This window comes from Lissotriton helveticus, chromosome 3_1 (assembly GCF_964261635.1).
Source record: "Lissotriton helveticus chromosome 3_1, aLisHel1.1, whole genome shotgun sequence".
NCBI lineage: Eukaryota > Metazoa > Chordata > Amphibia > Caudata > Salamandridae > Lissotriton > Lissotriton helveticus.
The window spans coordinates 1,062,914,670-1,062,986,758 of NC_136061.1; positions in this window are offsets into that span (position 1 = coordinate 1,062,914,670).

Genomic DNA, 72,089 nt, shown 5'->3' on the forward strand with positions numbered 1-72,089 from the left:
ATTTTCTTCCTTCATGTGGTGGTGATGAGTGGGTTGCAGGGCGCCTGCACTTGTCGCCTCTGTCATTGGTAGCCCCCTGCTTCCATCTGAATGCAGAGGATCACCGCCTCTCCACCCCCCTCCCCCAACCACCGGCACCTGGATGGGTCGCCGTGATGTATAGGGTGACTAACTGGCATGGGTGCACATTCAGGACGGGGAGTGTAAAAATTCAGGACAGCGGGTCAAAATTAGGGACAAAAATTCAGGACAGCGGGTCACAATTCAGGGCAAAAGGTAAGGTTTACAGACACATCAGAGAAGGTTGAGCAATAGTATATAAGCAAGTAAATAGACAACCACTAAAGTACAAGTGAAAATAAGTTTATATCAGGTTGAGACAATTGTGCACTTTTTGTGGTAACAGAACCGCCCCCACCTTTCCAGCTCCCAGGGAAAACACCTGATGCCCGGTCCGGCCTGTCTGGCCTTGATACCACCCTCCAATGGCGCCCCTCATCTTCACATAGACCCTATCTCATGTGTATTTAATTTCTACTATAGTGCTACTCATCCCAAGTATGTAGGGCAGAGTTTTGGAGTGTGCTACAACACACATATATTATTAAGAGACAATCACTCATATAAAATGGGAAAATCAATGTGTAGGAAATGTTGCTTAAGATAATGGGGCTTACAATGTGTAATCATACTTTCATCCATCAGTCAATCTTTCACCATTCATTCTGTTCTTCCATCTGTGTGCCCAACAATGTCCATATTCGTCCATTTACAAAAGTATCCATCACGTTTCCTTCCATCCATCATTTCACGTATCTATCCCTCAATCCACCCTTTTACTCATCCATCATCCATCTATCCACTCTTCCACCTATCCATCCATTAACTCATCCAACCAGCCATTCACCCGTTCAGTCATCCATTTACCTATCCCCCTTCCTCTTTCAATTCCCCTTTCACTTAGCCATCCATCCTTACATCCACCCACCCACCTACTCATCCACTCATGAATACATCCATTGAACCTATCATTCATCCATCCATCCTTTCACTCATCCATCCACCCATTCACTTGCCCATCATCCACCCTTTCACTCATCCATCCACTCATCCATCCTTTCACTCCTTTACTCATCAATTCATCCTTTTGTCCATCTACCCGCCCTATCACTCACTCATCCAGCCTTACATCCACCCTTTCACTCATCCATCCATCCATCCATCATTTCACTCGGCTATCCAGCCATCCATCCATCCACCCATCCATCCCTTCACTTACTTACTCTCTTACCTTTTCACATTAATTTTGAGATCTATCAAGAACTCCACTCTCGCTGTAGTTCCTAAAGCAAGGGGTGGAGCAGGGTTCACTATGCCCCTGCACATAGGCAATCTGAAAAAGTGAAAGGCATGAGTCATGCATGATGCACAGTGCCTTGACGTGCGGCGACTGTGGCATGGTGTTTCCAGAGCTTTAAGTGGGATGACAAAACTAGGGGGGGGGTCTCTCCAAAAGGGTGTTTGATGTAATAAAATGCGTGGCTTAATACACATAAGCTAAAAATCTGTGCTTAATATAATGTGCCGCCCGCCTGGTATTTTTGTTGCTTCTGTCATTGCATCCTGATATATAATACAACAAGTAATGTTACACCTACAACAAGCCAGAACTATTGACTTTGTCTACGATTGTTAGTTGCATAAAATATAAGAGCAGCAACCATGGCTGCTATACTATAACTATAATCTTTCAACTTCTTTCACCGCCTCCCTTTGGCCAACTGGATTCTCACCTAGCAGCAGCATGGGCGTACTTGCGCTTCCATCTGACAGAATGCTCTGCCTGGACCGAGGCAGGAGGAGGCCACCACATGCTGCGCCAGCCCAGACTGACCCATAGTCATTCTGTATGTGGCAATCAGACCCACACAGAATGATAATGGGCGAGGTGGGGTTGCTCTTGTGCACAGGGGAGCGCGAGGCAGCCCCATCAGGGAGCTGAGGCCTTTTGCAGGTAAGAGCTCTGTTCCCTGCAATGCCTAAAATTAAGGCGGACGGTTGGATGATGTCCTGCCCGAGGATGAGCCCCGGCATCAGGCCTCCCTCCAGGAGGCATTTGTGCACATAGGCGTACTCAGGGGGGCAAGGGGAGGGCTCCTCCTTGCCCCCCCCCCTGCAGACGCCCATGCGCACAGGGCGAAATGAGGCCCAAACATGGTGGCTTCCGCCACCTACATGGAACCGAAGCTGCCTCTATTTCTCGGAGGCCAAAACCAGGTGGTAGGGAGTGCTGCAGACTTGATGAACCGAACATTGGGAAACCACAGGGCCGCACACCGCACCCCCAGTCCATGCTGTCCAATGCCATAGTGTGTGTGTGTGTTTGCAGACGATGAAAACCTGCTGCTCTCCTCGATAGGTGCATAAACTAGGAGCTCCAACACTCTGGGAGGGCAAGAGCGTTTAGCCCAACCGAGCACAGCCAGGAGACAAGAGAAACCACCCCCAAAAGGGCCCAGCCTCACCTCAGTAAATTACAGACACTATCTCGTGGCTGAAGACTGACACGACACATAACCAAGGGGTCGCCAGGTGGACAACGTGTCCAGCGGTGAACAAAGAGGATGAGCAGTGGGTGAGGGCAGGTACAAGTACCTGGCCCCAGCCCACTGCACGCTAGAAATCGCGCCGGACATGGAGGGTAAATCCCATGGGAAGGGGTCCCAGGGAATGGTGTGCGGAGATGGGCCTGAATGCGGAACTAAGGTTGCAACCCTCTTACAGGGAGCCAGCGGGCGACACAGAAAAATCTTTTAACAGTTTCAAGCATCTTATTTGGATTGTGCATTATACCATCACAGACGAGCCCTCCATCCAGGTTAGAGTCCCTGCGTTGGCCAACATCCTCAGATTCGGGAAAATCACTTAATCTCCTCAGGCCTCAAAAATACAAATAATTAAAAATAATCTGACCCTTTGTAACGTAATCTCGGGGCCATGTAAAGCGCTGCAAAACCCCTCGGGCCGAGGGCGCAAGATATAAAATTGCAACAAAAAAAATAGCAATAATCGAAATGCTCTTGGACGATTTCAGCACCATTATTAATATTTTTTTTAATATGGACCCCCTCCCCCCCCACACACACACACACAAACACACATCTGCCGCTGGTTTTATGAAAGCCACGTAGCTGTCTTTCACACGGATATCTTCAAAGGAAATACCGAAAAAAGCACAAAACAAAAGATGGGCCCAAGCAATGACAGCGATTCATTTTTTAATACATACTCATAAGAAAACAGAGTCCAACTGAAAAGTAAGCATAAACCACCCATGAAGGCGTTTGTGATGATGACTGATATTCCAATATTTGTAATAAGCGCACAGAACCCGACAGGAACAGCAGAAGTTCAAGCTGTAACAAATAATAACAGCTGATAAGGTACTATTTGCAATCTGTGTAGGAGGACACTGGAATCAGCATTAAAAGAATGGAAATACGCTTTGACTTAAAGCCAGAAAACTGAAACAATTTCGCTTGCACTTCCCCTCCCTCTATAACTTCACCCTGCTGAAGATTTATGAAAAAAGAAATGCAATCTGACTAGAAAGCAACCGACAGATACCAAGAGGAGTCTGGTTCGATGCTCACTGAGGTGGAACGAGAAAAAAGACTATTATCCTCGTATTAAAAAGTAAATACATGTTCTATGTCAGTGCCTTACAAGAAATACGGAGATGCAAGTTACAATGTCCTGAAAGAAATATGGGTTACAGTTTTCAGGTGATTAAAGCTTAAGTTTCCAGAACACAGTCTAAGACGCTATTGAAAATCAAGTACATGAAATTCTGGGCGGATCAGAGGTTTTAGAACAATAGAGATTAAGGGCACAGTTCAGGTGTTTTCTTTCAAATGAAACCTATCTGCGGCGCAGGGATGCCGAGGGACATTAGTACTCTGGAAAAAAAAGTCCTGAATATTTTTCTTCATTTATGAAAAAACACAAATAGACATTAACATTGTAAAATAAATAATCACGAAAGGTGAGGGTTGTTTGTAGTTGCTGGAAGTAACTAGTGCACGCACAAAGAAATGTAAAACGTTTATGGAGAATACGAAAGTAGTGAGTGCTACGCAGTTTACAATAAATAAAACAAGCATTAGAAATGCAATCGGGCTCGGATTTATTTGAGTTTGAGCTAATGGCATTGTAAATGCCAATGTATTGTTGCTATGTGTTATGGAGTGTGTTCATGTGGTGTGTACTGCCAGTGATCTCCTTGTGAGTGTGAGAATATTGCACCATTACTGCCTGTGATGTCCTTCTTGTGAGTGTGAGAAGCTTGCACCTCTGCTGCCTGTGGTCTCCTTGTGAGTGTAAGAAGCTTGCACTGCTGCTGCCTGTGATGTCATTCTTGTGAGTGGGAGAAGATTGCACCTCAGCTGCCTGTGGTCTCCTTGTGAGTGTAAGAAGCTTGCACAGCTGCTGCCTGTGATGTCCTACTCACTACTCTGCACTCACTACTCTGCACTCACTACTCTGCACTCACTACTCTGCACTCACTACTCTGCACTCACTACTCTGCACTCACTACTCTGCACTCACTACTCTGCACTCACTACTCTGCACTCACTACTCTGCACTCACTACTCTGCACTCACTACTCACTACTCTGCACTCACTACTCTACCTTCTACTCACTACTCTACTCACTACTCTACTCACTACTCACTACTCTGCTCACTACTCTCCACTCACTACTCTCCACTCACTACTCTCCACTCACTACTCACTACTCTACTTTCTACTCACTACTCTACTCACTACTCACTCACTACTCTCCACTCACTACTCACTACTCTACTTTCTACTCACTACTCTACTCACTACTCACTACTCTGCACTCACTACTCTACTCACTACTCACTACTCTGCACTCACTACTCTACTCACTACTCTGCACTCACTACTCACTACTCTGCACTCACTACTCTACTCACTACTCACTACTCTCCACTCACTACTATACTCACTACTCACTACTCTACCTTCTACTCACTACTCTACTCACTACTCACTACTCTGCTCACTACTCACTACTCTGCTCACTACTCTACTCACTACTCACTACTCTACTCACTACTCACTACTCTACTCACTACTCACTACTCTACTCACTACTCACTACTCTACTCACTACTCACTCACTTCTCTACTCACTACTCTGCATTCACTACTTTACTCACTACTCTACTCCACTCACCTCACTACTCACCTCACTACTCACCTCACTACTCACCTCACTACTCACCTCACTACTCACCTCACTACTCTACTCACTACTCACTACTCTGCACTCACTACTCACTACTCTACTCACTACTCACTACTCTACTCACTCACTACTCTGCACTCACTACTTTTGATAAAAGTGCTAATTATGAGGCAGATTATGTGGCCAATGTGGCAAGTTCATAATTATGCTGTAAACCCTGCATCCAAAGTGACAGAATTGCATATTTTTCTGACCCTCGCAATTTTCTATTAATGCTAGCTGACCCGCATCTAGGCGCCACAATGATTGGCGCATATGAATCAAGAAACGGAAGTCATTTTAAGTGAGGGAGTCACAGCTCGAAAAACAACGTGTCTCGCAAGTTAGAAACAAAACCCGCACAGAAATGTACGCACAATATTGGAGCCGGCTTGCACTGATATATTGAAATTGCATTTATATAGCGCTTCCTATTTGGCAGCATTTTGAAACTCCTGTGCAAGCTGATTCAGATTGCACTGCGCCCTTAAAGCACCCCTAGCTCACAAGGCGCCATGCTACAATAGGTAAGCTGTTTTTTTTACCTTTACATTTTGTCTTCTCTTCTTTCAAACAATTCCTAGTGCTACGCATTAACAACAATCTGTAGACATGTTTTTTACTACCTCAGACCTAAGTTCCTGTTACTCATTTTATGTCGTTGATACATTTCGAAAAGGATGCTGGTTTCTTTGGAACGTTTGCAAGTTACAACTAATAGAACAATGCATTCAGAACTGTGTAGGCAGCTCAGGAGAATAGTGTACCTGCTGCAGAATTCCGTATGAAGATTCAAGCCTTCATGCTTCTGAGGTCGATAAAATCGAGTGTCCCTGATTTATAAACCAGCGCTTCTCCGTTGGACAGCAAGCGCTGGTAGTCACAAGGCAAAGACAACCGATTAATAAAATGAAAATCAGTATTTATTGTCAATAGCTGACTAATACCCCTTCGTGCATGAGTGTGGGTTAAATATGTGTACATTGAATTCGATACTAAGCCTCTGGGATGGGTGGGAACAAATCGACATGCTCGCCGAACGCAAGATTTATCCCCCTGACAGCTCCTCGGCACTGGAACAGTAAAACTCCAAATGAAAGAAGCAAGCTGCCGAAACCGCGATAAACCCATTCATCCCCTGAATAAATATGCTCGGACTTGCACCCACCCACAGGAGGCGCAAACAAACACCGAGGCCCTTAAAACCACTTTTAAAGCTGCACGACCTCCACCGCTTCCCGCCCGGTGCGCGTGCCAACTGTAACATGATGCCACGGCCGTGTGTGTGTGTTTATGACTTTTTGTATGCAAGGCCATGGTGAACGCGCTCGCACCATCTGGATTGCATTACACGGGCACTCTGACAGCTCCTAATTAAGATTAATCACTCGGCCGTGCTCGTTCGCGCACACAATATGCCACATCGGCCACGCGTAAATTACTTATAGCCTATCAGGTCAACGCTACAAAAAAAACAGCACAGCGAAGACGAATCACTAGGCAGATACCAGAAAACACTAAGGAATGTGCCTGGAAAGAGCCCTTTCTGAATTCCTTCTTCTTATGAACGCATAAGATTTCGTGGAGGCGGAGGCCCGAGCCCTAAAAAACGCTTTCGCAGACACAAACGATTTATCAAGTTAAAAATAATCCTCTCCGCAGCTTTTTTTTGGTGGAGTTTTATATACCGCGAACTAGACCCGAAGGTATCTGAGCGCTTTACATGAGGACCAGTTTGTTACAGACGGACACATTGATTTTTGTTAGGCACTGGGAGATTAAGTGATTTGCCCAGAATGTTGAGCGTCCCGCCAAGACTCGCACCCCTTTCCCCAGCTCAGAGGCCGACCACCCTAGCCATTTGGCCACATTCTCTCCCCAACTTGAACTTGTCTTTTAATTCTTCAAAAACACTGGTTAAGTGGTTCAGTGAGTTAAGCACTCATATCGAATATTTGATGTGATCTGATGGGCCTAAAGCAAGATAACCTACTCTCCTTCACCTAGTGCTCCTTTTAATGCAATGGGTTTTCTTACATCACAGATAAGAACTAGCATTGGCAAAGCCAATATTTCTGGCATTTCGCGTAGCTGCGGTACTTCAAGTAATTACTAGCAGTCCCTCTCAAGTCAGAAGCAATAGCTGAATGTCTTCAGCAAGGTTGTAGTACTGCCAGGTGTTACTAGATGCCTGTTAGATGTGGGGGTCTCTAGTTGGCACAGGTAGGTACTTGTGACAAATATGGACCCTTGCCTCTAGTCAGGGTAAGGGGGTACACTCCTAAAATGACCCCTACTCACTCCCTTGGTAGCTTGTCACGAGCAGACAGGCTCATCACAGAGGCAGGGTGTAAAGCATTTGTGACCACATGCAGTAATCCAGTGATAACACTACAGATAAACACCACACAAGTTGTGCATTAAAAATAAGTATTCTTTATATAGACTTAACACAAGTCCACAAATGACAAAAATACACAATACTATACTTAAAGTGGTAGTTTTAGCTTAGTTCTGTTCAGTTCTTAAAATACGACACTAAGTCAACGTAATTTTCAATGCGTGATGCTTCCACAACAAACAGTGTTGCAGCGATGGAAATGTGGCAAAGTTCAGGTGCAAAGAAATAAAGACGTGAAGATCTTCCAGATGCGGCAAGCTTCTCCAATGATGCGAGAGGCTTCCGCACAATGCGACAACAACAGCGGCGACATCCAAGATGCGACAACAGCAGCAGCTACGGCGTTACGCTTCTTCCTCGTTGCGAGGCACTTCTCTCGATACGGTGCAATACGACAGCTACAGCCGTGACATCCACAATGCAGCGACGGCAGCAGCCACGGCCTTACGCTTCTTCCTCGTTGCGAGACACTTCTCTCGATGCGGTGCAATACGGCAGCTACAGCTGCGACTTCCAAGATGCGACAGCAGCAGCAACGATGATACGCTTCTTCATCTTGAGTCGCGCTTCCAGCTCCTTGCGATACGCAGTCCCTCAGAAGGTCCACTACAGCAGCAGGCACTTCCTAAGGATCTCTGGAGAGCTGGGGTTTAAAGTCTGTTGTCCCTGAGACTTCAGCAGGAGGCAAGCTGTGTTCCAAGCCCTTGGAGATCCTTACAAGTTCAAAGTAAAGTACACAAAGTTCCTTTCTCCTTTGTTTGGCAGTCAGGCAACCACTGCAGGCCAATCCCCCAAGCAGCACTTCAGCTTAGGGATAGTCTCTCCTCAGTTTTTCACGTTCCGCTCGTCAGTAAAGGTTTCTTCTTGTTTGTCGAAAACTGATCTAATTTCTTGGGATCAGGGTCCCAATATTTATACCCCAAAATCCTTTGTCCTTTGAGGGCAGAGGGGCCTTTGCCCAGTCCAAACCAGTTCTGGAGCACTGCGTTGACAAGACTCATTCTTTCCTTTCACAGTACAGGGCAGAAACATCAGACTCCCCACAGGAGGTGGAGCCAGCATTGTGGAAGGCAGGCACAGCCCTATTCAGTTCCCAGGTGCAACTCCTCCCACCCATCTAGATGCAGATCTCTCTATTCACCACTGGGCAGACTCGTTCTGTCTCCTGGAATCCCCCAGCCCTGTCACTCAAACTCCAGACAAGGAATACACAACCTAGCAGAGGTAGGCTTGGAAGGTTGGACAAGAAAATACCTACTTTCTAAAAGTGGTATTTTAAAACCCAGAATGTTAAAACCAACTTCACTAAAATATGTATTTTATCATTCTGAGTTTAGGCATACTAAACTTGAATTTCTACCATGTTCCCTGAGTCAGTTAGGATTATAAAATGCATTAATCTAACTGCCCATTCTGGCCTATAGAGAACAGATAGCCTTGCAATAGTGAAAAACGAAAATGGCTGTAATTCACTATTAGGAAATGCAACACACACCAGGGCATGTCCTACCTTATACTTTCAATGCACACTGCCCTTGGGCCTACCATAGGGGTGTCTGATATGAAGAAAAGGGAAGGTTTAGGGACTGGCAAGTGGGTGCACTTGCCCAATCAGGATGACAGTACCAGACTGCACACAGGCTCTGCAATGGCAGACCTTAGACACATTTTACAAGGCTGCTTCTGTGGGTGGCACAACTAGTGCTGTAAGCCCACCAGCAGCATTTTGATTTACAAGCCCTGGGCACACTCGGTGCACTATACTAGGGTCGGACAAGTAAACCAAATCAGTAAATTATGGAATCACCAATTCATACATCAATTTATAATAGGGAGCACATGCACTGTGGCACTGGACAGCAGTGGCACAGTGCCAAAGCATCTAACACCAGTAAAAACACATGAGGCAACAGCAAAAATGGAAGGGAGACCTACACCAATGGTGCCAGGTCTAACAATGCCTCTCTTGAGTTAGAAGCAACTACTTAATATATCTAGCACAAATATGCAGTACTTGAATTGTTACTAGATGTCCCTATTGAGTCAGATCCAGCTGCTAGAGGTCTTCATAAAGCTGGAGTACATGAAGACAATACTAGCTGTCCCTCTCCTGTCACAAGCAGTGGCTTCAAACATCCTTCACAAAGCTAAGGGGTGGAGTTGAATCAAATCATCTGTTTAAACATATATCTTCCGCCAGCCTGCCCCTTACCCGAGTGTGAACTATAGAATTGTTAATGATGTGCAAAAATTGTCACTGGATTATCCTGATGCTATTTTTGTTGTAGGGAGGCTCTACTGAGAACTCAGCGTTTAAAGAGTTTGTAGATTCCTTGAAGGAGCTATTGTCAGCATTAAATATTCCCAAATGCATTTTTCTGGCCAGTATCACAGAAGTCAATGTGAAGGATCTACCTTGCTTAGTTCAGCAGAACTTGATTAATGAAAACCGCTAATACTCAAAGTACGGCTCGGGGGACGCATGCGTCCCTCATGACCTTTACATGAGACCCCCTGGTCAACAGCACCTCTGGGCTGCGGTTTACTCATCTCAACACTAACAATAAAAGATGCTAAATAAATAGGAAATCATTTATTTTAATGTTAATTTGTGTTAAAGATAGGAAGTAACTTTGGAGTCCTCCACTGCTCAACTTTAGGAGCATTTTAATTTTTAGAGACATCTTGCAACAAAAGTGTAAAAATGTAATAGGCTCTTCAAAATTCAAAAAGTGTATTTAACATGAAGAATCTTTCCACTTTAGTAAACCAGATTATATAATTGGATTAAGAAGTATTATTTTAAAAGTGATAGTTTTCAAATATGAATTTAGAAACAATAATTCATCCCGCCACCCTGGCAATAATGCCAATAGTGAACTAAGGAGCCAAGTCAGTTATGTGCACTCTTTAGCTAACTTTGGTTCCTATTATAAATGAACAACATTCTAGCTGATTACATCAAATACAGGAGAAAGTTTTCAACAGTGCACACCCTTAAATCATTTATGTTGAGGTACTCATTTGAGGTAATGTAAAAAAGTAGGGAAAGTGAAACAAAGCAATTGCCTAGGATCACACAATCTGATACAGTGAGGCCACTGGGATTAATCTGTGGTTTTCTGGTTTCACATTGTGCAATTCACCCACTAAAAGTATATGATTCACTTCCCCTACACCCACCTTACTGCCAACTCCCGCTTGACTGCCACCCCGGGGGCATCAATGTGGCGCTTGGTCACATAACAGACCAAACTTACAGGCCCCATCAAAAATATTTGCAAGTACCAATGATGTAAACGGTCAGTGTAATGGCGATTGTTAGACTTGGCATCTTTTGGCTTGTTTGCCCCGAGTTATTGCTTTCTGCCCTCCCGGTTTTGACTGGTATGACGTTTGTGCGCTTTTTGCACTGCGGATCAGTGGTAAAGCGGTGGTGCTCCTGTGGTAAATTTTGTTATGATTGGATGTGCGAGTTACTGGTCAGCCCGCAGTAACGAGCACTGCGGGTGCCCGGGCTTTTGGGATTGTGCCTCCCACTGACGTAGCCCGAAAAAGGTGTAAGTGAATGAAGCTTGGTAGGCCTGAGCTCAGCGTCTAAAGACACAGCCTTTTAGCAAGGGTGCCGTTTTCATTCTGAGTTCATAAAGGCCACTTTTAGAAAGTGGGTATTATTTTGCTCGGTCATCCCCTGTGCCTCTGCTGGAATATGGATTGCTTGTCTGGTTTTTCGGACGCCCGATGGCTGGGGAGCGGGGTGGCTCCTGATTGACTAGGTAGGTCAGAAAAGGGCTAAATAGACCTGGGTTATGATGGGGGAAGAGGGAGGAAATCTCCTTGCACCTTAAAGGGCCTGGTCTGCCTCTGACAAAGCCATCTCCACCTCCTGCCAGGAATTCATGCCAGAGAAGGTCCAACTGGTGTGGCCGGACAGAGACACCCTCTGCCTGAAAGATCAAAGGATTTTTAGATACAAATGCTGGGTCCCTGACCTCTGAATTTTAGAACTCATCTGGAACAAGAAGACTGCCAAGAAGAAGCACCGGAGAAGCTGCAAAAGGAACAACTGCTTTGCGGGGTGCTTTGCTGGGCTGACATGCAGTGGCTGCTTCTGTCTTGGGCCGTGAAAGGCCTGGACTGGACTTTCTGCAACCAAATTGGTGAGACTCTCCAAGGGTTTGAGGTCGAGCTTGCCCCCTGTTCAAGAAGTCTCAGGAACAGCAAAGACTTCAGGTTCTTTGATCCGCAGCACTGGGGACTGCATTTTATGCTGCAACCCGAAGAACGTCCGTCAACGACATCTACAACGACCCTGCTGAACCTGTGTCCTGGTGTCAAAGACGACGCCTGCTGACCCCATCACCGAGCCGCTGCTCGCACCGCTACCTGTGGGCACAGCACTCCGCACTGCCTTGCTTCATGCTGAAGCTTGGCCACCGCAGAGGGCACCGCCGACACACTGCACCGTGACCCTGGTCTCACTGATGACGCCTGCTGATGCCATCACCGAGCCGCTGCTCGCACCGCAACCTGTGGGCACCGCACTTTGCACCGCCTCGCTACACAACGACGCCGTGGCCTTCCTGATGACGCCACTTCCCGCTGAAATCGACGCCTGCACCGTGGTTCAGGGGCACCGCTTGTGAGTTACACAAAAAACCGCCCTCATCCCACACCACAGCCTTGGCCTACCGACGCTGGCGCCATCGACTCCAGCTCGTCTGCTGACGACAGCACTTCAGCAACGAAAACACCGCTGCTTGCACCATGACTTGCTAGAACCGTGATGAGCACAGCCTCCATCTCATACCACGACCCTGGTCTCACTGACGACACCATCGGATGTGGCCACTGAGCCGCTGCTCGCACCGCAACATGGGGGCACTGCACGCCGCACTGCTGCGCTTCAGACTGCAGCATTAGACGCCTGTTGGCGCCAGCACTCCGGATCCCATCAGAAAGGAGCTCAACCTGAAACATGCATGACTTCAAGGGCCCCATCCCCCTGCATCTCTGAAAGGTACTGTTTGCGGGTCTTCCCGACACCGTAGTTGGCCTGCGACCCTGCGGTCAGACAGAAAGTTTTTTGGATTTCTTGTTCACGACACCGTGATGGCCCCGGACGGAGCGATCGACATTAAGGAAGTATTTGTAGAAGCATATTTTGATAAGTGAAGATTTGGAAGTATAAGTATTGTGAAATTAAAAAAAAGTCTTATTTGGTCTTATCCACAGTATATAAAAATTGGATATTTTTCTAAACTGGTGTGGTGTCCTTTTGTAGTGCGTACACTGTATTACTGTGGGTTATGTGCAAATACTTTACACACTGCCTCTAAGATAAGCCAGGTTGCTCGTGCCAGGCTACCAAGGGGGTGAGCAGGGGTTATTTTAGAAGTGTAACTCGCTTATCCTGACTAGAGTGGTGGTTTCGGCCTGCTTTGGTGCAAGTCTCAGCTAGCCAGAAATCCTATTTCTAACATTGGTTGTCAGGGTGAGGATAGTACTTGTGTTTGCACTTCACTAACAGCAATTGGTGTGCACTAATACCATATCGCAGGCCATTACGTGCCACATACGAGTCCTTTATATTTTTTGGCCTATTTTTTGATCTTGCAGTTTGAACTTGCTACTTCATCATGCCGGATTCAAGAGCATCATCCGTTGCATCCCTGGAAATTGCCTTTGAGGAGGATAGGTTGGAACTCTACAATGTTAGGGAATTGAAATACATTTGCAAGAGCCTAAAAGTCCAAGTCAGAGGCCTCACTAGGAAGGAGGAGCTACAAAAGGCGCACAGGGCCTCTGATGCAAGTGGGCAATCGGTCAATCTTAGTGGAGAGGCTGAGGGGCCTATTCGTAGGGTGGATGTTCTTTTGGGAGGAGGAACCCTTCCAGCCAGGCAGCTGTAGCCTGTCCCCAGAGGAGCTGGAGGACAGGCAGTAAGCAAGGAAGTAGAGTTGGAAAACCCCAGGCTAGAAATGGAGGAGAGGAAGATGATATTAGACCATGAACGAGGTCTTAAGGAGCTAGAGCTAAGAAGTAAGCCCGGCTCAGATGGTGGCAGCAACTCGTCAAGACAGGTAGACAAAATTGCGCACATCCCTAAGAATGTGGGCAAGGATTTTAAGAAGGGGGATTGTAGTGTAGTTCCTATATTCCCAATAGGCTCTGCACATTGGATTAATATATCCTATAGATTTGACGTAGGACTTAGGTCGACTAGGTCTCTATCGAATATATTAGACTTAATTTTGAGTGCCAGCTAGCTCAGAGGTCACTAGAAACTCTCGAATTCACAAGAAGGGATTCGTTTCTGACAATCGCATAAACAAGACAACTTTGTTTCCCCAAGAATAAAACTGATCTTCAGAGTCGTGGAAACAATAGATAGATATTTTACTCAGTCAATCATGCATGCGTTGTTTCATCAGAGGTGCAGAGAAATAGAGAGACTGGCGTTTTCAATAAAAGGGTTTATTGAACAGTCTTCTTTCTCAAGCAAGTAAAGTGAACTGCTACAATCGTAATACTGGTTGCAAACTATAATGCGTACATTAAGAAGAGTATTATGAAATAATACTGTAAAAGCATTGTATAGTTTCTAAACCATAGATAAATACATACATAAATAACAAAGGCTAAAAAGTACTCAACTGGTGCTTCTAAAATATGCCTACCACAATGTACCTAACCTAAGTCTAGTACGAGGGAAAAAGTAAGTGATGTGTAGTATAGGTTTAGTTTTCTTTGCCAAGAATCTATCCAAGATTTCTCTTAGGGTCTAATCAACTCCGTACCTTGGTTTTAGAATGAAGAAGGTCTGGTATCTCTGTTTCGGGACTGGATTTCTCAACACCCGCGAGGGGAGCTTGGAAACACTGGAGCTGGATTCTCGCCAGGAGAAATGCAGCCTCTTGATCAGTGCGTCAGCTGGAGGGTCGGCTTCCTTCGGCACTTGCTGTAGCGAGCTGCGTTGGGCACGTAGATAGTCGAGCTGCTCCGAACCACCGTGTGTTTGCTAGGGCAAGTGTTGACATATTTATACCGGAAAGGTGCGTAGTTTAATGTAAAGTCAGACTTAATAACGTCATCAAAGAACCCCAAGGTAATGGTAGTTCTTTGAAAACTCCATGAATTCTTGGACGAATCAATATTCAAGCAAGGTGATGTCCCCAACTCCTGAAGCAGAGTTCTCCAAGAAATCATTGTGGCTTTTTGGAACGGGTGGAAGTAGCCATGCCTGTATTTGGACTGCATGGGTTATGTCTAAATATGGTTATGATTTCTATGCCTATATAAGGGCAATGCAAATTGTACCTATATAAGGGCATGAATTGGTAAATTACGCTTGGATGCTAAAATGCTACACAACAGGATGACATACAAAGGTGGTTTCAGGGGTATGAGGCAGCAATCTACATGAATGGGGTCCCTGAGGAGAATTGGGGAGCAGGATTGTGGCCTATCTTCCCTGAAGAAGCGTTTACTTTCATAGCTTTGGGTAAGGGGTATCACCTCACCTAGCCAGACACGAAGGACGCCCTCCTCACTAAGTATGGTCTTAATCCTGAAAAGTACAGGGACCAGTGTAGGTCCAGTAAGTAGTCCAATGCCAGCACATGGTTGGAGTGTGTGGATGTGTTTTGCCGATCATTGGATGGCTGGGTAAAAGGCAGTAATGTGACAGAGTGTATGGGGCTCTACAATTTGATTGCATGGGAGCTCCTATCCAGTCTATGTTTTGCAGATCTGCGCCTGCACCTAGTTGATAGTAAGCTGACTGACCCCAGGAAGCTTGCTATCGAGGCGGACCGCTGGGTGAGTACCAGGGTCCACAAGAAAGCGTTTGGGGGAGACTCAGCCAAAGGTGGGCAGGGTCCCCAGCAGAAAGGTGGGGTGGACAAGGGTAAAACACAGGAGTTCTCCGAAGGGCCCCAAAATAACACCCAGGTAAAGGTTCCCATCTCCCCGGAGATAAGCAGCAAGTGGTCTCAACCGGAAAGCCGACTGAGACCGTCCCGCAGATGTTTCGCATGTGACCAGGTGGGGCACATGAAGGGGGACACCAGGTGCTCAAAGGGGATGCAGCCACCTACCAATGGGCAGTCCAAAGTGTTGGCTAGCGTAGAGCTTGGGGAGGAGGAGGAGGAGGAGGAGTACCCACAGGAGGGTGAGGATCCCGCAGAAATGATCCTAGTCTCACTAGGGGACAGTGAGATGGTCCCAGGAGCCCAGGTGCCCCCCCTAACACAAAGAAATACAGCACCTGGATGACCATCAACGGGAAAAGGGTAGAGACTCTCAGGGATACTGGAGCCAGTGTGACCTCAGTTCGGTGTCACCTGGTCCCTGAGACGCAGGTAGTCCCTGGGGCATTCCACCAGGTTATCGCAGTCGACAATTCAGAGTGCCAGTGTCTAGTGGCGCAGGTTCCCTTCGTGTGGGGGGGTTCAGGTCCCTTGAGGGTGGTTGTGAGCCTTTCCATGCCAGTCAATTGTCTGCTTGGTAATGACCTGGAGCAGTCTTTATGGAAGGATGTTGAGCTCAGGTCCCACTTGGAGATGTTGGGGTTGCCAGAGCGGGTATGTGTATCTACTCGGTCGATGGCGGCCCGAGAGGGTGATCAGAGGGACCCGGAGCCTGAAACAGTGGCCCAGGTACCTGCCGAGAGAAAGGGCCAGGGACACAGTAAACCAGCCGCTGAGACTCCTACGGCCTGGGAGGAGGTGGACCTAGAGGGGGACGCCCCAGTGCCTACAAGGGAGCAGGTAGCCAAACTGGGGGACATTTGTGAGCTGACCCATTGGCAGCAAGAAGAGGGTCCAACCAGGGAGGAGTTCTGCCGGGAGCAGAAAGAGAGCCCTTCTCTGGAGGGTCTGTGGCGGCAGTCCGCGGCCCAGGCGACTGGTGATCAGTCCAGATCACATTGGATCTATTGGGAGATCAGCCAGTGTGCTGGTGGAACCCCAGCGCTTCTGGACCTTCCTACTGGATCTGGCTCAGGACGTGCCTTTGGCAGGACATTTGGGGCAGGACAAGACTTTTGACTGGCTTATCACCCACTTTTTCTGGCCTCAAATGCAAAGTCAGTCGGATATGCAATGTCAGTCTTGCCAAACTTGCCAGGCGAGTGGCAAGAGTAGGAGGAAGGTTAAAGCGTCTCTCCAACCATTCCCCATGGTGGGAACACCCTTTGAAAGGGTAGGAATGGACATCGTGGTGCCGCTGGATCCTAAGATAGCCATGGGCAGCAGGTACATCCTGGTCTTGGTGCATCATGCCACCAGGTTCCTGGAGGCAATCCCTTTCAGGACAACGACGGAGACCGTGGTGGGCCGGGTGTTAATGGAGATCTTTTCCCACGTGGGGTTCCCCAGAGAGGTGGTTTCCGACAGGGGAACCGACTTCATATCAAACTATATGACATCGCTGTGGAAGGAGTGTGGTGTTACGTACAAGTTCACTACTCCTTACCACCCGAAGGTAAGGGTCTGGTGGAAAGGTTCAACCGGACTTTAAAGGGCATGATCTAGGGTCTCACTGATCCCATGAGGCATAAGTGGGACATCCTTTTACCATGCCTGCTCTTTGCATACAGGGAGGTACCCCAAAAATCTCTTGGATTCAGCCCCTTTGAGCTTTTATACGGTCACCCAGTGTGAGGGCCGCTCAGCTTGGTGAAGGAGGGCTTGGAGGCGGCTCCCAAGAAGACACCCCAGGATGTGTTCAGCTATGTGATGGCCTTCCGCAACCAAACGGCCTGCTTCAGGAAACTCGCTCAGGCAAACCTCAAGGCCAGCCAGGAAGAAATGAGGAAGTGGCATGACCAGAATGCCACTCTGGTGGAGTTTCAACCTGGACAGAAAGTGAAGTGTGGGCTAGGGCCCCTGTGGAGCCTTGTACTTTGTAGGACAAGTGGATGAGGTCTTTTGAGGTGGTGAAGCGCAAAAGTGAGGTCACCTACCTGGTGGATTTGCAGGCCCTCCCCGTGAACCGCCTCAAACCCCACTTCGAGAGGTCCGAAATGAGCATGCTCTTAGCGATAGACGACGGGGAGGAAGCGGAGAGTGACCGTCTCCCGGACCTCCTGTCTGCCCAAAAGGGGGATGGATCGGTGGATGGTGTGACCCTCTCCCCGGCCCTGACCGCAACAGAGCGAGTGTTGCCAGTTGTTGGAGCAGTTTTCCCCCCTGTTCTCCTTGACCACTGGTGTCACTCACTGGTGTACCCACGACGTGGATACCGTTGACAGCCCGCCGGTGAAATATAAGATTTAGCGGTTGGCTGACCGGGTCAAGGCCAGCATCAAAGAGGTCTTGAAGATGTTGGCGTTGAGGGTGGTTGAGCCGTCAAGCAGCCCCTGGGCCAGCCCCCTGGTCTTGGTCCCAAAGGCAACGACACCCGGTGCCGCCCCGGAACTGCGGTTCTGCATGGACTATCGGAGGCACAATGCCATCACGTGGACGGATGCACACTACATCCCCCGAGCAGATGAGCTCATCGATCTGTTGGGAGCGGCCAGATGCCGGAGTACGTTTGATTTAACGTCAGGGTAATGGCAGATCGCCCTGACCAAGGGGGCCAAAGAAAGATATGCATTCTCGACCCCAGACGGGCATTGCCAGTTCCGTGTGATGCCCTTCAGCTTGAAGAATACCCCTGCCACGTTTCAGACTTTGCTGCAAAAAAATAGAAGGCGGTCAGGAGGGATCAATCTCGAACTCCTTAAAGGATAAGGGACTATAAATTCCCCTACAATGGGACCGTAATTCTCATTAATGTTTTACTTTTCATATAATGATCCCATGCCTAGTCATCATCAAGATGACCAATTTTATTTATAGCAATGTGTACTTCAAAGTATTGTTTTTATGTAATACTATTAGTCATACAAAATACACATATATACACACACCTCTATTTCATAATCAAATACAAATAATATATGACAACAAACAATACTCTAATACAAAGTAAATCTTTTCTCACCCAAAAGATCACCCTAAATCAATGGAGTGTCCCCCTATTAGATCAGGGAGTACACTAAGAGGAAGTCATGTACTGACACAATCGGTTCTAGTAAGTTCTGAACCACAAATCGAAGACTGTGCAACCAAAAAATTAGATCAGGTACAAAATATCATAAGACTCCTCTTCTCTGAAATGGCACGTCGACGCGGGCGCGTTTCGGCCTCCAGGAATCTTGGCCTCCTCAGGACAAGGGTGAATAAACAACTACTATCCCAATATTCACGGTGCATACAATGGCAAACAGGGACTTCACCAACTCTTCTCTAACAGATGAAAAAAATCACAGTCTATCGACTTGCGCCCCTACTGCTGCAGACCACCAGCACCTCTTATAATTCTACGGTGTCCAGCAACTCTTTTTAAAGACACAGACTCAAAAGTTGCACCCAGTTAACCAAATAAATATTTGTTCCTGCTGTGTACGTTTCAAACGTTGGTTAATCAGGTGTTGGCCGGGCTGGAGGAATTCAGCGCCGCACACCTGGACGACATTGCGGTGTTCAGTTCCAGTTGGGACGAACACCTGCAACACCTCTGGGAAGTGTTGAGGGCACTGCTGATGGCAGGCCTCACGAATAAGGCCAGTAAGTGCCACATCGGGAAGGGGTCGGTGGTGTACTTGGGACACCAGGTCGAGAGCGGCCAGATGGCACCTCTACAGCCAAGATGGACACCATTCTGGCTTGGGAGCCCTCCCAAGACCAAGACCAAGGTGAGGGCCTTCTTAGGACTCACCGGATACTACCGGAGGTTTGTTAAGGGATATGGCACCATCATGGTTCCCTTAACTGAGCTGACATCCAAAAAAGGATGTATGACGGTACAACGCATGCTTTCACAACGCGTACCGTTACCACGCAGGTTTTACAACGCAAGCCGTTACGACTTGCGTTGGGGGCGCTGGATAGTGAATAGTTTAATTTACTATTCAAACTCCAGTCCCCGTGGATAGTAGGGAAGGTGTTGGTTAGTAAATTAAACTATTCCCTATCCTACAGCGCTCTCCAGCGCAAGTCGTTGTAACGAATTGCATTGTAAAACCTGTGTGGTAATGGTACCGCATTGTGAAAGTTTCGTTGTAAAGGATGTTTCCCCCAAAAAGCAGCCAAAAAAGGTGTCCTGCCAGAGGGCGTTTGAAACCCTGAGGCCGCCATGTGCACGGCCCGTGCTCAAGGCCCCTGACTTCTCTGAAGAATTTGTCGTGTAGACCGACGTGTCCGAGAATGGAGAGGGAGCGATGCTCTCACAACTGAATAAAGAGGGCCTAGACCAGCCAGTAGTCTTCCTTAGCAGGAGACTATTCCCCAGGGAGCAAAGGTGGAGTGCCATAGAAACGGAAGCTTTCGCAGTGGTCTGGGCACTGAAGAAGCTGAGGCCCTACGTGTTTGGGTTTCACTTCCAGGTTCAGACCGACCACAGGTTTCTCAGGTGGTTAATGCAGATGAGGGGGGAGAATCCAAACTTGCTGAGGTGGTCCATCTCCCTACAGGGAATGGACTTCATGGTGGAACACTGTCCTGGGACAGAACAAGCCAAAGTAGATGGCCTGTCCCGGTTCTTCCGCCTTAGTGAGGAAAACTCCCAGGAGTGTGGGTAGTTCCCCCTACTTTCAGCTGGAGGGGACGTGTGTTAGACTTGGCATCTTTTGGCGTGTTTCCCCCGAGTTTTTGCTTTCTGCCCTCCCAGTTTTGACTCAATTTAGACTGTTATGATGTTTCTGCATGCTTTTTGCACTGCTGATCAGTGGTAAAGTGCTGGTGCTCCGGTGGTAAGTTGTTTTATGACTGGATGTGCGAATTACTTGTCAGCCCCCAGTAATGAGCACTGCGGGTGCCGGGGCTTGCGAGTCCACCACTGCTCGTGGGCCTGCAGCACGGATTGTGCCACCCACGTACGTAGCCCAAAAAAGGTGTAAGTGAATGAAGTTTGGTATGCCTGAACTCAGTGTCTAAAGACGCAGCCTTAGGCAAGGGTGCCCTTTTCATTACGAGTTCATACAGGCCACTTTTAGAAAGTGGGTATTATTTGCTCGGTCATCACTGTGCCTCTGCTGGAATGTGGATTGCCTGTCTGGTTTTTGGGACGCCAGATGGCTGGGGAGAAGAGTGGCTCCCAATAGTCTAGGTAGATCAGGAAAGGGCTAAATAGACCTGGGTTACGATGGGGGAAGAGGGAGGGAATCTCCTTGCACCTCGAAGGGCCTGGTCTGCCTCGGACAAAGCCGTCTTCACCTCCTGCAGGAATTCACGCAAGTGAAGGTCTAACTGGTTCTGGTCAAACACAGACACCCACTGCCTGAAAGATCAAAGGATTTTTAGATACAAATGCCGGGTCCCAGACTCCTGAATTTTAGAATTCATCTGGAAAGAGAGGACTGCCAAGAAGGGCCGGAGAAGCTGCGAAAGGAACAACTGCTTTGATGGGTGCTTTGCTGGGCTGACCTGCAGTGGCTGCTTCTGTCTTGGGCAGTGAAAGGCCTGGACTGGACTTTCTGCAACCAAATTGTTGAGACTCTCCAAGGGCTTGAGGAAGAGCTTGCCCACTGTTCACGAAGTCTCAGGAACAGCAAAGACTTCAGGTTCTTCGACCTGCAGCACTGCGGACTGTTTTTTGCTGCAACCCGAAGAATGACCCTCGACGGCGTCTACGGCGACCCTGCCGAACCAGTGTCCTCAAAGCACCACAGAGAGCACAGCTGCAAAGCCGCACCGCGACCCTGGTCTCACCGACGACGTCTGCTGATGCCATTAACTAGCTGCTGCTCGCACCGCGACCTGTGGGCACCGCACTCCATACCGCCTTGCTTCACGCTGAAGCTTGGGCACCGCTGACATGTGGCACTGCGACCCTGGTCTCACCAACTACACTTGCTGACGCCATCACCGAGCTGCTGCTCGCACTGCAACCTGTGGGCACCACACTTTGCACCTCCTCGCTACATGACGATGCCGTGGCCTTCCTGACGCCACCCGTTCTTGCCAAAATAGATGCAGCTGCGTGCACCGTGGTTCGGGGCACCGCTCGTGAGTTACACAACGCACTGCCCTCATCCCACACCGCAGCCTTGGCCTCATGACGCCGGCACCATAAACTCCCGCTAGTCAGCCGACGACAGAGCTTCAGCAACAACAACGCCGCTGCTTGCACAGTGACCTGCTAGCACTGTCGCGAGTACCACCTCCATCTTGCACTGCGACACTATTCTCACCGCCGCCATCTGACTCCGCCAGCGAGTCGCTGCTCACAATGCGACCTGGAGGCAGCGCACGCAGCACCGCTACACTTAACACCGCAGCACCCGACGCCTGTTGGTGCCAGCGCTCCGGATTCCATCAGAAAGGAGCTCCACCTGCAACGCTAGTCACTTCAAGGGCCCCATCGCCCTGCCTCTCTGAAAGGTACGGTTTGCGGGTCTTCCAGACACCGTAATTGGCCTGCGACCCTGCGGTCAGACAGAACTGGTTTTGGATTTGTTTTTCATGATGCTGTGATGGCCCCGGATGGAGCTATCGCAATGTAAGAACGTTCCTGCACTGGCCTTATACCTTAGTTATGCAATTCCGTCTATAAATCTTCTAATGGGGTGGTGGATACAAACAACATACTGATTTAATTCAAAACATTACAAAGTTTATTTTTTCATTTTTTTCAGTTCATATAAATACTGTTTTTCATTCAAAGAAATCACAGAAGAAATAATTTCGATTCATATCACAAAATCTAAGAAAAAACAGTTTGATTATAAATAAATACAACACAGATAATATATAAAATTAATTACCCCTTGGTGACAAGCATATCACTCAACATACTCACGTGCTAACAATCAGACCACACTCATACCCAAATGGAGAAAGGAACTGAATAGACAAAGAGCAGAGTAACAAATGCTAGAATATTGGCCACCAGATGTACTATTTGGCCATCGCAGCAGGTCTACGCGCGTTTCGGCAGCACACGGCCGCCTTCATCAGGACCTTTTCCTCGTGATACAGTAAATACCAAGGGATCTGAAAAATATATGTACAACAAATCACCATTTTCTCACCACCCAAAAAAATTTTTTAAACATCTTACAGCACTAATTTGTTCACTGTGTTACATGGACCAGAAGCTCATCAACTAGACCACAAAACCAGATATTATGCATGTGACTAATAAGTGAAGGCTAACATAATCTAAGTTATCTGAACAAGAGACTGCAATAATGCATCCGGATGGAGCTATCGACATTAAGGAACTATTTTGAGAAGCATATTTTGATAAATGATGATTTGGAAGTATAAGTATTGTGGATTTTCTTTTTTATTGTATTTGGTCTTGTCTAAAGTATTTAAATTGAATATATTTCTGAACTGGTGTGGTGTCTTTTTGTAGTGCGCACACTGTATTACTGTGGGTTACGTGCAAATGCTTTACACACTGCCTCTAAGATAAGCCAGACTGCTCATGCCAGGCTTCCAAGGGGTGAGCATGGGTTATTTTAGAAGTGTAACTCCTCAATCCTGACTAGAGTGGTGGTTTCTGCCTCGCTTTGGCGCAAGTCTCAGCTAGCCAGAAATCCCATTTCTAACAATGATACACCTGCCATCAGAATCTTTAAATACAGTAACAGCTGTGTGCCTATTGACTATGTTTTTGTCCCAATTTACTAGTTTCATTGCATTTTTTTTTTTTTTTTTTAGAGTTCTTGATTAATGGACTAGTGATTGCAATGTTCTCAGTTTAGAGTGTAATGATCCTTTTGTGTCTTGTTTAAACTTCACCTTGCCCCCTGAGATAGTTCACCATCAAATAATTTGGGTTTTGATCCCAGAAAACTCATTTCATTTAATCATCTAAACTACTTCTTTTTCAAGTATAAGACAATCCAAAGTTCATATGATCAAAACAAAACGTATACACATTATGGTATTGATGCTTACTTATGAATAAGAGCAAAGGAAACAATATTATATGAGGTGCTCATAGTAGAAAGTGGGAGGTGAAGGCAGTACCAGCCCCTGGGCAGCTTGGTCCCTCAAGTCGATGAAGCTTGCATTTTGTGGTGGTCACCTGGAAAGGCAGTACTAGCTCGACAGCTGGGACCCTTGAGTCTGAAGTTTGCACCCGGTGGTGAGATACCAGGAGGGAAATACTAGTCGCTTGGAAGTCATGCACCTAGTGATGGTGGCACACCAGAGCGGTACTAGCCTCTGGGCATACAGACCTCTTAAGTCTGAAGCTTGAGATGCTGGTGGTGTTCTGGCCGGGAGGTACTAGCCTCTTGACAGCTGAGGTCATTGAACCTGTAATCCTTGCACTTTGTGTTTGGTGTTGGGCAGGGCTGTTCTAGCCCCTAGACAGCTCTGCAGCCAACCTCCATGCACAAGACCTTCACAATGGCACTTGGCTAACCGGAACTGTCTATGAACAAAGCCAGGAAGATAGAAGGTAAGGAAGCCAAGCAAATACTGCAAGGGAAAGAACAAGACAAGGGAACAGCAGTGAAACAAAGCCAAATTAAGCCACATTATGATCCAAGAGCCAAAGTCAGGTAAGCAGGAAAGAATCAGGAATACCAAGGAGACTGAACAGGAAGTATATATCAAACACAAGGTATGAGGCAGAATATGAAGTCTATTGCAAGCAAGAGATAATGCAACACAGAAAGTTGCCAAGCACCGCCTATTGCAAAAGAAAATGCAACACAGAAAGTTGGCAAGCACCGTCCACTGCAAGAGAAAATGCAACATGGAAAGTTGCCAAACAGCATCCACTTGCTTAGCCAGTTTTCCATCTCAGTCTGGAAGTCCCACCTTTTAATTTGTTAGTCATTTTGCAAGTCATGGTTTTTCACCCTCCAAAGGCCACTCTGCTACAGTCTTAAAGGAGAAAGCCTCCATGATCTTCTGATATCAGGCCTCAAACTCCACATTCCCTAAGGATTCATACATACATTTTAGTATGAATTTTTATTGATACTGGCAAGACATTCATAAACCTGCAGTACCTCAGGCTGTTACCAGAGATCCCTCTCGAGTCAGTTGCAGTATCTGCAAAGTTATTTCACAAAGCTGCAGTACTTCAAGTAATTACCAGTTATCCCTCTCAAGTCATCTTAAAGTGCGCCAAATGACTTTCTCAAACAGAGTGTGTGGCTTAAACATATAAAGCTACATACAATTTGTGTGTGTTTATCATAAGATAAATAAATATATTAAAGTGGTTTACGATCACATTTTACATACATACAAGCAGTCACTGGTGTAGACAAGTGCGTTCAAGGATCTAACATTGTGTGACTTAAGGTTAACTAAATTTCAAGTTATTATTTTAGTTAAATAAAACCATAACAATATTAGAATTATAAATGGCACGTCTACTAAATAAAAGCATAAGTCAAGTACAACTGTGCATAGTAAAACATAATTATACTGTCTATCTTTATACAATAACACTTAGGGCTCGATTGCGATGTCGGTCGGAAAGCATTCTGACCAAATTGTATTCGGGGAGTCCGACCGACCGACTACGATGGTTCTGGATACCATTTGGTCGGAGTCCCATCGACTTCAATGGAAGCCAGTGTTCTGACCGAAAAACAGGCTCCCATTTAAGAAAGGGATGGGCGGGGGAAAGCGTACACCCTGTGGTGGGCACCCCTTGATACCTGCCACACTGTGCATGGTCTGAATGGGTGGTCCCTTGGGTACACCCCTTTCAGACCCATTCGGAAGTCTCAGGATGAAGTGGGGCCAGCTATGGCCTCCAAAGTCAGATTCCGACAGCCGATCCATGCTGGACAAACCGATTTGGAAAGGCTGTCAGAGTCAGACATCGTAATCCCTCGGAAACGTGGTCCGTAGACCTGTACGAGTCAGCTCAAAACGACTAGTTCCTCCAAATGCCCTTTTCGAACATCATAATCGGTCATTCGGAAAGCTTTCTGAATTGGTCAGAAAGACTGGATCCGAATCGGATTCGGCAGACCGGAATCGGATTCGGAGCCTTTCCGAATTACATTGTAATCGACCCCTTCGTAGGAAATCAACTCTATTAAAAATACTTTAGCGATTACTGGATCAGACAATTCGATGTAAAAGAGCAGCTCTTTTAGAATCAATACCAAATAAAAATACTGTGGGCTGGGTCCTAACATTTCATAAGAGTTCGACTAGTATGATTTCATCAGTAGCAGCTTATCTAGACAACTGGTTTCAGTACTTTGCTTGACCAGTGATGATTTATTAAGGTGGTATTGTTTGTTTGGCCAATCAAATAGGGGCTATCATCAAAAGTTTCACCTATTTACAGTTCAACTATGGGTTTCTTGGATTGAGAATCACTATCATTGCATCTCTGCATGTGCAAATGCTCTGGCAATTAAATTCTTTTTTTATAGAGGTGCACAAAGTTTGTACAAATTAGGACATATACAGACCAAATGTATAAAGTCCTCCTTTTTGGCATTGCAAAGTCTACATGTTGTGGGTCTGCTATGTTTCAACAGCGGTCGACCGGCCAGCGTTGGTAATTGGCTAAACCTTAGAGCCATCAATCTACGCTTGAAGTATGCTGAGTAAATGGTGCCTAGGTATGGGACAGGCTAAAGCCATAGTACTATTTGATAACCATCCAGGCGTGCAACCGGGAACTAATGTTGTTTTTATCTTTCAGATACGACTCCATCTTTGCCGCCATGTTAATCGTCCTCTTGAAAGTCGGAAATGGCAAGTTCTTGTCCCAGTTTCATAGAACCATGCAAGTAATTGTGGTAAGCCGACATCGGGTTACTTTCTAAGGCAGACCATGATGATCTATTTAATACGCTATCTTAAGTTGTCCATATTTAATACCAGCATTTGAGTGAGACAGACATTCTATCTAGTTCTTGCTTTATGAGCCCAAACTCCAGTCAAATTTATGACGGAGATGAATCTTGGGGAAGGGATAAAAAAACGCCTAAAGACATTAATCTACAGCTTATTCAGTGGGACTGCGTCCAGGCCTCTCATGGCCATGCTGGTACACGCCACAGTCGGCAGTTTAACAGAGATTGCTGCTAACAATGACTTCAGGTGAATACATACGGCAACCCTCTAAGTGAAAATATACAGCGACTAAAGTGGGCTAGTGCTTTGACTTATTCTGTGTTGCAGTTGGAGAGAACATAATTAGAATGATAATTGAGCAATCTCATGGATAAAGATAATTGACAAGAAGTTATGTATATATTTTCATTATGCTCTTTTTAAACCATGAAATTCGAAGCATACAATACATTTCTTAACAACTATAGACAATTGTGATGACATTCTAGTTCAAATGCATACTACCAATCACTGGTAAATTCAAGTGCTTTCAAACCTAGGTTTAAGAAACTGGTTTTTGAGTGGCACTGTAATGTGTGCCACTAATCACAGTTGCTAATATTGAAGCCCATGGCCCTATGCAGTGTGTTTTAAACTTTAAAAAAAAAATGAAATTCACTAGTTCATTATCTCTAGCAACTATAAATCATGCCGTAAAGTAACTATAACCCGTGTCTCCGCTATGAACAGTTTTTTCATCAATTGTCATCGGATGTTGCATTGATGTCATCAATGATATCATGGAAAATTTCATGAGTGATGTAATATGTGGGGTAACTAGCAGTGCATGGCAAGGACATAAGTTACAGTTACTTTAGGAAATCAGTTATAGTTCCTAGAAAGTTACTAGAAGTAACTAGAATGGCGAGGTTTATTTTTAGTTTAAAACTTTACTTTGTCACTGAAATTTCCACCCAACTGTAATGTAACTTTAACCTTTGCTTTATTCAGTGAACTTCCAAGTTTTTCTTAATGCAAAAGTAAGCTACCATTACAATTCCCAACTATAACACTGAGTTTCTCAGTGAATGTCTAGTGTTCTTTTTAAACGCAAAGTAATATTTAATTACCAAATGTAAAGCCAAACTCATGCCGCAGCCAGGCCTCGAGTAGCCGCCCCTCGCCATGCTGTGCCACTGGATTCAAGCTAACCTGGATGAGGAGATGAAACCCTGAAACCAGTCCCAGGATGCTGGTTTCTGGTCCAGGGAGGACCTGGCCTCTCAGTTCGGGTTGGAATGTCCCCATGGGGAGCAGGGTCAAGACTGATTTGCATATGGCTTAGTCTAAACTTGATTGGAGTGGCGAGCAAAAAAAAAAGATGGATTCAACCCAGATTGTGACTGGGGGGTGAATGTTAGATTGGTTCAGCATTCTGTCCATCATCTGTTCTTTTTGCATTTGTCACCCTAAATTGGAAGGGTTTGCCCACGTGTGGGTCCTGTGATCACTATGCCACCAGATTCAGGCTAACCTGGCTGATGAGGGGTGAATGTTTGATTGGTTCAGCATTCTGTCTATCATCTGTTCTTTCTTTACGCATGGCCTTCTGGGATACAGAGCTTTTGGTTGGTTGGAATTACAGACTTTGTCGAAGAGTCACAATACCAAAAGGTGGGCCTATCGACTATCAAGGGGTGAGCCTATAAATATTTATATAGCTGATCTAACATCTCCAAAAATCACCAATATTTTTGATGAAATGTATATTTCAGTAATTCACAAAATGCAATGTTTGATAATCGAGATTAATGAAAAAATGTTTAATACAGTTTTATTGAAACAAACAGCAGGTTTCTAATTATGTCTTAACATCATTTTTATGACTGGATTTTGTTGGCAGAAAAATTATAAAAGAAAGGCTCAGATAAGTTTTATTTAAAAAAAAAATGAAACCTATATGTCTTGGAGTCTTTCTTTTAACATTTTTCAGCCTACAATATGCAGTCATAAATGGTTGACCCCCAACTGAAGAGCATAGAGCACTAGCACAGAGTGCTTTAAAAATATAAAGAAAGTTCTCCTGGGGTCACGGATTTAATGAGCCAGGAGACTTACTGTTTTTTTATGTTGTTGGGGGCTGCTGCATTCCCTGCAGGCCCCCATAACATGAAAAAAAATACTTGGTGATGTCCCGGCCTCTTCTATGGGCATCACAATCATGAAAATACGTTATATTAAAATTCCCTAGGGCATTATGAGGCGCTCATTTCTAGGAGCAGTGAATAATAAATGAGCAGCTCATTTATTATTAATTTTTAGAAAATATATTTTGGATGTACAGGTGCCCACTTGGGTTTGTTTGTTGAGGGCTGGGGGGGGGGCGCTCTAGGGCCCACACGGGCCAGCTGGCTCCTCTGCTGGCACCCATCACAAGTGCCGACGGGAGCAGGCAATTCTTTTCTTCTATATAAATATTGGGGGGGGAGGAGGGGCGTGCATGGGCCTTCTGCCCATGTGTTTAGAGCCCTTGGGACTCCAGGGCTTTTTTTATTTTTTAGTGAGATAGTGCACTGCCCCCTTCCTCGAGCTTTTACAGGCTCTGGGGATCCTATCGACTGTGGCCTTATTCGTTATTTTTTTAAAGGTAGGGGCGCTTGGCCTACTCCCCAAGCCTTTAAAGCGCGGGACCCCATTCTCTCAGCCCTTTTTTTTGTTTAAAGGGAAGGTGGGCAAGTGGCTCCCTCTCCTGAGTCAAAAGTTGCCCTGGGGATCTCATTCCCTGGGACCTTAGGTGGGTACTCAATACAAATGAGGAAGAAGGGGCGCATATAGGTCCAGCATACTGGCCCCAATAAATACAATGTAGCACTGAAGGAGTATGCAGTTCCTGTAGGGTGGGGAAAGAGGAGAAGGAGGCTAGGTCGGTCAACACACCATAGTGGAGTGTGGGTGCCTTCCAATTTGGGAAGTGGGACCCCCACACACCCATTTGGCTGTCATGCTTCATCATAGGCTTGGTTCTCGTCAGGCCGGTGCTTTAAAGCCCAATGGGGATCTTTGTCGGAGATCTTTTTCCCACGCTGTATAGGTGAGGTGCGTGTGAGGGGCCTAGTGGCGTAGATGTGAGGTAATGTGAGGAGAAGTAAAATGAGGCGAGGTGATGCTCCAAAATGAATTTTAATTGTCGAGCCCACTCGTCTCAATTAGATTCAGAAAAGGGATATTGCCTATTATAATGGTCGGCGGTATCTATGTGTGTAGTCATGGTTGGGGGCGGGCGGGTGATCAGTCCTGCTCCAGGCAGGGGAGGAGTGGCTTGCCCACTGTTGTGGGCGCGGACTGTTTGGCCAGCCCCAGGGACAACCAAACCAGTCATGCACACGCTGCATTCTCTCTATATTGGCTGCAGGCAGCCTACATAGTGAAAATGGCCTCACCATAGACACCTGTGGGGTCTGCGTCCTAGCCACTCATAATACTGCCATTGCAGCATTGTGATTGGCTTAGGGGAGGAGCGGGAGGATGCCTGCTTCCTGTAAGGCGTTCGGCGCAGAGAGGACACGCGGCGCTGGACCGGAGGTGAAGGGAAGTTTAAATGTAATTTTTTTCAATTAACCCCACCCTCCCCTTGCGACCTCACCCTTACCCCCCCATCCGGAGACACATGCTGGCCGCGACTGCAATAAAGTGTACATTTTCGGAGGGTCTGTGAATCTTACAAAGTTCAGCTTCACGTTCGGTATGGATAGGGAAGTGCCGGCTTCCGTAGGGGCTGCATGCAATTGTCAGTAGAGTTGTGTTAGCGAATGCTTTCTCAATTAAGTAGATGGGGTGGAGGTGCTGAGCCTGCCAGGCAAATGGTGATATCTCTAAAGGAATTGCTGTCACCAGATGTTTTCTTGTATCCACCTCGCTGTGTTTTGCTGCATAGTTGTCGCTTTCCTCTGAATTCTGTAATGGAGACCAATTTAGCTTCCTGCCAGTCTCATGGATTTTTTTTAAATGTCTAAGCAGGTGTTCATGGTAGCTGTAAGTATAAATGCCTGGCACGGTGCCCTTGTTCTCAGTGAGCCAGTGTAAACAGAACAAGGGCTGCCTAATCAACCATATTAAAGCTTAGGGTCTCTGAATTATATGCACACAATTAAAATGCTTCATACAATTTAATGAATTTATGCAAAAACAGAAGAAAAAAGCCAAGGTGCTCAAAACTCAAGTGATCACACAATGATATTTAGTGCAGTGAAAGTGATGGAGCAAGAATTTGGAAGAAAAAAAAACTTGCTCGAATCAACCTCTCGTTAACAAGTACTAACAAGTAGAAGTAGAAAAATGAAAGAGAATTAATATACACACACTACATTCACATACGGGGAAAGGCTAACTGCTTGCTTAAATAACAAAGAATAATGTACCACGTAACTAAAATACAGTTCAAAACCGAAAATCGCCTTGTGCATGTGCAAATTAATACCTCATAATAATCATGTGATTAACCCATGTGAGAAGGAAACTCTCACGCATGCGCCAGGAGTCACTAACCGTAGATCTGGAGGTACCGCTTGCTTGGCATATGCTTGCCGGGATTTGAAAGAGCAGCCCCTGGTAATGCTTTCGCTTAACGAAGAAGAAAATAACATGGGTAGCAGGGGGAGGTAAACAGTGATAATAACATATTTGAGAAATTAACATCCGTTTATGATTCTTTCGTCAATAGTGAACATTTTGGGCCTGATGTGCTAAGCCAAAAGAAAAGATGGCGGGTGAAACGTAACGCAAGTTGAGTCTGCGCACTAAAATCTGGGAATGGCCTGCTGACCAGAACATTGAGCGGCTGCCAAGAACCAAGGACGGATTCTTGGAAGAATTCTTCAACTGAAGAAATTATATAAAAATTGTATCTATCTGCTTCGTGAATGCATGTGAAGGGAAGTGTTCTGAAAAATTGAATACATTAAGTGGGAAGGGTTTCATAAACAAAGAATTAGTTTAGAATTTTGGGATGACCGCATGAAGTGATGACAAATACCCTGCCACCGCCCCAATCAAAGCTCATGATTCACAGATATTTGCAACCTTTGTGAGTGGGACATGCAAAATTAAAGGGTATAACTTGAGTGACTTAAGATTAAGATAGAGAGAGCTGCTATGAAGAGATGTTGATGCTGGGTGAGGAGTGAGCGAGAACTGATGTTGTGAAGAACAGACTAATCAGGCTTTCTTAAGTATTGAATCTTCTCAAAGTGAAGACTTGCGGAATAATATCGAGGAGGGAGAGAGTGTAAGAGAGGGGTGCGTTCCGGTGCATCATGTTCTAGAGAAGTGTAGTAAGTATAATCTTATCCTTCACCGGTCCTATAGTCTTTGTCTCCTGACTCTTAGATCAGGTGACCTCCACCAACCCTTTTGGCCAGGGGTTGGGTTTCCTGTTTCACCTCGGTAATTACATTTAGATCTTAAAATTTTGCATATGTTTTGCAAAGGATGAACTACTGTGTCTTTTGTCTCTTCCTCTATTACTCCTAATGCATTGAGATTGTTGAACGCATTTGTGTATTGAAATGTTATGTGATAAATTAATTTCTTCTCCCATTAAAGTTGATGGAGTTTGCACTGTGAATCTGTACAAATGAGCGTTCATTTTGATTGAGTTATTAGATACAATTTATTGAATCTCACACGGAGTCTAATCATTTATTTGAAAGTTATAAGATAGATTAATGCATTTGTTAAGATCACCATCAACTACTCGACTAATGGTCCATTGACCAAAGGAAGAACTTGACCCCCAGCGAAATAGTCAGGAAAACTGAACGTGTATATGGGCCCAATGTGAATGATACGTCCCGCAAGGATCTTCACTCAGCCCCACCCTCTTCAACATCTACATGAAACCTCTCGCAGCCATCGCACGCCAGCACAACCTCAACATCATCTCTTACGCCGACGACACCCAGCTGATCCTCTCCCTCACCAGAGACCCCAACACCGCCAGAACCTGCCTACAAGAAGGGATGAAAGACGTCGCCGAGTGGATGAAGGACAGCCGCCTGAAACTGAACTCGGACAAGACGGAAGTCCTCATCCTGGGATCTTCGCCCTCCGCCTGGGACGACTCCTGGTGGCCCCCAGCCCTGGGCAACGCACCCAAGCCAACCGACCACGCACGCAACCTGGGCTTCATCCTGGACCCCGCCAGCTCGATGACCAGACAAGTCAACGCCGTCTCCTCATCGTGCTTCAACACCCTGCGTATGCTTTGTAAGATCTTCCGCTGGATCCCGACCGAGACCAGGAAGACTGTCACCCAGGCACTCGTCACCAGCCGACTGGACTACGGAAACGCCCTCTATGCCGGAACCACAGCGATGCCAAGCTACAGAAAAGACTCCAGCGCATCCAGAACGCCTCCGCCCGACTCATCCTGGATGTCCCCCGACGCAGCCACATCTCCAGCCACCTGAGGAACCTGCACTGGCTCCCCGTCGACAAGAGGATCACGTTCCGGCTCCTCACCCACGCACACAAGTCTCTCCACGACCTGGGCCCCAAGTACCTCAATGACTGCCTGACCTTCTACACGCCCACCCGCCAGCTACGGTCCACCAGCCTCGCCCTCGCAGCCGTACCACGCATCCGAAGAGCCACCGCCGGAGGAAGATCTTTCTCTTACCTGGCTGACAAGACTTGGAACTCCCTTCCCATCCACCTTCGGCTGACCCAGGACCATCTCGCCTTCAGGAAACAACTCAAGACCTGGCTGTTCGAGCAGGAGCATACCCCTCCCCCCAAGCGCCTTGAGACCCTCCCGGGTGAGTAGTGCGCTATACAAATGGCATGATTGATTGATTGATTGATACGTGGATTGTGAAATATTTATCCTGGCCTTTCGCTGGATCAAAAGCAGGTCTATACACATAGGAAGGAGGATAATTGGGCCAAACAGGATACTTTTCATAAATTTCCCTACGTTGAATATGAAGAGTTAACCAAACTAATAACCCCATGAGTCCGTGCGTTTTGACCCCAATTAAAAATGTACAAGGTCATTAGCAAAACATATAGGACTAGAGTCCAAGCCTTAATTTTTCTTGTATCCTCCTTGGCATTTTGGGGCACAGATCTCCCAACACTGTATCCTACTTGGTGTTGAATATTCTCCGGCATCTTTTGCTGGAGATCTTGCATCATTTGGTACCACTATTTTTAAATTTTGATTTATTTCAATCCATGCAAAGCCCCGATTTGTCAGACCTGGTGTTTGGACTCTAGACATATATGTCCTGATGATGAACTCATAAATTCCGTTTTGACATGGGAAGCAGTTAACTCATCATATGCAATAAACACATTTTTACTAAAAAACCAAAACTAATTGTTTAGAATATGATATATATATATATATATCCTCCCAAGTCGGTTCACTTTTCCGGTAATGCAGCGCTCAATGCTGGTGCGATTCCCCTGCGGCTGAACCACGCCGCTATAAATTTCACAACTTCTCCTTCACCAGGAAAAAATGGGTCGCACACCCAGGGCAGTACTTAATCTTAGCTTTTATTTGTATTCTATGATACAAAGGCTGACAGCGCGTATATTGGTCTACGCGTTTCGGTGTATCGCCACCTTGCTCACGATCAACGGGCAGTCGCGCCCTTGTTATTTTTAAATGTTCAACACAATCCTTCGTGACCATTTCCTGTCACATGATTTCCTGCCAGGAATTCTGGTAGTTGTAGTTATGTTCGTGCATTATTCTTTTGGTCCTTTTTAGCAATGGGTATGTATTTATAAACATATTCTTATTCATTTTCTGATTAATGGACATTATTTTAATTGATGAACTCATAAATTTCGTTTAGACATGGGAAGCAGTTAACTCATCATATGCAATAAACACATTTTTACTAAACAACCAAAACAAATTGTTTAGAATATGCTTCATCTATATATATGTGTGTGTATATACACACACACACACACACACACACACACACACACACACACACACACACACACACACACACACACACACACACACACACACACACACACACACACACACACACACACACACACACACACACACACACACACACACACACACACACACACACACACACACACACACACACACACACACACACACACACACACACACACACACACACACACACACACACACACACACACACACACACACACACACACACACACACACACACACACACACACACGATGGTTTAAATCAATTGATGACAGATTTTTGGATTGATTCCAATTGGTGATAAGACCACTATAGGACATTGTGATGTATATTTGAGTTCAGTGAACCAGCTCCTGATGTACCCCACCTTTCTTGTGAGCACTACACTGCTGCCTCACTGCTACCACGATTACTACCACCACCATCACAACAATTGCCACCAATGGCACCAACAGTATTCCAACCATCTCCTCCACATGACCATCACCACTACTATAACTGCCATCACCCTCAACATTCGTTCTATTTCTATCAATGCTACTGCTCCCAGTGTGATCACTACTACCAGCACTACCATGGCATTCTTGTCTGTTTAAAGAACACCATTGTATGGTTTGACAGTGTTGTGTAAGTGTAAGAGAAATAAGTGTAGACACATGGGTATGAGACCTTGTTTATTACAAGTAATAAAAAAAGTCAATGTTTGATCATTATAGTGTAGCAGTACAGTAAATGTGCTTCAATCAATGTGAACATGCCTTCTTTCTCATGAAGCAGCTAGAATTCCAAATACTTCTATATAATCTATTGCTTCTACACCTTAATTATTTCCCACCATTACGGCATTTTACGCAAAGCAGAAAAAGATGTTAGAGGGTAATGGTGGCCTCAGACATATCCAATATGTGGACCATAGTATCTGTAGGTTGTTGCCTGGTGCTCTTCAGGTGGATGCAAGGGACTGGACCTTCCAGCACCTTTCCGAGCCATAATGAATGATTCAGAAAAAGTGCCCTGAATTTACGAATGATTACTACAACAGGTTTATCAACTGCATTGTAATATATTAAACTGGTGGGTGTTAACATAACCTTTATATATGTTGTTTATGAACTGTAACAATACTTCATAGTACTGAAAGTACTACTATAGAGGGACATAAAGGGGTCCTTTCTGGGTCTTAAAGTATTAATTGCATTGACAGCAGGGCACTCTATGGAACAACTTTTTCAATGGTGTTGTCAAGTGATAATTATGGGTACTCTGATGTGCTTAAATGACATTACTTGACAGTCTCTTGTAAAGGGATCTCAACAAGCAGTGAGGCAAGAACTTGACACCGCTTTGTAAGTTAAAGTGTCTCTAGAAAGAGAGACTGCTAAAAGACACATTCCTAAAGTACAGAATTAAAACATTATCTTTCTACAGGTTCACATCCACAGACTGTATTCCATCAGAACATAAATCTCTACCTAATATATTCCTAAAAGTCCTCTAAACTTAAACTTTCAATTTTCCCTTCCCTATTGGTTTGGAATGCACCAATTCTTTCCCATCTATCGCTTGCATGCTTCTTGTATATATGTATTATTCTATCTAAAGTGCATGCCTGTCGGACTTAATCTTTTTCTTTGAAGCCATATGCCTGCAACCTAACAATATCTATTCATGCCCATCAACCATTTTCGATTACCAAATAGCACACTGGAGTAAATGCACATTATAGGTTGAGAGCACAAGGCTATCCCCAATAACTAATGGACTGACCACTAATTTTGGGCTCCCAGGTAGGGTGCTGAAGCACCAGGAAGGGGTATTAAGTGAAATATAAAAGCAATCAGAGTACAATACAGAATGACCAACAGTTCATGGACTATTAACATTATTTTTTAGATGATGGCAGCCTTGTGAACAGATTATGCAAATGCTAGAATTATATTTGTTCTCATCAGTAGGTGAAAGTGTCCACTCACAGAAATTTGCAGTTTTAGTTCTTAAAAGGCACTATCTATTGGGTTATGGTCTTTCCCAATGCTCTGCTGAAATATTTGTATTGACCACTGATGAATACTAAAATCAAAAAAGAATTGCTGATCAATTGTTCCATGTTTAGATTGCCTCCATCATGAAATTCACAAATAATTTTAAAAACCTCTTACGAGCTCTGAAGCTGGCTCACAGCAGTTTGTAAGTTGTTGGGTGCTTGCCATCAAAACTGCCCAGATTTTTCTCTTTTTGACCACCTAGTATTGACCTTTTGACTATGGGTGAACGCCATCACTGGTGACTCACCCACTGTAAATGCACTGCCCGCGTTTACCACCAGTGTCTGCCTTTTAAGATAAGGCTGCCGCAACCTAGCAAGTGTAAGGGGAATCTGGCTGGTTGCATGCGAACATGTGTGAGGGCTGCACATGTAAGACTATAACTATGCACAGGTAGCCTGGCACAGAGGGAACTCAGCAGGATTGGATATTGACCTGTGGTAGACCTCATAAGGTTAGTGTACACTTATAGGGAGAGTCAGTGTGGTTTACTTTCCTGTGTGCAGTGACAATCCATTATACATCTATGGGAAAGACTGCCTTGGAGTGCAGCTTCTCTTCCAGTTGGCCTATAGAGACCAGTAACATATTGAACTTGGGTGAAATCTGTATGCCAGACCCAAATAGGAGAGTTCTAATAAGATATCTGTATAGCTTCTGGGTCATTCAGGATTGTTATATTTCTCTGCTTCAGTTTAGCATCAGAGCCAAGACCTTTTGTCACCCAGTGCTGCCAAGTTAATAAAATGTCTCTCCAGCAGCATGAATAAATCCCCCCCCCCCCCCCCCACTCTAAGGGAATAATTATTAGTGCTTCACTCGGCTCCTGAGAAGGAAAGGTTTGGGGAAAACAGATATGCATCAATCAATCAGCTGTCACATTGTACCAGGGATAAGCCAGCCGAAACCCACAGAGCAAAGGAGGGAGCCCAGACCTCGGGAGCAAACACATGAGGGGGCTTCCTTTGAAGATTTGGTGGGAAAAGCCTTGGCAGTGATGTCAGCTGGAAGCAGAGCTAACCCCCAGGCAGATGTGACTAGTGACTCCTCTGTGATGCCTTTTTGAATTGTCCCAGCAGGATGTGCAGGAGGGCTGGTACATGGGCAGAAAGGTAATGGGGCACCCCAGGATATGCCAGAGGTGCCTTACTTCTAGAACCCTCTGTCCCCACTTGAAAAGTCTTGCACAGGGGTGAGCTCTCTCTATTGGTTGTGGCTTTCTGCTGGACACTGGGACAGGAGGCGGCAGCCATGGACAACTAGGAGGAACCCCCTGCCATCCATCTGGACCCGGGATGCAGATTCCAGTTGCAGCAGGACCAGTGGGGCACACCACATGACCAGGAACGCTGGTCCCCTTATGCCCCTTGTGAACAAGTTGGGGAAGAACTGGAGTTCTACACGAAGGAGGAGAGAAGCCCCAGAGGAGAGAAAGGCTGATGCAGGGAGCCAGTGGAAGCAGCTCCCCCTTATAGGCCTGAAAGGCTAGGAAAGGTGCTTCAGGTGGCTAGGGCTTGCCACCAGAAGCAAAATGAGCCCACAATGGAGTAAATCAACTCACAGGAGCTTGAGATATCCACAGGAGAAGGATTGGACCTTTGAACCTCCACAGCGAGTTTGGAGCACATGGAGCTCCGCTGCCCTTGCGTAGTGCTTTTAATTTTTCAGCCCTAGGAGAGGGCAGGTGCGGGGCTTCCGCCACAGAGCTCAGGAGGCCTGGGGATCCCAACTTCCAGACTGGTTTAGGGATAGAAGAGCCCAGGATCCCCAACTTTGGGCCCCCCACCACCCATGGCAACGGGGGAGTGCCGTCACACTTTCACCAAAGGAGATGAAAAAGAGGCGGCCCGAAATCCCAACTCCAGGGCCCGACAATGCCACGGAGGACAGGGCAGTGCTGATGCACTCCCTAAATTAATGGTGGACCTACCCTGCTCCGCGTGCCAGTGTCTGGGGAACAGCTGATTCCTGCTGCAGCACAGAGGAGTGCTGCCCGTTTAGGGAGCCGGCCAGGGGTGGGATCCCTGGGCTGCCCCTCCCAACAAAGGACACATGCAGGGGTGCTCGGTGGGACCGAGAACTCTCCCCAAAAAAAACAAAAGAAAGGAAAAGGCATGAGAAGCACTGCGTCAGGAGCTGCTAATCTAATATGCACGCTTCTGAGAGTGCACACCATAAAGCTCTGCAGGGCTGATAACTGTTCAAAGCCGTTTCAAATGTGTGTAGTGGTCCCAGAATGAGGAGGCCACCACCAACATCAGGAGAAGTCTGTGGGGGAGTTCTAGGAGTGCCACAGATCCTCCCAAAGAAAAAAGTACTGACCCCCAAGTCAGATGGGTCTAGGAAATCACAACCACCTCAGGATTTTCTGCTGAGTTCAAGCAGTCCCCAGGCTGAAGCAAGTGCTCTACAGTTGGGAGTGTTGCACCCTCTAGGGGCTAATTCTATGGCTGCAGTTATTGTGGTTTGAAGGTGTCTAACGAAAGGTACATATTATACAACGCCTTCTAGGGGTGAAGTCTACGGTTACATGTTGTGTGATCAAAATGTGATGCTCTCTAGGGGCTGTATTTATGATTCAGGTTTTGCGATTTGAAAATCCATAAAAAGCACACAGACGTGTTGATCATTTTTAAATGCTTTATCAAAATCATAAGTGTGGAGTGTTCACTTTAAACGCTTGATTGATATACTAATGGTGACAGTGATTACTTATCAAATTGTATATGCTTTATTAACATTAATAAGTACATTCAAACATGGTTATTATCGATTATTGCATTTAATCCTAAAATTATGGTGTTTTTGACATGTGATTTGTTGATCTTGACCCTTGAAGGAGTCGGAAGTGATGCACAATGTTATCTTGTGTATTTTTCATCTCCCTAATGGACATTTGTAAATAAATGCGTACTATTTAGTTGTTTGTGTATAATAAATGTACTTTTCCTTTTTCAAAAGCACAGACAAGGCAATTATTTTTGGAGTGTTATTATTGTGTGCCAGCGTATGGCCACTACTAGACCACACCACAGCTTTGAGTACGCCTTGGACTGCTCTGCTCCGCTACCCTGAGAGAGTCAAGTGCTACAATGGAGTGCTTGTTTCCCAGTGGAGGGCAAATGTGGACCCATTACTTGTGATGTCCACCAGCTGCGGCCTGTACTAATGGGCTGAGCGGCCATGCCCCCTCACCTTCTGGCCACTATAAAGAATGCCTGTCAGGCTGAGCAAAGGTTAGCCTTACAGACCTTCTTTATTTTCAGATCAGGCAGTCAAGAGATAGACATGTGCTAGATGTGCAGGCTCCTGGCTGCCTGAGCTGAACTTTGCCGGGCTAAAGCAGTCACTGCTCCAGTGGGTGTGCCATCTTCAGCCTGGCAAAGCACCTTGAGGCCCTCCCCCTCGTGGCCAGATGGAGTGTCACTGATTGCTGTAGACCTGGGAACTTCAGTCCTAAGCCCTGCAGTGCACAGGGCCAAGTGTCAATCACGGACACCCCACCACAGAGTCGGTGACAAGTAAAGACTACTGCCTTCCCTTAATTGCTAACTTTATGGTCAGATAATGAGGGACGGCAGCAGTCCCAACCCCCCTGGGACTGCCAAGGCTTGGGATAGCCAAGGAGGAAATGCAGCAGTCCCAAACCCCCTGCAACCTTCGCAGCTTGGGACTGCTGCCTTCCCTCATTGGCTGATGAGGGAAGACACCAGTCACATCCCTCCCAGCATCTCTGAGGCAGAGCTACGCAGGCATGCATGAATATTTGTGGGTGAGTTTTGTGAATGTGTGTGTGCATGTATGAATGGATGAGTGTGAGCGAGTGTGTATGTATACGTGTGCGTCCCCCCTCCCTGGTAAAAGTACAGGCCGCCGCTGTAAGCCACACAACTAAAAGCTAGTTTCTTTAAACCACTGATGAATGCTAAAATCAGAAAACATTTGTTTATCGATTGTTCGATGTTTCTTGATTCCCTACAACTTGAAATTCTCAAAATAATTAAATTTAAAAAAAAACACTTACGAGCTCTGAAGCGGACCCAGAGCATGTTTTTTTTATATTCCCCATTTCATGCATTTCAAAATTAATGTAGAATGTTTCTCTAAAGAGTTAAAGGAGAAATAATCCAATTTGTTTGAAAAAAATAAAATAAAGGTCGACCATTTTTCTTTAAACATCTGTTCCCTTCATTTATTTTTTGGCAGCAACTCGTACACATTCTGCAAATGGACACAGCTTAATGAACATACACCAGATTATTTAAATTAATGTTTTAATGAGTTCTTCAAGTAGGTTTTTTTAAAGAAAAGGCAAGCATGAAATTGCTTCTCCGGTGTAGCTGTTTTAACATCAAAAATACATGATGGGCTCACAAAGGCAAGCTCCAGCTGCAACGAAATGGAACAACATTGTTTATAAAAAAAAAAAAGGCCAAACCCTTCAGTGTCTAGGATCTAAGGGCCAAATGTATGTAGAGTTTGTGATTCAGTAATCTGCCACAAATAGGTCAGTGACTGTTAAAAGCTAAGTTTGGGAAGTATCAATGTGGTTTTCGGTTCTAGTAGCAAACATAGGGCCCGATGTAGGTGGCCAAATAGCGAGCGCTAACGCTGACAGTTTCAGAATTTCAGTGTCTGCGATCGCTATTTGGATGCGAGCAATGTAGGTGAGTTTAAACCTACTAGCAAAATAAGGAATCGCAAAATTGCAATTCCTTATGTTACTTTTGCCTATAAGGAATTACAAATTGCAATTCCTTAAATGCAATGTAAGTAGCACAAAAGAAAGTGCACTTTAGCCTTGAGGAATCGCTAATTACCACCAACTTCAAGTTGGTGGTAATTAGCGTTTTCCTTTTAAAAAGCACTTTTTTTCTTTTGAGTGCCATGTGGCACACATTCATGCCCTAAGGGCATGTATGTGCGCCACATGCACATTTAAGGGGTGCAACAGGGTGTCCTTTTGACACCATGGCACCCTTGAAATAGCGCCCGCTGTTTGCGATTCTTTAATAGTGAATCGCAAATAGTGAATATCTTCCCATTAGTTCCTATGGGCCTCCTAGCCCATAGGAATGAATGGGTCGGTATTCCTGATTAGCAAATCTCAATTTGAGATTCATTATCAAGGAATATTAAGGAGTTGCTAATATTTTAGTGATTCCTACCTACATTCAATTTTGCGAGTCCTTAATAGCGAATCTGTAAAATTCGCTATTAAGGATTCGCACATTTTATTTTACCTACATCTGGCCCATACTGATGTGAATCTAATCTTAGAGTCGCTATTTTTGCGACTTGAATTTGTGATGATCACCGAGAACCAATTTGCATTCCTTATTTTGGAATGTACTATTGGTTCGCTAATTTCGAACAGTCACAGAAATAGGTTTTTGCACTCCCAAATTAGCAACAAGTGCAAGTAGGTGGTGCCCAGGTGCAAACTATAAAAGAGGTGGAAACGTTCTACAATGGCTGCTCTGTATTCGATGGCAAGGAGGATGAGACTTTTTGCTCCACACCACCATAGGGGAAGGCAAAGAAAGGAGTTTATTTTCAGAGTCAGAGAGACCTTGTGTCAGCATAGCAAGTATAGGCTCATGAGCACTGGTATTTTAAATGTAATTGTGGAGTTAGACCTTGAGTTGTGTAGGGATACGACAGGATTGTTTGTGTCCCTACACAACCTTTTACACACCTCTTAGCTTCAGGAAGGTATCAGCGTTTTTGTGCCACAGCAGAAGGGGTTTCCCCAAGTGCTCTTTTGAATGGTTTCCACAATATTTTAGATGCTATGCTGGTAAACGTTCATAAATATATTTTTTCCCAGTTCACAACAATCCTTGCAGCAAACAAAATTAGATTTTTCATGTGCCACATCTCTCACGGGTTATAGGCCAAATTGATGGGACACACCATAATTTGCCATCCTAGTGCTACTGAATTTGTGCATAGTAATCAAAAGAGCCAGCACTCCTTACTGACCTTGTGGCTAAATCTCCAGGTTCCACAAATGACTCCTATATCTTTTGGTACTGTGCCCTTTACAACTAGCTTGCAAGAGGAGACTTTGTGGACGATTTTCTTTTAGGTATTTCTACATTTCAAAAATTATTTAATTTAATAAATGCATGCTATATAGTCATATTTTAAATTTTGCGTAAGGTGATAGTTCTTATGCACTACGCACATGGATTGTGAAACCATATCATAACCAAAGTACAGGGATTGAAAGCCATTATAACCTTACCAACAACCGGACAAGGACAGTTACTGAGCGCAACTTTGGCCTGCATAAAGCAAGGTTAAGCGGTCTTCATAAGAGTAAAGGGAGCCCTTCAGTATTTACCTCTATTGGCATGAAAGATTGTGGCAATGTTTGCAATGCTGCACAATATAGATACTTGTAACAGACTTCCAATGAGCAGGACCGCTCTGATAAGGAAGACCACCTCCAGAAACACATCCCAAGATGCATGAAGAGCAGCAGGTGGAAGGGAGAGAGACGATAACATTTCCAACAATTATTTCTAAGGTGAGTGTATTAAAATTCACCCATGCAATGTGTAAAGATGTAATATCAGTCAACATAATGAAAAGTAAATTTTATTTTATGTTTATTCACAGGAAATATGGAAAATCACAACAGGGACTGCATATTTTGTTCTCCATAATGTTCTGCAATGCACATTATTGTTACCAAATGCATTTCTCTTTTATATTTCCCAAAACATACATTGAATGCCTCTTTCCTTGTTTGCTGGGAGTGGGTCTCCCTATGTCAGTTGCGAACATATCCACTTCTAAATCAGCATCCTGACTGTGTGCACACCTATATTTTATTTCATCAGGCATAGACATATCACTGTGGCAAGAGGTCTCCTCACTCTCTAGAACAGGGGTAGCCGGATTAATAGAATGTGTTTGCGTAGTTTGTACAAAGTCAAGATAAAATGTAACCTGCCCTAAAATGTTTGCAACATTTTTGCAACAGTGGTACCTTTCTTGTTGGATATGAATACAGCGATGACTAAGTATCCCTGTTGCATTTGCCAATACTTCTATACATTTTCAAAATGCGGCATTCTATATACAATGCATCAATGTCTTATTTCGTTGCTGTGTTTTTTGCACGGAATTACTTCATTGTTTCATTGATTTTTCAATATTATTAATCAAAACAAACATGCCTTCATCCACGTTTCTTCCAAGCATGTTTATGGCTTAAAATATTTTGTTTTGAATATCTAACTTGTATTTTTCTATTTGCACAAAGTCTGAACTAATCAGGATGCAGTATTACCTCTATATAAAAGGTATGCTTTCACACCGTGGTTATAATTGTGAGAATGTTTGACACCCGAGTCTCTGGATATAAAGTTTGTTCTGTATCGTATAACTGCCAGTACATTTTTAGTAGCCCTCGGTGTGTCTTCTCGTAAGCAAAGTTGCTGGACACAATATTGGCGTTGGTTCCATGTCCCTTGATATGTTATCACTACCTTAGCTTAGGACACCCCCCGCGCCGCACGGCCACCGGCTGCTGCGTGCCTCCCGCCACCCGCCTGCCTCGCTGACCTGCCGCCGCCGTGTGACCACGCCCCCTGCCACCGAGCGGCGTGGTCTCCGGCGGTCTAGCGCTGTGCTCACTGCTTCTACTACTGTAGGCTCCCCGTTTTCCTTGCTGTGTGCCCCTTTTCCTGCTTGTAATTGTTTTTGTATTAGGATTGTATTGTATTTTATTGTTGATTCCTCGCCTGTCCCCCTGTTGACGCTCCCCCCGGTCTCCTCGCTCCCCGCTTCCCGCCTCCGCCGATAACCACGCCCCTTTCTCTTCTGTGCCCTCCCCGCTCCCGCCTCCCAGCTGCTCCGCCCTCCCTCGCACTTGGCCATATATGGCGACCGTGCGACGCAGGTGAGTGTGACCTAGCTTAGGACACCCCCCGCGCCGCACGGCCACCGGCTGCTGCGTGCCTCCCGCCACCCGCCTGCCTCGCTGACCTGCCGCCGCCGTGTGACCACGCCCCCTGCCACCGAGCGGCGTGGTCTCCGGCGGTCTAGCGCTGTGCTCACTGCTTCTACTACTGTAGGCTCCCCGTTTTCCTTGCTGTTTGCCCCTTTTTCCTGCTTGTAATTGTTTTTGTATTAGGATTGTATTGTATTTTATTGTTGATTCCTCGCCTGTCCCCCTGTTGACGCTCCCCCCGGTCTCCTCGCTCCCCGCTTCCCGCCTCCGCCGATACCCACGCCCCTTTCTCTTCTGTGCCCTGCCCGCTCCCGCCTCCCAGCTGCTCCGCCCTCCCTCGCACTTGGCCATATATGGCGACCGTGCGACGCAGGTGAGTGTGACCTAGCTTAGGACACCCCCCGCGCCGCACGGCCACCGGCTGCTGCGTGCCTCCCGCCACCCGCCTGCCTCGCTGACCTGCCGCCGTGTGACCACGCCCCCTGCCACCGAGCGGCGTGGTCTCCGGCGGTCTAGCGCTGTGCTCACTGCTTCTACTACTGTAGGCTCCCCGTTTTCCTTGCTGTGTGCCCCTTTTTCCTGCTTGTAATTGTTTTTGTATTAGGATTGTATTGTATTTTATTGTTGATTCCTCGCCTGTCCCCCTGTTGACGCTCCCCCCGGTCTCCTCGCTCCCCGCTTCCCGCCTCCGCCGATAACCACGCCCCTTTCTCTTCTGTGCCCTCCCCGCTCCCGCCTCCCAGCTGCTCCGCCCTCCCTCGCACTTCGCCATATATGGCGGCCGTGCGCTCGCACAGCGGGCGCGCCGAAGGCGCGCCAAAGGTAAGCCCGTCTGTGCCCGTCCGCGACCGGACCGCGCCCAGCGCCAGGACCCCTGGCTCCCGCAGACCCCAGCCCACCCGCCGGACGTACGACGCCGCCACCCTCAACGCACTCAACACCGACCGAATCCCGGGATGCTACCGAGCCACCCCGAGACGAACCCACGGACCCTTCAGCTGTCACACCTGCAAGTTCTCCTGCAACCGGACCTGCACCACACCAGCACCCGCCAAGCCGAACACCAGCAGCAACAACCTCAAGTGCATCCTGCTCAACACCCGCTCCGTCCACAGACACACCATCGAACTCTGGAACCTCCTCGACACCACAGATCCTGACGTCGCCTTCCTCACGGAAACCTGGATGAACGACTCCTCAGCGCCCGACATCGCCATCGCCATTCCAGAGGGCTACAAGATCACCCGAAGAGACCGCAGCAACCAGACCGGAGGAGGCATCGCCATCATCTACAGGGACACCATCCGCATCACGACCAACACCGACGACACCCTGAAAACCGCCGAACACCTGCACTTCCAGATCCACACGGACCCAAAAACCACCCTCAGAGGCACCCTCATCTACCGACCCCCGGGACCACGCACACAATTCAGCGAAGACATTGCCGACTTCATCTGCCCGCATGCCCTCCCCTCCGCTGACTACATCCTCCTGGGGGACATCAACTTCCACCTGGAGAACAACAATGACCGCAACACCACCGCCCTGCTTGACAACCTCGCCAACCTCGGACTTAAGCAGCTGGTGACCACCCCCACCCACCTCGCCGGACACACACTCGACGCCGTCTTCTCATCCAGCAAGGACATCGTCTTCAGCCACGCCACCGGACTCCACTGGACGGACCACAGCTGCGTCCACTTCAGCTTCAGAAGGACCACGACCCACCACCACCACCAGCAACAGGTCGCTCGAAGAAACTGGAACAAGATCACGGCAGACCAGCTCGCCGCTTCCCTGAGCCAGCACCCTCCCGCCAGCTCAGCGAACCCCAGCCAGGCCGCCGATAACCTCACGAAGTGGATCAGCAACTGCGCAGACGACCTCGCCCCACTGAGGACCCCACCTAGCAGACCCGGCAGCAAGAAGGCCCCATGGTTCACTGACGAACTCAAGAGCTCCAAAAAGAACTGCCGAGCCCTCGAGAAAGCCTGGAGAAGGGAGCCAACACCGGACAACATGACCACCCTCAAGCTCGCTACCCGGAAGCACCATCAACTGATCCACGCCACCAAGAAAACAGCATTCAAGGACAGACTGGACAACAACGCACACAACTGCAAGGAACTCTTCAACATCGTGAAAGAGCTCTCCAACCCCAACGCCGGAAACAACGACATCACCCCTTCGCAAGACCTCTGCAACTCCCTCGCCTCCTACTTCCACAACAAGATCGCTGACATACACAACAGCTTCAGCCCACGAACAACGCTCCCCACGACCGCACCAACGCCCCCCACCACCACCCCCAGCGCCTGGACCCAGATCAACACAGAAGACACCATCGGCACGATGAACTCTATCCACTCCGGATCTCCGACCGACCCCTGCCCCCACCACGTCTTCAACAAGGCCGACGCCATCATCGCACCCCACCTGCGGGACATCATCAACACCTCCTTCGACACAGCCACCTTCCCTGAGAGCTGGAAGCACGCCGAACTCAGCGCCCTACTAAAGAAACCAACAGCGGACCCCACCGAACTGAAGAATTACCGCCCCATCTCGCTCCTCCCGTTCCCAGCCAAAGTCATCGAGAAGACCGTCAACAAGCAGCTGGCCGCCTTCCTCGAGACGAATGGATCCCTCGACCCCTCACAGTCAGGCTTCCGAGCAAACCACAGCACCGAGACCGCCCTCATCGCTGCCACCGATGACATCCGAGCCCTGCTGGACAACGGTGAAACAGCGGCCCTCATCCTCCTAGACCTCTCCTCGGCGTTCGACACCATTTGCCACCGCACCCTAGTGCAGCGCCTCAGCGACATCGGAATCCAGGAGAAGGCACTGGAGTGGATCATCTCCTTCCTCGCTGGAAGGACACAGAGTCCGCCTACCACCGTTCAGATCGGCAGCCACGGAAGTCATCTGCGGCGTTCCTCAGGGCTCCTCGCTCAGCCCCACCCTCTTCAACGTCTACATGAGCCCCCTGGCGGCCACAACGCCAGCACAACCTCAACATCATCTCCTACACCGACGACACCCAGCTGATCCTCTCCCTGACCAACGACCCCGCCGCCGCCAGAACCATACTCCACGAAGGGATGAAAGATGTAGCCGAGTGGATGACGACCAGCCGCCTGAAACTGAACTCAGACAAGACGGAAGTCCTCATCCTGGACTCCTCGCCCTCCGCCTGGGACGACTCCTGGTGGCCCCCCGCCCTGGGCACCGCGCCCAAACCGACAGACCACGCACGCAACCTGGGCTTCATCCTGGACTCCTCCCTCTCCATGACCAGACAAGTCAACGCCGTCTCCGCGTCATGTTTCAACATCCTGCGCATGCTACGAAGACCAGGAAGACGGTCACCCAGGCCCTCGTCACCAGCCGACTGGACTACGGCAACGCCCTCTACGCCGGAACCACCGCCAAGCTCCAGAAAAGACTCCAGCGGATCCAGAACGCCTCGGCCAGACTCATCCTCGACATCCCCCGACGCAGCCACATCTCCGGACACCTGAGAGACCTGCACTGGCTTCCCGTCAACAAAAGAATCACCTTCCGTCTCCTCACCCACGCACACAAAGCCCTACACGATCAAGGCCCGAGCTACCTCAACAACCGCCTCAACTTCTACGCTCCCAAACGCCACCTCCGATCGACCAACCACGCCCTCGCCGCCGTCCCCCGCATCCGAAGAGCGACAACAGGAGGAAGGTCCTTCTCCTACCTGGCCGCCAAGACCTGGAACACCCTCCCTACCGACCTCCGCCTGACCCAAGATCACCTCTCCTTCAGGAAGAAGCTCAAGACCTGGCTGTTCGAGCAGTAGCGGCCGGCCGCCCCCTCCCCCCCCCCCCAAGCTCCTTGAGACCCTCTGGGTGAGTAGTGCGCTCTATAAATGCCATGATTGATTGATTGATCACTACAGACTCCTGATTGACTACATCTTCCACATTGTGAGCATCTTGATTATCTGAATCGTTGTCTTTTTTTACTCTTTGCATATAAAATGTCATGTTTCATTAATATGTACTTTATTTAGCATGACACATAGCAGCCTATGTTGCAGTGTATGCCTCTTAAATCTATGATCAACTCGCTTTTTTTTCCTTTCTGGGATCATGATACAAAAGATTTACATTATTTTATTTAGTAAAGCATTTCCAGTACACAGCATTTAGCTTTGCATTTTGTTTACCCCTACATCATAAAACACTTTTATTGGAGTGCAAATCCAATCACGCAATTTATTGAACAAATCAAATGTTAATGAATTGGCCTCTAAAATGATCCCAGCAAAACGTAATGATGTATACAGAATAAATTGTCAGCTATAATAAAATTATTTTAAGATACAATATTTGTATTGTCTTAATTTAAAATAAAGAACCAATAACTTGCCCGCTGCTAAGAAGGTTTTGAGGTGTCAATATTAATTAATCCAGATATAGCCTTTGTAGTGAGGGTGCTCTCAATGGCCTCATTCATTGTTGTTGTTGATGGCTGGGTAGAAGATTCACTTCTGGTGCCAGAACCTTCCTTCATACTACTGGCCAGCTTTTCCATGAGTGAAGGTCATACCACCACTTTCCAAATTTCAGGTTTAATGTAGAATATTACATGCACATCATTTATCCTTTCTTGGATACAGCTCTGCATTCTTTTTTTGAAGGCTTCAGGGACAGTTGCAATACACTCCTCACCACTATAGCAATCTTATCATCATAGAACTTTTGCTTCTACATTCTTGAACAGTCTTGTGCCTGTCATTCCAGAGCTGTCATTTTGGCACAAAGATACAACTTGGATTCCAAACAAGTCCTCTCTGCAAGCTCCTGTGCTTCAGAATAGACGTGCAACAATGGATTACCCAATTATGATATCATCAGTATGAGTCAGGGCGCTGTTTGGAATTTGCAAATGCATACCGTTAGAAATGGGGGTCTCTAGTTGGCAGAGGTAGGTGCCTTTGTCCAAATAGGGACCCTTGCTTCTAGTCAGGGTAAGGGGGATACACTTCTAAAATAACCCCTGCTCACCCGCTTGGTAGCTTGGCATGAGCAGACAGGCTTATCTCGGAGGCAGTGTGTAAAGCATTTGTGAAAACATACAGTAATACAGTGAAAATACTACAAATGGTCACCCTCCAGGTTAGAAAAATATAAGTAATCCTTATCTAAACCAAAACAAGACAAGACCAAAACACAAATCAGTAATAAAATGCGACTCTCAGATTGTAGAAATAGTTCAGTTCAAAGCAGATTGCAGTTGTGACACAAAGTACCTTGGATGCGTCACACAAAGAAACAAAATGGGACGCAGGGAAGGTGATGCGTTGGTTCCTTACTGCAGCGCGGAGGAGTTGAGGCGTCTGTTCCTTACTAGAGAGGAGTTGATGGGTCGATTTCTTACTGCGTGTGGAGTTCATGCGTTTGTTTCTTACTGTGTTCCCAAATAACGCAACAGACTTAGTAACCTCGATGAGATGATCTGTGGATTCTTGCAGCCGCACAGCAGGGCTTGTGTCTGAATCCGTATGATGATCTCAGACTTCGGAGACCGTACCATTCGATGCGGCGTGCAGCGATTTCTTGATCCGCGGCAGGAGCTTCAATGGTTTCTTTGGCGATGCATCGGAAACAGGTTTGGATGTGTCATGCTTCTTCAATATTGTTCCAGCTCCCAGTGGAAAACAATTCTCTAGCAGTCCAAAACAACAGCAGCCGGCACCTCTTGCAGATCAGAACTCCCAGCAAGGAAGTTCAGTGGAGCTGATGGTGAAGTCTTTGTCTCCTTGACACTTCAGAACAGGAGCCAAGCTCAGTTTCAAGCCCTTGGAGATCTTTTCCTCAAGCAGATGACAAAGAAAACAGCAAAGTCCTTTTCTCCTTTCCTTAGCAGCAAGTAGCCACTGCAGGCCAACCCCAGAAAGCAAACCACACAGGGGCAGTATTCCTCCTCAGCTTCTCCGGCTCTTCTCCTTCGCAAAGGTTCCTCTTAATTTCCCAGAAGTGATCTAAATGTCTGGGGTCCAGGCCCCACTTTTTATACACAAAAATAATTTGCTCTCTTAAGGTAGAGAATGTCTGTACCCAGCCAAAACCAGTTCTGCCCTCACTGGTGCAGCTTTCTGGCAAGAGGTGGGACAGCATTGTTGAAGGCAAACCAGGCCCATTCAGGTGAAAGGCAATCTACTCCTCCTACTCTAAATGTAGTCCAGGTATATTCAACCCAGACCGACTCATCAGGCTCTCTGCAGCCACTGCTCCTCGCCAGCCCCTGTAATCCAAACGCCAGACATGCAATACACAAACCTAGCAGAGGCATACTGGATGGTTAAGGAAGAAAACACCTACTTTCTAAAAGTGGTATTTTCAAGCACAGAATGTAAAAATCACCCTCACTAAAAGATGCATTTTAACATTCTGAGTTCGGGCATATCAAACTTTATTTTCCTACCTTGTTCCCAGGGGCAGATATGTTTAGAAGAGGTTATAAACAAACTCTTTATCCTATGGGCGCAGGTAGCCTTGCAATAGTGAAAAACGAAATTGGTAGTATTTCATTATCAAGACATGCCACACACCTCAGAGCATGTCTTACCTTTCACTTACAATGCACCCTGCCCACAGGGGTACCTTGGGTCTACCAGAGGGGTGACTAATATGCAAGAAAAGGGAAGGCTAGGGACTGGCAAGTGTGTGCACTTGCCATGTCGAGATGGCAGTCCCACACTGCACACATAGTCTGCAATGGCAGGCCAGAGTTACATTTTACAGGCTGCTTCTGTGGGTGGCACAACAAGTAGCAGCATTTGATTTACAGGCCCTAGACACACACGGTGCACTGTACTAGGGTCTGACTAGTAAATCTAATATGCCAGTCATGGAATCACTAATCCATAATAACCATTTACGGGAGCACTTGCACTTTGCCACTGAACAGCAGTGACAAAGTGTCCTAAGCAGCTAGACCAGCAAAACGGAGTCCAACACACAGCAAAACACAGGAGGCAAAAGCAAAAAAATGCAGGGGAGACCCATGCCAATGGTGCCAGGTCTAACACATACGATTCGCCTTTTAGCTATTCTGTATTTTTAGGAACTAAATCCTAATAAACTGCTATCAGAGACAAGTAGGCAATAGTGTGTTTTTATAAGAATAGCAAATTAGGATTTGGTAAAAAATACAATAGTGCATCTGGTCCTAAATGCGATCCTGCATCTTTTACAATATATGAATATTTTGGCAAATATTAATGGCATGCATTTGTGGGCCTAAGTCTTAACCTACAGTACCAAAATATAGCAAGTCTGAAATTAGATCTTCATCACAAACAGTATAACTCTCATATGTACCCATGTATCATTGTATCACCCTGTTTTAATGCTGGCTCTCTAAACTCTTGTAATCCACATGCAAAAGTTATATGTTTGATACAAGTATGCAGAATGACATTTTCTCTGCTTTGCGATTGCTGCTATGTGATGGATGCAAGCACTATGGTTGGAATTCTTCTTTGCACTATTAGCATATTTTTTCCAATTTATGCATTAGGTTAAGAATATCAGCTATGTTTAGGCTAGTCGCTCGTCTAATCACTGACTAATCTGCCCAAATGGCTATAAATGGACAATGCTTTTCAAGATTTGTGGGCAGAGTGCTACTGAAAACACAATGAACATCAACCATAGCTGACATTTTTACACTGAAAACTCAATGACTGGAACAAAACTTATTTATAGTGAAGCCCATTTTTTTAATTTAAATATTCATGCTGATTCTCAGTTTCACATAATGCTCTGAACTGCATGTAAAACAGTACGAAATGCAGAGCCTCACTTCTGGGACTGGCACAGATAGCATCAGTCATCAGGCATTGCCATGGACGTCATTTAGGGGCTGCAGCTGCGACCCCTGGGTTGCCTCCTGCGACCCCCAGCACTGTCACTGCAACCCCCTGACCTTAGAGGACGGTATTTAATTGGGGAAAATTATAATGTTTTGTTCCAAATGGTGTGAATCGTCTCCTTGCCTCCCGCTGCCCCAGAGCTTGTGGAGAGAGTAAGAAACAAATGAGGGGAGAGAAGGAGCGAGAAAGAGAGGAGCTACAGGTAAAAGGCTTTGAGGAGAAATAAGGGTAAAATAACAAATGAAAGCAAACACTACAGATAGAATGGTAAGTGATCAAGAGACAAACACAGGATGATTGAGAGAAACAAAGAGGGGTGAAATACAACAATAATACTGTGATGGACAGGTGAAAAAGGACAGAAAAGAATAGGAGAATAGGAGAGGAGGGAGAAAGGTGAAAGAGTGGAAAAAGAGACAGAACTGCAAAAAAATGTTAGATGAGAGAGGAGAAAATATGTATTATAATGAGTGTCGAAAACCTTTCACTATGGATAAATTAAGCGCTAGATATTGTAGCCCTGGTTAAACAAACAACTATAACTAAAAGGAAAGTTTCCCAGCCCTGGTATAACGAAAACCTTAGGATAGCTAGTCAAGACTGCCGCAGCCAAGAACAAAAATGGAGAAAAAAATACGATGGTGAAGAGAAAATCATCTGTGAGAATAAACTAGCAGAACATAAAAAAAAAATCTTATCATAGCTGCAAAATCCGCCTATTATACTGAGCAGATAAAAACAGCTCATGATGCTAATAAAACTCTTGAAAGTAATAAAAAGAAATGGTGACCCCAGTGAGTCCGGACATAGCAGTAAATAATCAAAATTTCTGTGACACTTCAGCCACCATTTTTCTAGAAAAGTTTCCCAAAATTTATAATAACTAAGTTAGGCAATTCCGTCATCCAACGGGGATGGTCAATCCGTAAATTCTATCTCCCTGCAAGCCAGTTTCTCCTTCTTTAGGAACACATTGCAAGAACAACTTCTAAATGTAATCCCATCAATTAAATCTGGAGCCCCACGAGACCCCTGTCCACCCAAAATAACGCAGCAGATCTCTATACAAATGGCACAAAACCGGAGACAAAGTTTTAACAAAATATTCAGTGAGGGAATTTTTTCTACACAATGGAAATGTGCCTCTGTATTGCCCTTGCTAAAGAAGGCTAACATAAATGCATTGGATCCGATAAGCTACCAGCCCATATCAAGGCTCCCTTTTGCCGCCCAACTGGCGGAAAAAGTGATGAACAAACAACTCTCATAATATATTGAGGAAAATTCCCCTTTAGATGACACACAACATGGGTTTAGAAAAAAAAATCAAAGTACAGAATCTGCTCTGATAGTAGCCACGGAAGCTATCAGCGAAACGCTGGATAATGGATGAACAGCGGCTTTGATCCTCCTGTACCTCTCTGCTGCATTCGATACGGTCAACCAGGAGATCTTGGTTGACCGTATGTGGAGCTTGGGGATAGAGGCTACAGCATTGAAGCTTTTTCAATTGTTCCTTGCTAATAGACATCAAAATGTGTTGCTAGGCAAATTTATTTTGAGGCCTTTTTCCCTGCCTTGTGGAGTTCCGCAGGACTCTGCTCTTAGCCCAACATTATTCAATCTTTATGTTACACCATTAGCGACTCCTATTAAAAATTTGGGGTTCTCCCTGATGTCTGTCGATACTCAAATCATGGTATCATTAATAAAAGCCGAAGTGAAGACAAGCTCAGACTTTAAGACCTATATGAGTAATGTGAGAAATTGGATGGATAAAAACTCTAAAACTGAATGCCACAAAGACTGAGGTCATCATTTTCGGCAACAATCCCTCATTTTGGATGGCGGCCTGGTGGCAACCCGAACTGGGCCCACTCCCCAAACCTAACAATAAAGTGCAGAATCTTGGTTTACTCATCGATAATGAGATGAAGCTTAAAGAGCAGGTGACCAGTGTCACTTCTGTGTCCTTCTGCTCCCTGAGAATGATAAAAATCGATTGATAAATTCCTTCCTCATGATCTCCTAAACACCGTGATCATCGCCCTAGTACTCTCGAGGATGGACTACTGCGACGGTCTCTATCGCAATCTTGCAGGAGGTCCCATGAATAGGCTCCAGACTTTGCAGAATGCAGCTGCTCGCTTTCTTTTCAAAATACCTAAACATGAATCGGCTAAAGAAGCCATCACTAAACTTCATTGGCTACCAGTCAGAAAACGATGTAAGTTCAAGGCCCGCTTTTGGGCCTACATCGCTGTATGGACTGGGACAGGTCATTTTAAGGACAGGCTCACATGGTACGTCCCAGGGAGGACTCTCCATTCATGGTCTCTTAAGAACCTGACTGTTTCCTGTTTTAGGAAGACCACCTGGGGTGGAAAGAGCTTTTTTTAGGACCACCTTGATGCTCTGGACTAGTTTTCCACGGACACTAAAAATCGCTTCCTCCTTACTGGTCTTGAAAAAAAGCAAGGTCTTCAAAGATTTACTAAAGACTAAGAGACAGATGATTCCTTGCAAGAGAGCCAACACACATGCACCTACACCCATTTTCTATGGCGCCAAGATGCCCTCGGGCACGAGTTTCGCTCTTTATAAATTACATTCAAATTCAATCAGTGAGAAAGACAGAGTGAAGATAGGAGGGGTAAACAAAAGTCAGAAAAAGGTGAGAAAGGCGCGACAAATAATAAAAAAGTTGGACAGATCACAAAGAGCTGAGTGGAAGGTGACAGCATGTCAATACTCATATGATATAACTTCCTGTGAGCTCATCAGGGTAAAAAAAAATATGATTTAGTTTCACTACCCCTGGAATTTTGGTGAATTGATGCCCATGAGCATTGTGTTTCAATACACTCTTCATTATTGAAGGAGATAAATTCAAGGACTCGGGGTTTGGGTGGTGTTCTGTCCTAGGTAGGCATGCATGATTTGTGGGCATCAGCTGACCGGGTTCAGGACATTCAGTGCCTGGGTTTGTGTCATTTATTTTACGCTTACTCAACTTTATTTCTATAGCACTCCAGCAGTGACTGAAAAACAGTGCTGGCATGGGCTTTTGGGGGGTCTGGTACTGCCAGATAGGCCTGCTTCAACGGGCCAGCATGTGGGCCATTTTTTGGCGGCACGGGGCGTTTGTGGGCTGTGACGGGACCAACAGCCCACACATGGATCCTTTCAAGCGGACCCGCCTGCCAGTGATAGACCTACCAAAACAATCAGTCCAACACTGCTAGATAACATATGCTTTCCACTTAGGGGCTTGCACAATGTAAACTAGGGTAGGGAAGTGCTAGTACTGGTAGTTTCCTGCCTTTTGAAAGAGGGCTGTTCTAGCTCAAGTAGTGCATCACAACAGCTGAACTATGATTCAGTTAGGTCACAAAGCAATTTGAGATTTTTCCACCAAGTCATTATGTGTAGGATTATTCTGAATGCTAAGGATATTGTTTCTATGCACAGTATTACAGCTTTAGATTGGAACATTGCTATAGGATGAGCCTCCTAGAGCACATTGCCTGATCATTCATCATTTCTGTGTTTTATTGATTTATAACTCATTTTATATTTAAAATTAGTCCCGATTTGATGTGACCTGTCTTGGTTTGATATCAGAATACTATTGCTTAATATTCTTCAACCAAACGTATACATGCATACTACTTCTCCGCTTTTCACTATGTATAAACCATATCATTTTTCTATTGTTCCTTTTGTTTAAAGAATTTCTATATATTTTTTTTAAATAAAACAGATTGGAACATTAACATTTAAAACAGGGGGTTCTCATTGTACAGTTCTATGGCCAACTGCAGGCTGACAGACCTTTTCATGTGCCCCCTCTAGTAAGCAGTAACACCAGGAGCTGACCATGCGGGTAAAAGCAATGGGGGGGTGGGGGGGGTGTCGATAGATGATGAAGGAAAATCATTTTTAGAAAAAAAGAAAAAAACACTTTAGTAGTGCTCTCTGCATCGCCAATTCGGCAAAGCGGCTAGCGCAAGTACTGCGATTTTCTTTTTTTAAATTACATTTTCCCTCGCTATCTGTCGAGTCCCCGCTCCCCACCCCCTTCCTCCCCACTGCTCTTACCTGCACAGGATGCTTCCGAGTAACACTGCTGCCTCACAATCCAGAAGACTAGAGAGAATTTGTGTTCAACTGTAAGGGCTGAAGAGACCCACGAAGGATGTGTCTCTCAGAGTGAGCAAGAGCTGTATAGAGGCATATCGTATTTTACTGCACAAATGTTTAGGATAACACTTTCTTTTGTACAAGCCAATAATGAGAAAAGGGACGACACTTGCAGTGAATAGGCTCTGAACAGCAGGAAACCAGACCTAACTCTTTCATCAAACTGAGTTATTGGGCAGTCTGTAAATAAAGAAAATACAACTTTGTGAAATCAAGAATCTATTTTTCATGACAAATGTATCAGTTGTAAATAAATAAAACCACTTACCTTGCACCCGCCGCATTGCTGAGTCGATTATGTGGAGAGCCCAAGGTAAGTGGTTTTATTTATACATGTTACATTCCCTATCCTGTTTGTCACTTTCACCCCCCCACCCCACCACGCTTATCTGCATGGACCGCCACTGGCAAGCCTGATAAATAAGTTTAAGAACTTAGCAACTGTCATGCAAGAGGAGGAGGATTGGTTTAAGTTGCTAGTACATATGGAACAGCAAGAAATAATCTTATCAGATGTCTCATGTGATTCAATAAAGGTGGCAGCAATGGCAACAGGGGCTTCAGTCTTAGCCAGAAGATACGTGGCTAAGGGAATTGAGCGCAGAATCACCAGAGAAATATACACTACTGAGGGGGTCTATTCCGAGGCAAGAAATTGTTCCAGACAACTGCTTGAACCAAGGGTAACAAAAGCTTTCAAAGATAGGAAGCATGCCCTTTCCTACAAAGAGAACAGTAGATACTCTAAATCATATCAGGATAAGAAAAAGAAGTCTTATGATCAGAATTCATCCAGTAGCAGTGCTTTGACAATACCAATGTTACCTCATGTAGGAACCTACTCTGACATGCGTCACCACATTCAACACCGTCTCAAACCAGGTCTCCGGCATTATCAACAGAAACTGGAAAATCATAAATTCAGGCAATCGAAATTGGGAAAAACCCAGATTCGCATATAAGAGAGCTAAGAATCTGAAAGACTCCCTGGTACACACCAGACCTAGGCCCAACCAAGCCACTAAAGACAACACTGTCCTCAATGCGTGGGGTTTACCACCACTTACAGGACACCAGCCATGCAATAATTGCAGTGTGTGCCACCTCACATCCCCATCAAAAACCTTGGATTTGGAACCAGGAAAAGTATGGACACAACGCCAGTTCACTAATTGTAATTCTTCAAACCTTGTTTACCTGATGACATGCAGATGTGGCCTGCGTTATGTAGGTATGACCACACGGAAAGTACGGACAAGAATGACTGAACACCGTAGCACCATCCGATGTGGCAAGAATATTAGTAAACTCACAGATCACTTTCTGTCCCACAATCACACCCCCAATGATTTCACCTGGACTGTGATTGAACAATTTGCCTTAACTGAGAATAATGAAAGATATCTCCTCCAGAAAGAACAACGTTGGATTTATCGTTTGTCCACCCATACCAGGGGGCTGAATGACTCCATACCGTGGAATTCCCTCAATACTTGATATACTGTTACCTTTTCTTCTCCCTACAATACTGTGCATTCCCTCTTTGTACTACCTACGATTTAATTCTCCTAATGGTCTATTTTTCCATTCCACATAAGCATGTGGATTAATTTGCGTGCCCCGCTGTTTCTTGGAGCTATAATGCGCCCTGTATGCCCCTAAGCGTTTCCTTGTTGACAGCGAGCACCCACATATTCTACCGCGCATGCGCGGTGACTGCACACAGCCTTGGCTCATCCGCGCATGCGCGGAGAACACTAATCCAAGGCTCGCGCTCTGAGCAGACACCACTACCCTCCGCGCACGCGCTGTACACGAGTGACATGGCGCTTTCGAGCAAGGGCACCCCTCCCTCTATTTCTACCCTTACCCAGGTGCAGGCAATCACGAAGGCTTCATAAACAAGCCCGGCCAAGCCCTCTTTTCACAACCGGGCGCCGCAGAAGGACGACAGGTCCAAGGAGGAACCAGATCGACATCTTCGTGAGTAATGAGGCTGCGCTCTACAGCTACTGTTGGGGTAAGGTGTTGAGGTTTTCCCTTGCAGGTTGGATAATTTTTTAAAAACCAATACTACCTTCTTCCAGGGTCTTTTTCTCTGCCAGGCGACCCAAGAAGGCTTTGAACAGAAAAATACTGTGTGAGGAAAACTTTCATTCACTTACCTGATCCTCACTTTGGTATTTTCCGTATTTTAGCTCACCACAACAACCGGCTTCTAGATAACTTTCACTTGAGTCTTGCCACTGACAAGGCCACACCTTAGCCATGCATAGTTCGTTCACTCACCTTATAAGACGGTGGAATGACGACTGTTTCTGCAATAAGATGCTAATATGACTCTACCTTGTACGTCTGTCTGTCTCCCTTTCATGTTATATGTAGCAAAGCGAGAGGGAACCCCCTTCTCACCCATATAGCACCGTAGGGAGTGCTACACATAAAAACAAAAAAACACTCACTGTAAATTACCTATTTAAAAACCCACACATACTCACTTGGTCCTGAGGAAAGCCTGTTTTAAATTAAGAAAGGCCAGGCTGAAACATGTAGACCACTGGACACTGGAGGTCATAATCCATACTCCACCGTGTCCGTCTGCCTTTTAATTTGCCAACTGAGACCCAGTTTATTAAAATATTTTTACCCTCGGGTGCTGGGATTTTTGTATGGCTTTTTAATCTTCACCTTCACCTTCACACTCACCACACTGCACACTCAGCAATTATACCAGCTCCGCAGTAATCTGGCGTCGAAGCACACCCGGGGCACGTTAGGTGCCACTGTGGTGGGCCCGATGATGAAGCATGCCACCAACTAGGTTGGTGGGTGAGGGCTTTCAAAAAAAACCACCGGTTTTTTCCTGACATACGTACTCCATTGAGTCTTCCTTATATATAAAAAAACGTGCTAGTCCTGCTTGATTTTGACATATAATTACGGGGATCTGGACTAGCTTACCTAGTCCTCTCTCTCTCCTTTGATTCTGTGACCTCATGTAGAGCACCATTACTGATATTTCCTACTGGGTCCTCACGTATGCCATCTATAAGTTTGTGTTTTTTGTTTGTTTGGTTTAGTACCTTTTTAAAGTAAACAATGGCAGGCACATCTACATTCCACATATATTTCAGATACCAAACGGGATTTCACATGGCAAAAGCAGTCAACCAACAAATGCGCCTTTATTATTTATTTTCAGACAGAACTAGGCTTCATCTTGCATAGATGCACACGAATGAGCGCAAGGAGTGTAACAAACTAAAAGATAAACAGAGCTCTAGAATATAAACTACAAATTGGCAAGCAGTAAAATGCAAAGTATATACATACAGTAAAATGAAAAGTATTTACATTCAGTGAATTAAAATGCAAGGTATATACATGCACACAAATGACTTTAATGTGGGAAACCATGCCAGGCAATTACAATTCATATTCAATAAACCCCACTGGCAGACCATCTGTGTAGCTTGGATCACTGAAATATTATCGAGGGACAGAATATCGACCAACAAAAATATCGTTGACAAAATATCGAGAGACAAAATATTGAGTTTCTATCTACAAACAGGTAAGTACAAAAATATCGAGTTAAAAATATCGTTTACAAAAATATAGTTGTAAAAAATATCGACTTTAATAAAAACAATGTTTAATTACATTAATATAAAAAATGAATTACTAAAATATACTTAATACTTAAAATAACTTTTAATAATTAAATAATTAATGAAAGTAAAAAAATAATATTTTTTTAATCATATTTCTTAAAACATATATATAGTAACAAAATGTAATTAAATAATAGCCAATATTATTAACGTACAAATACAAAAGAGTAAAAATTACTATTCCCACTCCAGTGGGTGCAACAGTAGGGAAAGTGTTGGATAGCGTAGGGGTTAAAATTACTATTCCCACTCCAAAGAGTGCAACAGTGGATATATGACGTTACAACGCAACTTTTACAACGCACTACCATTACAACGTAAGTATTGGTAAGTATATAATAATTTTTATAATTTAAATTATTTAAAATTAATTTAATATAATTTAATTTAATTTCATTAAATTAAATTAATGTAAATTTAATTTTACTTTATTTTTACACTGTACCCCTGTACCCCAAAAACCCAAAACTGACCCTGAACCCTAAAAAAAAAACCTTTATCCAAAAACCCAAAACTGACCCTGAACCCTAAAAATACCCCTTTACCCAAAAACTAAAAACTGACCCTGAACCCTAAAAATACCCCTTTACCCAAAAACCCAAAACTGACCCTGAACCCTAAAAATACCCCTTTACCCAAAAACTAAAAACTGACCCTGAACCCTAAAAATACCCCTTTACCCAAAAACTAAAAACTGACCCTGAACCCAAAAAATACCGCTTTACCCAAAAACCAAAAACTGACCCTGAACCCTAAAAATACCCCTTTAATTTAACATAATTAGCAATTAATCAATTAAATTAATTACCAATTACATTTTAATTAATTAACAAATATTATTTAATTACCAATTAATTAAATATTACTACCAATTAATAAATTTACATATTTAATTAATTATAATTAAATTACTTCCCACCCTATTCCCCTATAAACCCACAACCCGCTACCGAATAAAATTACACAATAATTTAAAAAAAATCATTAATTAAAAATAATTATAACATAAAATGACACTTTTCACACATATTATAACATAAAAACACTATAAATAATTAAATATTATTTAAAAAACGATATTTTTTACTATCTAGATTATATACTTGGATATTTTCACTTTCTATATTATTTACAGTCGATATTACTTCACTTACCTTAAAAACGATATTTTGGCTGTCGATATTCTGTCCTGTCGATATTTTGTCCTAACGATATTTAAAACTCGATATTCTGTCCAAACGATATTTTGGAGTCGATATTATGTCTGTGCATCGTGTAGCTTTCTGTAGAAAAGGAACCAATCTGGTACAATCTAGGATTTGTTAAAAATAGGAGCTAAAAAGTGTTCCTCATGTTTTTTGCTTGAAACACTAGAAGACAGGAGTTATTGGAATCATTTGTATTTGCAAGTCAAAACACACGGTTCCTGCAAAGTTTAATGATCAGGCGCCCAGCCTTGATTGGTTACACTTGAGAATGCCAAGGTGTGAGGCAGCATTTGAGCAGAAGTCTGGACGATTTTCAAAATTGTATGATCGTGAACAACTTTCCAGAACACAAAGAAAACACCAAAGTTATGTTTCTATTTGCAGATTAACAATTAGCCCATCCAGTCGAGAAAGACTTCCTGATACCCCATGCTGTACCTTTTAACCAAAGATACCTTAAATGGTTACATTTTAAACAGTCTGAAGTGTTAGGATAATTTTCTTATCCTAGCCATGAGACACTTATTTTACATCTGTTCATGTCTGTTTTTGTAGCTCATTTTAGTTCTAGCGTAGTAACAGCTTTGTTGTTGGTAAGCCTAATGGAAGGACACAAGTAAGACCTCATACTAGGGCAGGTTCAACTGGATTACGCACCTCAGAGGTGCAGACAACATTGCACTACAGAACTCACCCTGGTAACCAGCAACCAGAGGGAAGTGGAGATCACTAGACACATATCTAGACTTCTACGAACCCCCATGAAACCATTCCATCCCCGGTGACACCCTCTCTCCCCCCCCCCCGGTAGGCGCCCCCGTTAAGTACGGTAAAAAGAACATTAAGGAGCATTCACTAGGGCCCTATGTAGCGGGTGGACTGACGTGTCTCTCTAACTCGCAAGCAAATGACGTGGCGGCTGACCACAGGCCCACACACGTCACAATTACCGAACCTGCCTTGTACCCTTCTTGCACTCCTTTCCCGTCTGCTTTCTTCTTACATCTTTTTCTTTTCTCATTCCTACTAAACTACACCAGATGGGGTTAGTTAAGCATATGGTTCGAACATGTTGTACAAACTTCTAGAGGCTAACCTTGTACAGAGACGCTGATGTCTTGTTTATAAAATTAATAAAATACTTTGAAATGAAAAAAAGGAAAAAAACGTACGTAAACTATATTGTACAACAATGATGGGCTTTTGGTTCAGCTCTCTTCATCTATAGGTCTGTTCAACTGACATTCACATTTGTCTTGTACCTGATCGAGTGGAAATCACATTTTATTTGTAGGGGTGCATGATTCACACACATATAGACCGCACCCGCATATAATCCATTGTTGTATTAATGTAAATTGTTAAAACTGGTGAAATGTATTATCATGAAAAAGTGACGTGTTTTAGGCCATTGAAATGTAGCATGGCCAATAAACTTAGAAGGCGAATGTAACTACCAGAAAACATTAACATGAAGAACTTTGTGTTTGGCAATTGGCACCTAATCATGAATTAAATGTGCTTATTATTTATGTCACTCAACACGTATATAAATGCATTAGTTGTAAATCCATTAATGTTATGTGAACTCGTAAAGTTATAAGAAGTTTTCTTATGTTAGTTGAATCTCATAGACCTGAAATATCCCTGGAAACTCTTGCATTAGAATTAACAGTTTGAATTTCATGTGCTGTGAAATTTGACCTCTTCCACGTTTTGTGTTGCAGGTGGAGAAGCACTTTTGTTAGTTAGAATAATGTCTAAATGTCATTAGTCAGGCAAGGAGAGAAGTTACAATCGTGTGGCTTGACTCGATAAAGGAAGGTCGTTGTGCTTCACACAGGAGAAGGCTTGGGAACCAAGCACAAAATGTATCAGGACAAGTACACTTCCGTCCCATGGAAAATCACCTTCAGGACTGTACTCAGAATAAAATGGCGTGACTCTCGCTCTGAACCCTGGGAATGTTACCTACTAATAACTTGTTGTTGGGAGTATGGATAGAGCCCCACTTCTTTTTGCCTCCTGAGCGAGAGAGCATCTTAGAACAAGTTCTGTCTTGGTAGCTTTATGCTACATGACCCATTAATCATGGAAAGGCTTCTTAGGAAGACTCCACGTACAGACACCTTTTTACCCCTCCATCTGAAACTGCTTAAGTAGGGATGTCATTAGTGCTAGAGTAGGGATAGATTTAAGGCTTTTCACTCACCACCCCTCGATGCAAGGGGACTCATGCTTCCGGATTTTCTGTATCTTACTTTTTGAACAAATTGTATAGTTTATTCTGCATCTATAAACTGGATACGTAGATTTGGCTTTATGCTAATTCAGATGTATTGGTACACTCTCGTATTGAGGTGTCTTTATGTTCAGTTATGTTTGGCTTTGTAATAAACAAACTTAACCTTAAGTAGTTGTCCATGTTTACTATGTGTCTAAGGGAATTAGGCTCGTGGGCTAATACTTTACTTTGCCAATCTTTTCTACTTCACATTATTTGTCCTTTATTAATTTTTTAAAATGTATTCTTGTATCATTAAACTATGTTTTCAGGTTAAAGTAATTCAAAGCTAATAGTACCTTTTCTCTGCTTTGGTTTTCCTGCTATCTGCATCAAAAGTAAAAAGGATTGCTTTACCTGTTCTACACCACCTGCCTTTTAGGAAGCACACATACTGTTCTATTAAACATATATTTAAAAGTTAATTTATTTTTAAGTAAATTTTTTAAGCATGTGTCTTCGATGTTTAGTTTGAGAATGTTGGTCTTCTTTCTATTTTTGTGGCATAATAAAGAAAAACAACTATTGAACGAGCTTGCCATGGCCAGACCCACTGGTTGTGCCAATGCTCATACATTTTTGTTTTAAAAAAATACAAGGATGTGGTATGGGTTCAGTTGAGAATAAAGCCTCCCATTGACATCATAGGACTGAGAGCAGTCAACTCCTGAGACCATTGGGCGTTCAACACATGCAGATCTTGAATAAATGGCTAAACTGCGTCTCCCACACAAGCTTAAATAGGGACTGCGAGAGCAGCAGAAGACCTTGGCTGCCAGTTACTTACAATGAGCAGACTGGTGCACAGCCTTTGAACATTTATCCAGCAGAATTCTTAGAGTTACTTGCAGATTGGCAAAGGGATTTTCTTCTTTCAAGTCAGGGTAACTCATGCACCAAAGTGCTGTAGCAGTGCTCTACCACGTGGGTGTCAACACATACTGCCTCTGTCTGCAGTAGATTAACTTTCTTTGTATAGGTTTAGAAATAGTCATGAACACATAATCATGCTTTAATAAACACTGCTGGTGTTCATGCCAGTCTTTCAGGCTCCGTTACTGCTCAGCGGATGACAGGAGGAGGCCTTTGGGGGCTGAAAAGGGATTAATTTCCAGAAAGCTGTGTAAGAACATGCTAATCTGCAGATGGATGGTGTGATGGCACATATGTGAAGGCTTAATGTATATGCTTCCCCATCAGACAGACTATCCATAAAGTACATCAGACATTCTACGCATTACTCAGGCACAACAGCAGGTCTGTGGCTGGCAGGGTGGCCATCACTGAGCCTCTTTGACCAACTATTACTCTAGAGGTGGGGGCGCTAGGTGGCGCACTTGCAAGATGGCCGCATGTAGGTGAGGCTCCTGCCGCCCGGCGACACTTATCCTAAATTTATCCTAGCAAATGGTATCATCTGTGGCATCAGACATCACCAACTGAAAGACCTGGGTCCTTTGCTGCACCACGGCAAGAATTTAGTGAATCGGGCGTCATACGCCCCCACAAAGAGTAGCTGAAGTGGGCCCCAAGGACGGCAGGGGAGCTGCAAGAGTGCGGGCATCGGCCACGGAGACAACCACAGCTCGCGGCTGCACATGAGGTGCCTATGCCGCTGTCTGGGCAGAGGAGCGGAAAGGACCCCCCAGACCCCCCTGCGTAGCGATCGGGGTTGAGAGAGCTGCGGGCTCAGACACCGACCCAAAGGCGACTGGGATCTGGCAGACTGAGTGGCGGTGCTGAAGTGGCGTACGGTGAGAGGTACAGCCTGCAGGAGCGGTGGCCAACCCAAGATTTCCGATGGCGGGGAGTGGAGCTATATAGAGATGCTCTGGGGAAGCCGTGTTGCAGAGGGCACACTACGGGCAATCCACACCCCCTCCTCGCCTGAACTGACCTGCAGACGCCGGGATCCTTTGGCTGCGGGGCTGCGCTGAGTCGAAGTGCTGGTATGTGGCTCGGCATCTCCCCGTGAGAACAGAGGCTGCGGCTTTTGGTGAGCCGTGAAGGGCGTGCTGGCGGTGGACTCGAGCACCGCGGCTGGAGAGTACTGGCGGGTCACTGGGATGCAGAGGTGAGCGGGGTCGTGAGACGGACGCCTGTTGGTGTGCGGGGCCTATTCTACCCTCTGCCCTCCTGTGGGGCGGGCTGCCGGATTGCCGTGCGGAGGACAAAGCGGGGGATTCCAATAGCGGGACAGTTAAACAGCTGCACAGGGCCCCCCCCCCTCGCTACCAAGAGAGACGCACTGTACTGACTCACCCGAGGAAGCTTTGATTGCAGTCACAGAGTCGCGTTGAAACTACCACACGGTGAAGTGAGTGCCCGGGAGACCAGTGGGGTGCAGGCCTGACAGGGGAATACTGAGTTTGCTGCTGTGCCTGTGATTGGTGATCTAGCAGTATCACCAGGGTATTTCTGATTGGAGCAGAGGACTACTGCCGACTGGGCACTGCTGACTGCCTGGGCACTGTAACGCTGCTGCAGACATCCTGCATGTAAAAAGGAACGCAAGAAGCGAAAGAGGGGATGCTGTGCAACAAGTATACACGCGCTTAGAGGCAGTATGGGCAAGCCGGATAGTAGGCAGCCAAAGCTGAACTTTGACACGGCCAAGAAAAGCAATCGAAACGTGCAAGAGGGTCAGGAACAAGCTGGGAGCAATGGGATGCAGGAGGCGGCCGCTGGACAGTCCACTGATGTGCAGGACATCCTTCGTGAGGTACGACAAGGATTTGCCACCATAGTGGATAAGGACGGCAGGATGTCGTCGAGGATGGACGCCATTGCACACAAACTAGATGGCCATGGAGGACAGGATCAAAGAAATGGAACAACGTATCTCTGACTCGGAAGACACGACCTCCAGGCATACTATGCAGTTCACCCGCATGGATAACCTACTGAGGTTTATTGCCGCCAAAAATGAAGACTTGGAAGCGCACAGTAGGCGCAATAATATCCGCATTTTACGTATTCCAGAAACGAACAATACCGGGCGGATGGAAGAATACGTGAAGAAATGATTGGCTCGGAAGCCTTTCCTAACCAATTCATTGTGGAGCGAGCCCATAGATCACTGGGTCCTAGACCCCAGCCAGGCACCACTCCGAGGCCCGTAATAGCGAGACTATTGAATTTAGACTATGCACTCTTTTACCCAGCACACCTGCGGGTTACGCACCAGGGCAAGCAGAGGTTCTTCACAAAACCGCAACAAGTGGAAGATTTCTCAAACAAGTCAAAAGGATGAATACACCTAATGGGGGTGCAGAGGACGCTCGCCGATCCCCGTTGGCAGAGGCAGCGGAAGATACACAGTGAGCCAATCTTTGAGGGCTGCGGTATTTACTGGCGGGTAATTCTGCCAGGGGACTTATGCCTCACTTGAAAGATGAGCCATAATGTGCTAAATAAATGCTCGCCAGGCCCCCTCTGCCCATTAAGGCCTATGGCGCTTGCTGCGACGCGCTCTATGGGTAAAGGGTTGTTGTGATGCCACCTAGAGCAAGCCACCGAAGGGAATAACCCGGGCTTGTCCGCTGCACATTGCTTGCAGGGACTACAATGTTATTGTTGGGGGGGTTGGGGGAAGGTGGGGGGGCATGTCATTCTGGCAAGTTAGGGATGCTTCAGTGGGGGGAGTGGGTGGGAGGGATAATTGAACAGGAGTTGGTTAAGTTGGATTGGAAAATGGATTTTGTCACCAGGAGAACAGAGCTAACAGATAGACCACGAGTGGAAGGTACGACAGGCGACCTGACATCATGCATGGTGCATGGATGATTGCAGGGGCAGCACAGTACAGAGACGCGACTTAATTATTACAAAGATACGGAAGTATAACTGACATAGACACGACAAAACTGAATATTATTATGTGGAGCGTCCGGAAGCTGGGAGACCCGAGAAAAAAACGACAGATCTTGGCTTATCTAAACAGGCACCAGGCACACAGCCATGCTGCAGGAAGGAGACTCACTTCACACCCCAGAGGGCCTCAACGTTTGCAACCAGATGGGCAGCGCATAGAATATTCTCATCTTACTCAAACTACGCAAGGGGGACCGCCATACCGGTCCCTAGCTGGAACCTCCAGTGACGACCAGGGGAGGTACTGCCTGGCATGGGGACGCCTTGGGTCGGAAACAGTGACTCTAGCGTGTTGTTATGGGCCTAATGTAGATGCCCCAGATATTTTTACCTTGCTGTGGGCAGTGATTAGAGAAATAGGCTCTAACCACATCATATGGGGAGGAGACTTCAATGTTACCTTTGCTCAGAACCTGGATAGGTCTCACCCTTCCCCCCACCATCGCACCAAGGCAAGCACAATACTGCAAGGTACACTCACTGAAAACCAACTGCTTGATGGGTGGAGAAACACTAACCCCTTAAAACGTGAAGGGACGCATTACACAGCACATGCCGCGTCATGGGCAAAGCTGGATTATTGGATTATTTCCCGAGGGCTGGGCCCAGCAATTTGTAAAGTTCAACACCTAGCTAGGACATACTCAGACCATGCACTGGTTAAGCTCATGCTCTCCTCAGAAGACTTCAACCCCCGCGCTGTGCGTGGAGACTAAACACGCGCATACTTTTAGATATAGTTTTCCAGGAAGAACTACGTGAGGAGATACAGGATTTTTTTAACGTTATAAAGGCACAGTAAAGACTGTAGAGACTATCTGGGAAGCATTCAAAGTCACACTTAGAGGGTTTCGCATATCTAAAGGGGCGGGGTGTTAAAAGACATCACTAACACACTTCGTAGACTGGACTCGGAACTTAAGGCACTGGAAGCATCGCTAGTGGTTCGTCCAGATCGGGCTACGCAGAGTGCCTTCAGGGCAAAGCTAACAGAATACATGAATATGGCACAAAGGTAAACAAGATTTAAAGGCAAACACTGGGAAGCCCTCAGGTACGGGGAGAGGGAGAGGCCCGGCAAAGGGCTAGCAGATACGATTAGACAGCCACGCTAGTCAAATTATGTGGTGGAGTTGGAAGGACCGGAAGGAACGAGCTGTCGGGACACAGAGTATCCTTGAGGCTTTCACACGACACTACACTGACCTCTATACCACTACCAGGGGAGATGTGCTAGATCTTGAGGAGTATATGGAGGGCGTAACCCTGGGTTGGTAAGCGGCGTGCACCGTGAATTTGTGTGTGCTCCCTTTGAACTGGAAGAGGTCAGGGAAGCCATCATGCAAATGTTATCCGGGAAGGCCACTGGCACAGATGGCATTCCAATAGAATTTTATAACACCTATATAGATCTGATGGCCCCAATCCTATGCGAGGTCTACGAAGAGTCCCTGGAAATGGGCTACCTCCCACCATCCATGAGAGAAGCACTTGTTATCTCTCTTTTGAAACCCGATAAGCCACCACACCAATGCGGGTCCTACCAACCGCTCTCCCTTCTTAATTGTGATGCCAAGATTCTGGCGAAACTCATTGCCAATCGTCATAGCTTATTATTAGAACATTTGATTCTCCCGGATCAGTCCGGCTTTGTCCCTGGAAGAGCCACATCCCATAATCTGAGAACTCTTTTTACAACTTTTAATAATGTTCCCCCAGACCTACCCTTGGCAGCAATCTTCCTAGATGCCACTAAGGCTTTTGATTCCATCGAGTGGGATTACATCTTTGGGATAATGCTTTGGATGGGGTTCCCACCACTTTTTCTGTCGTGGATTCGACTATTGTACCACCGGCCAGGTGCCAAGGTGCTTATAAATGGCCACACGTCTCAACCCTTCTCGATTACTAGGGGTACCTGACAGGGATGCCCACCGTCTCCCTTGCGGTTTGCCTTGGCAGCAGAACCATTGGCGGCAAGGCTGCGACAGCATCATAATGACAAGGTCCTGCAATGTACCATGAGGCAGATATTAATTTCAATGTACGCCGATGATATTACCTTATATGTGAGAGACCCCCAACAAAACTTAAACCCACTCCTTCGGAAATTCATTGTATTCGGGAAACTTTCGGGGATCCAGATAAACTGGGGGAAATCCTGCCTCTTCCCAATGACAGACTCAGTGACACGCTTTCCATTAGACTACCCTTTGGAGTGGTGCGATGATGAGCTGCAGTATCTAGGTATCAGAATTACCAGAAACAAGGAAAAACATATGCAGCTTAACTATGGTGTTGCATTGGACCGCATAACAGACTGGGTGACCCGCTGGATAACACTGCCGCTCTCTATGGCAGGAAGGGCGTCTCTAATCAAAATTATTACATTACTCCAATGTTAGAATTGGGGGTCTCTGGTTGGCGCACGTATTCACTTGTGACAAGCAGGGACCCTCTCCTCTAAGTCAGGGCGAAGGATGACCCCTTAGAATTACCCTTGCTCACCCTCTAGGTGCGTGGCGTGAGCAGCCAAGGCTATTCTCCAGGCGTTTCTTAGTTAAGCATTTGTAATCACACACACAGTAAACATACCAATCCCCCCACAAACGAACACCAGGCTGTAGATATATAAAAATATGTTCGCTTTATGTAAAAATAAATATATGCAGGTAAGACTTCTCGATTCCAATATAACGATTTTTGTTAGGCCACAAGATCATAAAAAAATGGCAAGTGCTCTTTTGAATTAATAGCTGCTTCCTTTTAGTCTCTTTTGCTTAAAATAGTTCTTTTTGTGGCAGTTCAGTTACTCTTTTAGAAAGGATAATGCCACAGTTCTTGTTATGCAATATTGGGGCCTCTTGCCCCGTTCCTGGAAGGTATGGCGCTCCCAAGCGCCTCTGTGGGCATCGCAGCGCTCCTCTGTGCTCCACACGGAAGAAAACCCCGGGCCCTACCAATGCTCACGCATCTAGCGGTGCGGGTTGAATGGAGACCAGAGAGGGGCCTCGAGAAACCCTGGTCCTTTTCCGGAGGTGGGGGCTGAGCTGCGGAGCAGCAAGTAGGCGATGAGAGGAGCCTCGAGGAACCCTGGGCCTTTTCCGGAGGTGGGGGCTCTCGGCTGCAGTGAGGAGCAGGGAGGCGATGAGAGGAGCCTCTTGGGCCAAGGCACAGGGAAGGCCTTGGTACACAGTTACAGGCTGACGGGGAAATAAGAACGGTGCGGGCCCCGAGCCCTTTGTCGATTTCTTAGTGCACTGACCCCACGAGTCGGCAAATGCGAGGGGACGGGTCAGGCTCTTGAAGCGCAGACGTACCTTGGGATCTGAAGAATGGCAGGATGCTTGTGAAGGCGCGGCGCGGCACGGAGACCTCCAATACGGGCAGTAGAGGGGGGCGAGTCCTTTGGGTATGCGGCGCGGCCTCTCCACAAGTCAGAGAGCACAGCGGGGCGGCCGGGTGCGATCACAACGCACGGGCGGCCGTCCAGGCTATGGATGTGCGCTCAGGAGACCAGGATTCCAGCGGGAGGGAGCAGATGAACACTCCAAGTCCTCCAGTGGCAAACAGTGGCAGAGGAGCAGGCGGCCGGACCCAAGGGGAAGAGAACGGTTCAGGAAGAGCGAGGCTCTCAATGGGTAAAAGGGCAGGCAAGCTCCCGAGTGACACAGTTCTAGGAGGGGGCGAGGGGGGCGCAGTCTTGCCTCCAGCGGGAGGAAACACACGGCTCAATCACAGACGAGCCAAGGCACAGAGAACCCACTAGTCCTGGGGTTCAGGTCAGGGGGCAAGCTCAGTCAAGCCCTTGGAGAAAGATTCAAGCACAAGTCAGCAAAGTCTTTTCAATAAGTCTTCTCATCTCCTTCCTCAGCAAGGCAAGCAGCAGGCCAGTCCTTCCAGCGTCTTCCTCTCCTTCTAGTTGGGCCATGCCGGGTGGAAACCACCGCAGCTTTACACACAACCCGTCGTCCGTGCACATACGAAAGTATATCCCCAGAAGAAGGCATTTACGATATGCCGAAATGCATTGGGATTGCTTGAGTGCATTATTTGAATTTGGAGGACAGTGTTAAGATAAAAAATATTGTTGTGAATAAAACAACATGGATTAAAAACAAAACATTTTCAAAACAAATATTCTTTGGTAATCCTTTCATGTATATTGGTGAAACCTTTATATAAGGACGAATCAGGAGCCCGGGGGATACTTCCCAATTTCGGGGAGTGCTACCTTTGTTTATATAGAGAGTTCTATACACGCTGAAATGTATGCATGAGCCGAATGTACAAATGTGGACAGTAATATAGCATGCCTAGTTGCTTGTATAATAGTTCACTAAGGGAACAGTTGGGTTCCGAGACAGTCTATTTCACCTG